This window comes from Nicotiana tabacum, chromosome 6 (assembly GCF_000715075.1).
Source record: "Nicotiana tabacum cultivar K326 chromosome 6, ASM71507v2, whole genome shotgun sequence".
Taxonomy (NCBI): domain Eukaryota; kingdom Viridiplantae; phylum Streptophyta; class Magnoliopsida; order Solanales; family Solanaceae; genus Nicotiana; species Nicotiana tabacum.
The window spans coordinates 165,429,953-165,502,041 of NC_134085.1; the positions used below are offsets into that span (position 1 = coordinate 165,429,953).

At 38.8% G+C, this 72,089-nt stretch overlaps 4 protein-coding genes and 1 long non-coding RNA gene across 6 annotated transcripts; 2 read left to right on the top strand and 3 right to left on the bottom strand.

Annotated features, from left to right (window-relative positions):
- Window positions 1-4,384: 4,384 nt before the first annotated feature.
- On the bottom strand, window positions 4,385-4,741 carry LOC142182161 (uncharacterized). The gene has a single exon (XM_075256158.1). The coding sequence runs from the start codon at window positions 4,739-4,741 to the stop codon at window positions 4,385-4,387; it is 357 nt and encodes a 118-aa protein (XP_075112259.1).
- Window positions 4,742-6,128: 1,387 nt separating this feature from the next.
- Window positions 6,129-8,815, bottom strand: LOC107787154 (uncharacterized). The gene is made up of 2 exons (XM_016608678.2): window positions 8,650-8,815; window positions 6,129-6,905 (listed from the first exon to the last, which is right to left on the bottom strand). Exons 1-2 carry the CDS (start codon window positions 8,750-8,752, stop codon window positions 6,490-6,492), a joined length of 519 nt encoding a protein of 172 aa, XP_016464164.1. The 5' UTR covers window positions 8,753-8,815; the 3' UTR covers window positions 6,129-6,489.
- Window positions 8,816-25,585: 16,770 nt separating this feature from the next.
- LOC107787153 (glyceraldehyde-3-phosphate dehydrogenase, cytosolic-like) lies at window positions 25,586-28,807 on the top strand. 2 transcript variants are annotated; one of them, XM_016608677.2, is made up of 11 exons: window positions 25,586-25,726; window positions 25,846-25,869; window positions 25,996-26,096; window positions 26,217-26,332; window positions 26,426-26,525; window positions 27,218-27,364; window positions 27,465-27,525; window positions 27,613-27,853; window positions 28,048-28,131; window positions 28,295-28,384; window positions 28,518-28,807. In XM_016608677.2, the coding sequence occupies exons 1-11, from the start codon at window positions 25,723-25,725 to the stop codon at window positions 28,561-28,563; spliced, it is 1,014 nt and encodes a 337-aa protein (XP_016464163.1). In that variant the 5' UTR covers window positions 25,586-25,722; the 3' UTR covers window positions 28,564-28,807.
- A 3,200-nt stretch (window positions 28,808-32,007) lies between these two features.
- On the top strand, window positions 32,008-37,391 carry LOC107787152 (uncharacterized). The gene is made up of 8 exons (XM_016608676.2): window positions 32,008-32,781; window positions 34,725-34,895; window positions 35,065-35,163; window positions 35,255-35,356; window positions 35,446-35,520; window positions 35,744-35,833; window positions 35,940-36,284; window positions 37,038-37,391. Exons 1-8 carry the CDS (start codon window positions 32,248-32,250, stop codon window positions 37,311-37,313), a joined length of 1,692 nt encoding a protein of 563 aa, XP_016464162.1. The 5' UTR covers window positions 32,008-32,247; the 3' UTR covers window positions 37,314-37,391.
- Window positions 37,392-48,351: 10,960 nt separating this feature from the next.
- On the bottom strand, window positions 48,352-55,398 carry LOC107787151 (uncharacterized). Its single transcript, XR_001648325.2, has 2 exons — window positions 54,481-55,398; window positions 48,352-48,922 (listed from the first exon to the last, which is right to left on the bottom strand). It is a non-coding gene; the product is annotated as an uncharacterized LOC107787151 (long non-coding RNA).
- Window positions 55,399-72,089: the final 16,691 nt, after the last annotated feature.

Consider the following 72,089-nt stretch of genomic DNA (forward strand, 5'->3'; position numbering starts at 1 on the left):
TAGTCTGAAGTAGACTTGTGCCAATCCCCGGTAACGAGGCCAATGCTATAAGATTTTGCTACTCGAACTTTGTCAAATTCTAGTATTGTTTATGATATCGTCCCATAGAGATTGGAGGATCTAGCTACAAACTTATAATATTCTTACTACTATTTGAGAGAATCAGGATGATGGAGTTTTGTTTGTTGAAAATTTAAATTGCTTAAGTTGAAACAAAATAACTTTCGGAAGATTTATATTTAAAAAGAGTTAGGAATCATTGAATTCAGTCGATAGCGTCATAATAATAAAATCTTAGCTTCTACATGTATTTCTCTTAGGAATTACTGTTTATTGCTAATACAATTATATTTTGCTCACTAAGAATTAATTAATTAATAACGCTCCGCGAGGTTATGTATATCAATTGATATATGACTCGTGACGATTAAACTGAAATAATTTTCTTGCCTGAATTGTGCTAAAAGATAGCAAAAACCTCTTGCGATTAATTTTTACTAAAAATCAATAATCTTGCCAACTACAACTCCTCCGTGAGAATTAGAATGGAAGTAAGCAAGATTACAGACTTGGAATGATAGCTTAAAAAGAATTACTCTCACTCTATTATTTTACCCAATAGTTATCGTATATTAATTTTTGCTTCGTGAGAATTACAAAATTGACAAAAAGTCTCATGCTTACGTTACTGTTATTGATGGTTTGATTATCTTGGACCACGAGGATCCCAGTCGTGCTTCTGGTTTCCATTCCAATCATCATATTGATGATAAATCTCATACAACTAACTTTGGAGAATAAATAGATAGAAGTGATAATAATTAATTAAAACTAATATTTCAGCACAATATAGAAATATAATTAGAAAGTTTCAGGTCAAACATGTAGTAAAATTGAGATTAATATTATAACGCTATCGAGCTTCGTCAACTATCCCAAAAAAAGAGATTACTCCATTATGGAGTATTTAAATCTCACAAAGAAAGAAATTCTTAAAATACTATCAACACTCTTAGAAAATTCAAAGACTACAAGATAAAATAAAATAGATAAAGAGAGAAGTAAAAACCAAAGCTAGAGAAAAGTTTGCTAATTAGGCACGTATATCTCCCCCTTTTCAACACAGACATCCTATTTATAGAAATCAAATCTCATAAGGTGCCACGATGCCTCGTGGTTCTTTTGCCATTATGCGTCGTGCTTCTCTTTTTATTCCTTTATCTGCTTTATCATGATATTTTTATTTCCTGTAAAATACTATTAGAAAATACAGATAATTGATATATTTTATATATATGCAATTGTGTTCAGATAAGAGATCCATTATAAATTTCCTTTGATTTAGTAAAAGACTAGAATGAGTGGAAATAACCTCAATACCCAGAAAATAGTTTAGCTGTCCCAAATCTTTCATTCTAAATTGGTCATCAAGGTAAGATTTCAAAGCTGAAATTTCTGAAACATCATCCCCAGTAAGTATGATATCATCTACATAAACAACAAACTATATAGTTGCTAGTTCTTTTTGTAAATAGACTGTAATCATTGAGTGAATGAAAACCCTTTCGAACACAAAGCACTAGAAAGTTTTGCATACCATTGGCGGGAAGCCTATTTAAGTCCATAAAGAGATTTTTGGAGCTTGCAAATATATGGCTGAGTAGATGTGGAAGAAGAATCAACAAAAACACCTTGGGGTAATTTCATGTACACTTCCTCATCCAAATCCCCATAGAGGAAGGCATTATTGACGTCAAGTTGAAATAATGGCCATTGGTTCTTTACGGCTACAACAATGAGGCATTTCACAGTGGTCATTTTGACCACTGGTGAAAAAGTCTCATTGTAATCCACCCCAGTAGTTTGTGTGTCACCCTGCACTACCAACCTAGCCTTATGCCTTTCTACTGAGCCATCTGTTTTAAACTTCACTTTGTACACCCATTTGCACCCGATGGCCTTCTTCCCATCAGGCAAGGGAACAATAGACCATGTATTGTTAGCCTCAAGGGCCTCAAACTCCTTTCTCATTGCTTCTTGCCATTCAGGCACTAAAGCAGCTTGAGAATAGGCATGTGGCTCAGATAATACTGTATGTGATGAAGATTGTGCATCCAAAGACTTGGACTTAGGGCAGTGGGAAAAAGAGGTGGTGACTGATGTGCAAATACAATCATTGAGGTATGAAGGTTGAATATGTATCCTACTGGATTTTCTTAGGGGTACTATTGGGTCAGATTTAGGAAAAGAGGAGAGAATAGGTGCAGTAATAGGAGAAGAACTAGAGCTAGATCCAGAAGGAATGGGTGAAAGGTCAGGTGAAGGGATGGATGTAGAACTAGATGGAACATATGATGAATTTGAAGAAATAGGAGGAATAGGAGAAGAAGGAGATGTTGGGACTGAAAGAGAAGGAGAGGAAGTAGGAACAGAAGAAGATGAAGAAAGAAGGAAAATGAAATCACAAAGGACTTGAGGAGGAAGGGAATTAGCAGAAGAGGATGAAAAAACTTGCATAGCAAAAGGAAAGATAGATTCATGGAACACTACATCTCTAGAATTAAAAAAAGATTTAGTTTCTAAGCTAAGAAGTTTGTAACCCTTTTTCCCAAAGGGGTACCCCATAAAAACTGCAGGAATAGACCTACTAGTAAACTTATCTCTGTGGACAGGAGGCTTAGATGCATAGCAAAGACAGCCAAATACCCTGAGATAAGAATAAGTAGGAGTTACACCAAAAAGCAATTCATATGGAGATTTATTGTGAAGGAGCTTAGAGGGAAATCTGTTTATCAAGTAAGTGACAGTAAGAACACAGTCCCCCCAGTATTTCATGGGCACTTTGGAGTGAAAGAGAAGGGCGCTGGATATTTCAAGAAGATGTCTATGCTTCCTTTCCACCACCCCATTCTGTTGAGGGGTGTATGGACAGGAAGTATGATGGACAATACCTTGTTCTATGAAGAAAGAAGAACTAGAGCCCAACTTTAAAGCATTGTCAGACCTTATAGTTAAAACTTTAGTGTGAAACTGAGTTTGGACCATAGCAATAAAGGCTTTTAGTATTGGAAATGCATTGGATTTAGTTTTCAGCAAATGTGTCCAAGTGGTTCTTGTAAAGTCATCAACTATTGTTAGAAAATATTTGCAGCCATCATGTGTAGATACATAATAGGGGCCCAAGTGTCAATGTGTATTAGTTGAAAAGGGAAATTTGTGTGAATTTCACTATTTGGAAAGGGTAACCTGGTTTGCCTTGCCATTGGACAAATGTTGCAAATGAAGTCTTGTTTACCAGATAGCACAGAAGCAATAGAAGAAATAGATTTCAAATGACTAAATGGAATATGTCCCAATCTGCTATGCCAAAGAGTGTTCATTTTATTCATATGAGCGGTATTTACAAATGGAACAGAAGAATGAAAAGTAACAGAACACTCCACATTATGTCTATTGGAAACAGGAAAAGCAGATGAATTTGAACAAGTAAAAGTAGATGAATTGAGGGCAGCAGTAAATGAAGTAAATGGTGTAGAAGAAGGCATGTGCAGAATGTAGAGTCCATGTTGTGTTTTACCAAACTCCAGAGGCCTCTTCATGGAAAGGCCCTGTAAGATAAAGCAGGAATAGAGACTGAAAATTAGTAAACATTTTAGTTGTGATACTAACTTGTGCACAGAAATCAGGTTGTACTGAAAACTAGGAACGAGAAGAACATGTTTCAGAATGGTATCATTGGACAAAGGTAAATCCCCAACACATGTTACTTTTACTTTATAACCATTAGGTAAGGTTACCAAGTAAGGAATAGGTACAGGTTTAACATTTTGTAATAGGTTACTATGGGAGGTCATATGGTCAGTAGCTTCAGAGTCCAGAATCCAGGATGTTTTGTCAACCTTACAAAACAAACAAGTATTAATTGAACATTTCGGCTTATTACTCGAAAAGCAATTGAGAATACCTGCAAAATTTGCAGAAGCAGTAAGAGTAGGTTATGAGGAAGAGTCATGATTAGACATATGATGTTGTTGAAGAAGAGATATCAGCTGAGTGCACTGATCTGGGGTCAACCCTGGAATGGTTAAAGCGTTTGGGGCTGAAGTTGCAGGTTGAGTGAACTGCTTGGGCCATGCTGTTTGAATTGATTGGGAACAGCTATTTCAGTCTGAACATTAGCAGCAATCCTCTTAGTCTTAGTGAACTTAAAATTTGGAGGAAACCCATGCTTTTTGTAGCATTTATCCATTGTATGCCCGAGTTTGTTGCAATAACTGCATACCACATTGTTTCTCCTGGGATCAAACGTGATTTTTGGAGGAAATGACTTCTGAGACCCCACCGAAAAGGATGTTGACTCTGATGGAAACGGAGAGATATTAGGCTAAATCTCCATTTGGCGTTCATCGGTGACCAACAAAGAATATGCCCTATTGATGGAAGGAATGGGGCTCATCATTAGGAGATTGCTCCTAGCATTTGCATAGCTCTCATTTAGACCCATTAGAAATTGGTACATCCTTTGATTTTCCTCAAGCTTCTGGATATCCTTTTTACCACCTCCACATGTACAATGACTGTCAGAGTGAACTGTTAGAGTACTGAGTTCATTCCAAACACTCTTCATCTTGGCATAATACTCAGGGATGCTCATAGAACCCTGAGAAATTGAGGCAAGTTCTTTCTTAACTTGATAAATTCTAATCTCACTAGGTTGTCCATATCTATCTTCCAGCTCCATCCATAATCTTTAACAAGTTGACAGTAAAGAATACTTTTACGAATCGTTGGCGAAAGAAGATTATGAATCCAAGAGATCATCATGTTATTACATCTATCTCATTGACTAAAAACAGGTGAGTTCAACGGTGGCCTCTCACAATCAGGTTGAATGAAATACAACTTGTTTTTGACAAAAAGAGCAATAAGCATGCTCCTTCTCCAGTCACTATACCCTGTCCCATCGAAAATTGTCCCTACTAGTGAAAGCCCCAAATTATCCGAGGGATGAATGTAAAGTGGGTGGTTGTGATCAATTGTGTCACTGGACAATGTATCACGATTACAATTAGCAGAGGAATCGGCAGGAGATTTGTCAGAAGGAGTAGAACCCATCACTAAAGAAAAATTAGGGTTTTCTGATTGTATCTACGCTAATACCGCAAAAAACACAAATCCATGAAATAGCCCAGAAAAAAAATGAGAAGAGAGGGAATATAGGGTAAAATCACAAGAAAAAAGAAAATATCAGCAGCAAAAGACGAAAACTCTGGCGAAACTCCGATTAACGGAAAACCTCGAAATTTTCACCGCCGAAAAAAATGGACAAAATGAACATCAAATTGAAGAGCGCACTCCAATCTACCCGGATACGCCGCTCTGATACCATGTTAAACTAATTTGAAGGTCGAATTTGCAGAAAGAAATTAAGATTAAGTGCAGCAGATACGAGAGAGAACACATCGAGAAATATTTCTGTATTAGAGAGAAAGTTAACCATTCGAAGGTTCTGGATAGATTCCTATACTTATATTCAAAATTGGGCCTAATTAAATTGGGCTTAACTACAACACTATCAATAATTATGCTTTGGGCCTCAGTTACATAACCAATACAAACTAATACAAAAATAACTAATACAAAAATATGCTATACCCAGGTCTTGTTATCCAACTGTCATTGCATAAGAATTCCCTCGCATGAACACATTTAGGGGTCGTTTAGTAGGAGGTATAACAATAGTGCTAAATAGAGTGTATTAGTAATGCTGACATTAGTTATGCTGGTATACTTATGATTAGGTAACTATATTTGTACTGTTTATTTAAGAAGAGGAATAACTTTCTCATCTTGGAGTAATTTATTTAGGCTAAATCAATGTCAATATTCAACTGTGAAAGATAAAAATACAGTAAATGTCATTTCGCAATTTATGCTCCATCTGACTTTGCACTCTCATTTCTGTTTTGGAGCTTTCATCTTGATATAATCTCTAAATTTATTAGCGTCCTCACTTTATTCTCTGCCATTGAACAAAATACAGAAATATAAACTTTCTTCTTGTGACAGTAGTACCACATTCAATGAACCAACTAGTTGCAGATCATCAAATGCTTCTTAAATAAATGCAAGATCGAATATTATGCTCATTTTTATTGATCAATTGCAAATCCTTTCTGGTCCTCGTAGTACTGACAAAAGAAAATAAATACATCCAGAAAGCAATTTGACCAACACTTCTGGAAGTTCCTCGCTTGTCCACTCATCCATCACGTATAAACTACTCTTGCACAAAACAACAACCCAATGTAATCCCACAAGTGGGGTCTGGGAAGTATAGGATGTACGCAGCCTTACCCCTACCCTGAAAAGGCAACTCTTGCACAATAATAAATAAAAAATACTCGTACAAGATAACAATACGACCACCATGATAGCGAAGCAACCATTCTTCCGCATTTTTCAGAGCACTTATGCCATGATCTTAACTCAAATCATAGGGGGAAAAATGTGTTCCTGTACTGCGGACTGTGTCTGTACTGAGCTGCTCATCAACTGAGAATTGTTAGGGCTAAGTGAAGAGTTCGCAGAACAAATACCATCTTCATCTTCTATGACCATTGCATCCTCATCAGTTGTGCCTCTAGCACGTTGAGAACTTCTATACATGGAAAACATATAAGCAAGAGAGACGTTGCTCTTCTTTGTTTCTCTTAAGGAGCCTGTGGGCTGACAACCACTTGTATCTTCAAGATTTTCACTGGAAGAATTAGCATCGGTTATTGATGCCTCCTCTCTAGGTGAACCACCTGAAGTAAGGCAATGTATATTTCCATCTACGGAACTCTCTGCAGGAAAGCTTGTATCACGTCGAGAGCCTTCCCTTAGCTTCATAAGGGTTGTCTCTGCATTAGAAGGAGGAAAGATTATCAACTAGATTTAACTGATTATTCAGCTTTTAGAAGTATATTTGCTCTTTATCTACTTCAGAAAAAAACTGTTCTTTATCTATGGCACACTATAAAGAATTGACGTGGAAACAAAGGATATTTTTCCAATTCGAATGTGATTTCTTGAATCTGTGGAACTGCAATAGATCTGATACAAACAGCAAACTTGGAGGACTGCCAGATTATATGAAAACCTAGAATATGCTAAAACTGCACTTTGTTTCTTGCACGTTTACCTTGAGCGCTAATTCACTATCAATCAAATATGAAGCTTGACAAGCTGCACTTCTTTTGAGGGCACAACAAAAAGGATCATCATAGAACTAAAAGCTGGAAGAGGAAGATAACATGACAATGGAACAGGTGGGCACACAAGGCAAAGCCCACAGCGGTAAAAGCTTCTTCAAATGAAGTTATCCGTAGATAACCTTTGTACAAAGCTCCTTCTTCCCAAATGGATATTTATACTGTTGATTGTAATGATAAAGATCAGACGGCATGTATTGTTTAAGGTTGACTCAAGGAGTATGTGATGGACAAAGTTTGTTTGTTTTCTGAAAATAGAAGAGAAAGAAAGCTTCATTGAGAGGGGGGAAATCAAAAGCGATAACTTTAGGAAGTATAAGACATACTTCAGCATTCAAACTTAAAGTTCCAGGAAGATTTAAATATTTATCTGCAGCTGCACTTGATTATTACAACCCCCCCCCCCCCCAACTACTGAAAATAGAACTATATCCTCCGTTTCATTTTGGTCCCAAAAATACCTTACTGTTAGTTTATTAGCTCACTTTTACCCCTTTGCTCTCTTGGTGACTCGAACCTGCAATCTCAAGTTGGAGGTAGACGGTGCTTACGACTTGTACAATATAGTCATATCATACCAACATTTAAGCTATAGTTAGATTATTCTGCAAGGATCCATAAATCTAGTGAAGCAACACAAGACAATGAAGCTTCTCTAGTGCCTTCTTATTGACAAGATTGTCACTACTTCAGCTGTTTCAGACTTTATGGACTTGGGGCTTGGGAAGTAACCTAAGAGAATACTAGAGCTCAATTCCTCATTCCTCATGTTATAGATGTACAAGTACAACCATATGATCATTTTCTTCTCAGGGCACCCTCATTTATCTACTTCTACCAATGAGGATAATATACAGCTACTATACTCAGCTACAAGATCTAAATGATGCTCTATGGATACTTCTCACTCTACTACAAAAGACGTCACAAAATCTTCCTTTGCCGTGGTTTTTAATGAACTGACATTAAAAGTTGAAACAATAATTAATTAATTACTCACTGACCTTTAAAGCGATGTTCTCTTGTACCTTAGGTACTCATTGGCCTTCAAAGCGAATTAATCTTGAATTTTATTTGCTTTTGCTCTATAGTGATTTTCCGATACGTAGAAGAAAAATTGGAAGTTATTTTTCCAGATGATCAAATTATGGTTTTAGAATACCAGAACCTGAGAATTTGGAGGCTCAAATTAAAACAGATCTATTATCTTCTGCCCATTCTACAGAATCAATTCATTTCCAAAAATGATCAAATACCCACCAGTACGCATAATCGATTCCTCAATTCTTATGAAGCCACACATGAATCAACAAAATACAATTACAGAAGATGGAGCAGATACCATTTCAATGATTTGCAAAGAAGGTGGAACTAAGAAGAAAAGGAATTGTACCGTAGATGGAGAGAGAGTCAGCTTTCATGAGCTTCGATGATGGCCTTTCCGACTCCAGTTGCTCCAGCGAGCTAATTGTTGACCGTCTTACTCTTCCCAGCATTCTCTTTCTCTCTCTATCTCTCTCTCTCTCTCTCTCTCAACTTTCAGAAACTTCCCAAATAAGACTCCCAAATCTACTTGGCGGCAAAAACAAAATAATAAATAGCGGGAAGTGGGGAAAAACGGGCATGGGCTTAAATTCCTATTTGGGCCAATAAAACGAAAATGTGGTCTGTGCCTAGCTGAGCCTTGACACCAGGTAGCCACTCCAAAGAGATGCTATTTAGAAATTAGCCAGTACTCTTGAATTTCAGTTTTTCAGTTTAATTTCTCGGGACAAAAATGTTCTGAATTATCCTGAAGTTAAGATTTTTAGTTTAAAATTTCAGAATAAAACAAGCACTGACTAATCTCTAAATAGCATAGCATCCTTGAAAATAGCCATATGCCCTCCACATTTAAAGAAAATTAAATCGCAAATCTCTATATATATATATATATATATATATATATATTCACACACACCCAATTTTAAACTTATTTACCCAATGTATCTAAGTTTTCCTATTTACAGAAAATACCTAAAGTTTGTAAACAAAATTTATACAACTTCGGTCAAAATTTATGATTTAGATACACTTTTTTTTGTACAAAATGCGGTTTAGAAACTATAATTTATATACAACTTGTATACAATTATGTTAGTTATATATATTTTGTATGATGTTTCTACACCTGACATACAAAATATATACAATTTATTTATGTCTTCTTCTTCGAATTTCAATCTGAAATTCTAACCAAAATCACGTTGAATCTTCACTAAATTCTCTCAAATTGAGATATAAACTCCAAAGGATATCTTCAATCATTTGCAATAACATCTAATTCAGACAAATAACAATTTCACAAAAATCAATTTTCAAATTCAAAAGTTCGAAGCTTTGAATGACCGTCAACTGAGTTTAGACTCATGTCTTCATGTTTCGTGGCCCTTAAACTAAACTGGCATCCAAATTAGCAAATATTGGAGAAGATTTGAAGTTCTATTTCATATTTTCTTATGAAAAAATAAAAAATCAATGAACATTGAATTGTTGAAATAGCTAACATTGTTAATTCCATATTGGTGTGTTAATATATTTTATAACTATTATGAATTTCCCAATCTATTATTTGTGGATAGGTTTCAACTTGCAAGCGGCATCAAAGTGAAGGAGCAATAGAAGTTTGAGAACAAATAGCAAAGGCAAGAATAAAATGGGGAATTTTGAGGTCTAATAATTACTTTGTATATAAATGGTAAATTGTATATCAACTTATAAGTAAAGAGCTCGTTTGGATATAAGAAATTTTTTCCTTTTTTCCAAAAGAAAAATCACTTTTTTCGAAACCAGTGTTTGTTTATAAAATTCTAATTTTCACTTGAAGATGCATTTTGGAAATTTTCGAAAATTTGAAAAACTCCAAAAAGTTGTTTTTCAAAATTTTCACTCAAATCACTCACAAAACTTCAAAAGCAATCCAAAATTATATTCATGTCCAAACATAACTCTAAATTTCAAATACCATTTTTACTTGAAAACTTTTTCCCCCATATTTTGGAATTTTACAATTCTTATGTCCAAACACCCACTAAGTTAAAACTTCAATATTGAGGGTAAATAAGTATCAAAAGTATAGATAAGTAAAAATCTCATTAAAAAAAGGTTTAATCCGATCAAGGTGTACTTTTCGTGGTAATTGGTTTAATTTGATGTTGTTTTTGAGTGTATTATTGCTTAGATGCGTTATTTGATTTCTTGAGACGCTTTGAAGTGTTAGATATATGGCATTTTAAGTTTTAACTCCTTTAATATTGGTCTAACCCCTAAGCCGGCCATAAATAAGTAAATTTGTGTGCTTTAAATTTGTTGAAATTCTTCTTGACACAGCAAATTTAAAATTTCAGTTGGTTGTAATTGTAAATGTTGAGTGCGGGTAAATTTTTCTATTAATTGCAATTCAAATGGTAGTTTGAGCACTGAAATAGCAATCTACACACTAACAGGTTTCAAAATTGGGAATAATTAAGTGCGGGGAGAAATTCAAAAATAACCAGATTTATAAGTGGTCATTCAAAAATAGTTACAATTTCAAAAGTAATAGAAATTTAGCCATTTTTCGTGTAAAGATAATTCTGAACGAAAGCACTGTTCAAAATTCGGAAAAATACTCCAGTATGCTTATGCTGGAACTCCAGTATAATATATCGGTTCAGCATAATATATTGGAAGTTCATACACAGGTGCACCGATCTCCAGTATATTATGCTGGAACTTTCGGTATTGCAGCAAAATAGTGACTATTTTTCGATGACTTTGCAAACACTGACTATTTTTAAATGACCAATACGAAAATTGGCTAGCTTGATATTTTTACTCAAGTGCATGCATCTAACTATTGGAGTTAGACATAAAATACATAACCCTCCATATGTAGGTCTGCCCATCTGCCCACAGCATAAACAGTACCATTCCTACTGTAAGGGAATCCAGTAATGAATCCTAATGCAATCAACTCTGATTAATTCGGTAACCAACTTTTGACACGCCTATTTAACTTGTTAAAAAGGAAAATAATACGAATATGTCTTCTTCTTTTTTTTTTTCTTTATACATGTAATATTGGAAATTCACTAATTCAATTAATTCGAATTCACACCATATATGACTCATTAAAGGAGGAAACGTTTTCTATCAGTAGTTTCTCCATTCTCAGAGCTCGAACAGAGGTTCTAACATAAAGAATTAAAGTGGAGAAATAATTGCAACTGAGACAATTAGTAGAAATATATTTATAGAAACAATTAATTGATGTGTTTACATATTGGACGACAAAGAAGATAATTTTAACTCAAATTAAGAGAGCGGGCAAGACCTATCCAGAAAATGGTTACTACTTACTTAATCTAAATATGTAAAACTCTTGAGAAATACTATTATACTATCTGTATATAGTAGTTGGAAATTTAATGGAAGAGCAGACACAATGATAAATTGATTAATATGATTTCTATAGGTGGGAAGAGGTAGTAGTGCAGGCAATACAAGCGAGCAAGAGAATAGCAGCAGAAACACCATCTTCTTCAACATTGGAGCTGCTCCTCTTGAACTTCCCTTTGTTGCATTGAATTATCATCTGTTTCTGCACTTGATATTTCACCTCTTGTTTCTTCTGTTCTTGCCTTATCTTCATTGCTTCTTCTACTCTTGACACCATTATTTCTTTTGCTTTTTTGAATTTTTTTTTTCTTAAGGAGAGGAGAATGATGGTGTTGAAAAAGATAAGAAGTAGTAGTAGGTAGGTATTATAAGGAGAGAGATCAAATGTGCATGAGAATAAACGTTGATTCACTCCCTATATATAGCCTCCAACACATGACTCTCAGCTGAATAATTAATTACACAAGTAACATAAGTAATAGAGGTGGATAGGATGGTAAAGATGGTCATTTTGCAAGAAATCTAAAAAAAGGCAGCTCGATGCACAAAGATTCTTTATTCATATAGGGTTGGGGAAAGACCACACCCCAAAAGTGTGATGTCCACAAACTACTCTAATACAAGCATCAGTGTTGATTCCACGACTCGAACCCTAATGCAAGCATCGGTTTGTTATAAATCTACATAAACAATATAATAGTACTCAGTTTTTTGGCCTTTCCTTTAACCATTTACCGCATGTGAATTTTACTAGTGGTCCCGATAATTTCAAATTTAAAAGGGATTTTTTCCGTTGTAATAAAACTTGCCAATTTGAAAGTTCAAATAGAAGCATACGTTCTATTCCATTAAATTAAACTAGATATACCTTTATAACCTTTTCCCCTAGATGAGAGGAAAAGTTTTACCAGCTAGTTATATCCAACTTCATATCTTTCACAGGTAAAAGCGTAATATTAAAACTTTATTTCAGAACCACAATTTAATTTGAAACCTTCTACCACCAAAGGCCAAAGCCAGCCTTGCAAAAGTAGAAAAAGATGGTTGAGAAAAGTTTAAAGTCTGTGAAAAGGTTAAAGATGGTTGAGAGATATATTGCCTATTTTTTATTTATCTTAAACCAAGCTAGGAGGGAGGAATCACCAACACCCAACTAACATTTCTTTAATTACTCTTCCCTTCTCCTTAGTTTACTTTAGTCTTTGAATTGTATATTCAGTTACTAGGTGCTATAAGTTCCACATAATTGGGATTTAAAAAAAAAATTGAAAGCAGTTACTAATTAAGGACTTGGCAAGTATATATTTTAAAGAGAAATTTTCATAAAGCACTACTTTTTAAAGCTTAAATACCATACGTAACTATAAGTTGCTTTATTAATATTCGTACCTATAATTTAATTGTTACCAACCTGTGTCAATTGTATTCGTTGCGTATCGAATACAACAAAGGCGAAATAGAGGGGTGTATACAAAGGGTACAACATGTACCAACTGTATTCGTTGACGCAACCAATGCGAAATATAGAAATACGAAGAAATAGAATGGCCTCGTTAAGAGTCAAATACAAGGCCTCTACTTACTAAGCCAGTGTTCTAATCAATTGAATTACAAGAGCTTTTTGCTCTTTTATTTCAGTTCAAAACAATTGGTCTCTTGTTTCAGTACTATATATGGATTTGCTATAAAATTCAAATATTACTATGAATAGTAATTTTTTGAAAGTATAACTATGAATGGTAAATATAGTATATATGCTTGTTGTGTCGCGTAATTTTTCCTAATTTTTTTTCCCCTTTCAGCAATTGCCGAACATGACATTATGATTGTGATCATGTTGTTTATGGTATAGCAATAATCTCCCTGAGAAATTACAAAAAACAATACTTGTTCAAGTTGTTAGAATAAACTTATCTGGATTATTTTGGTCATATTTAGCATTGGATTCTCCTTGCACTGTCCGATCATACAGTATGATTCATACTATATAGTATAGGTAGAATCAACTAATAATAATGGATTTACTTGATTATAATTAATCTTAGTTTATATATTAGCAAAATTACAATCAATACTGCAGATTCTTAATCGTTGGATGATTGGGTAATTATGGAAAAACATATACAGAAAAACAAAAGATGAGTAAACCACAGCTAGATCCCCCATTATTATGCCATCATACTCCTAAATAGCTGTGAATAATGTACATTATTTTTGGACTCTAACTGAACTCTAGTAATTGAAGAAAACAACTTGTTACTTTTTTTTATTATTATTATTTTTCTGGATTTTGTATATTTGGTCAACAAGTACTTGAAGTTTGAAGACATGAAATCCCATGTGCAAAGCCATGTGAGCATGTTCCACTGACCCATCTTCCTTGTCCCAATATATATTAATTCCTCTTCTCAACAACAACAACAACAACTCAGTATAATCTCACTTAGTGGGGTCTGGAAAGAATAGTGTGTACGCAGACCTTACTCCTACCATGGGTAGAGAGGCTGTTTCAAAATAAAACCCCCGGCATCCTTCCCTCCAAAAATTTCCCACCTTGCTCTTTGGGAGACTCGAACTCACAACCTCTTCTCCTTAGCTTAATTAGGCTTTTGTTTTTTTGCTTTGTCACTCTCGCAAAGGGAGCCTTCGCGTAACTGGTAAAGTTATTGCCATGTGAACAGAAGACACGGGTTCAAGTCGGGGAAACAGCCTCTTGCAAAAATGCAAGGTAAGGCGGCGTATAATAGACTCTTGTGGTCCGGCCCTTACCCGAATTCTGTACAATAGTGGGAGTTTAGTGCACCGAACTGCCTTTTTTGTCACTATCATATCTACCCCTTTTTTTCAACATCCATATTATGAAGCATCATTGTTTATAACAGTATAGCTAGCCGTTGTCCAAATCATGTCTCAATTCAAAGTACAGTACTATCTTTTGATAAATTAATTATCTCCCATAGCAGAATTAATTATAAGAAATTATCAGAGGCTGTACGGAGGACGAACTTCAATTAACGTGTTTCTCAATTCATGCTGCTGCGGATAAAGAAGATACTAGCATAGAACATAACTAAGTGAAGTTACATATGGCACAGCAGAAGTTTCACCTCTATACACATGTTATGTAAAAAAAATTACTCTAATTAGAGGAAGAAATCAGACTTTTTGTGGCGACTTATTTATTGCAACAAAATCTAGACTTTTTGTGGCGACTCTAATTGTCACTACAGAACGTAAACTTTAGTGGCGAGATTTCTCAGGTCACTTTTAATACATGCAGCTAATTGTCCATAACACATGAGACTACTAACGTATAAATCAAAAATAATTATGTTACTGTTACGACAAGTTAAAGTACACTGAGGAATTAAGCTTAAATCTCACAAGAGATTTGAAACACTTATAACTATAGTAAAAGGAAAAAAAAAGGAGTACGAAGAAGAGATAGACATATACAAACTAGGTTCGTGATTATTGGAAAGACAAAGGGATCTTTACTCAAATAGCCAGCAGATTGCTTATTTATTTTTTTAGCCAGTATGTACAAATTATACATATATATTATATATGAATTATACAAATATTATACATCTACTGGTTATTTTAAGTTTAAGCAGTTGGGCGGCGAGTGGGCATTAATTCAATGCATGAAACATGAAGGACCAAAATTGATAGCACATATGTTTGTTGCCAATGAAACGGACAAGGAATGGGGTTTAATGCATGAGCCCATTATTCTTAACATGAAGGGGCCATGGGTCAAGAAAATGGGTTGTTGCCCATTTTCGCAGCAACTGTTCTTTCTGGTCTCCGCACCCTTACAACTCTGATGGCGACTTCTGATATCGAATTTGAATATATTCCTAAAATTGAACTAACAATAGTTGCATAGATTTTTTTTTGAAAAGGTCCTACTTAAATTAATAAGATTTTTATGTTTATTAGGCACATTCTTATTTTGTTGAGTGCTGAAAACGTTGGCACTGAACAACGTTGGCACATTCTAATGTTGCTTCCTGAGTTTGGCCAGGGCGAAGTGCACATAGAGCCGATTTCTAGACCCCATTTTTAAGCCATAGTCGAAGTTTCTAACTTTTACAAGTTTAAAGCAATGTTAGGCACGCAAATTTGAAATTTTGGCATACGTGTCGGAAAATTAGCTTGGCAAAGCCTAACTTTAGATAATATCAAGTAAACTTTAGAATATTTTTGCCTGAAGTTCTAAGGATAGATAACTAAAGTTCATGCATTTTTATATAAAGTTCAGACATGTTATATTTTTCGGATATCCTTCTTTCTCTAGTACGAAATGTCAAAGACATTTGATAATATGCCAATTAAGAGTAGTTTATATAGCAAATCTTCATCTCCTCCAACATTTTCAAGCTTAATTTGTCAACGAACTCACATTTCATAGTTTGAAATCTAAGACCAACTTCTTTAAGCTTGCATCAATGATGATTTTTAGATGACGTTTTAATTTACTTCATGAAATCTTGTATATAAGAGATTTTGGAAGAAGAAAATAAGCATTTTCGATAATACCTACTTGATTTAAACTAGAAAATAAGCGTTTTCGACAACACCTATTTATACTTACTATTCATATTTGAAATTCAAGACTCACTTCTTCAAGCTTGTAACATTGATAATATTAATTCTGACAATTAACTGGCTACAGATGAAAAAAAAAATTGAAAGGTGGCTGCGCCTCAAATGATGCTGCGCACATAGGCTGTCTGTGCAAATTCTCGTTCGGCCCCGTACAGAGAGAATCTGGACCATTGTTAGATTTGCATCTATACCCGTTTTTTGTGTCACGTTTTAATTTGTGTCTGCTTTACAAAATGATTGCAAATGTACCCGCTTTTTCGCATAACTTCAGCATACGGGACTGAAGTAGCGAAGGCGATCACGCAAAACTTCAGCATTCTAGTAGACGGGTCTGAAGTAACAAGTGTGCTGAAATTTTTATTTTGTAACTAGCGAACTTCAGCTGAAGTTTTTATTTTTGTAACTGGCGAACTTCATTTGTAACTGGCGGATAGCTGAAGTTTTTGTTTTTGTAACTGGCGAATTTCAGCTCTAGAGCTGAAGTTTTTGTTTTTGTAACTGACGAAGTTTTTGTTTTTGTAACTGGCGAAGTTTTTGTTTTGTAACTCGCGAACTTCAGCTCTAGAGCTGAAGTTATTTAGTTCATTTGTAAAAATTTCAGCACTATTTATGTTTGTTTGGGATCTTGGTCATCTGTATTTTGTTTGTAATTATGCAACAAGAAAAGAAAACGAGAGTATGTACAAATCTAATAACTTATCATTATTCATTGATCAGTAAAGTCACCAATTTCAACAAAAATCTTGCAACTGAAACTAACGTGCCTCTGAACTAATTAGTTACATCAACAAGTAACGTAGTCTAAATTTACTATTACATAGCTTTGAAAGAAGAAAAAAAGGAATGATAATACAAGGGTCAAAATACATATGACCAAGATCCCAAACAAACATATACACCAAGAATCTACTCATATAATATAGTTACAACTAGTTATTTAGTTCATTTGTAATTATTTATAATTTGTTTTAAAATAATCTGATAAACATATTTATGGCAATCATCCCATGAACTGAAGTTCCATAGCCGCACCAATAGCAGAAGAAGGAGGAGGAGGAGGAGGAGGAGGAGGAGAAATGGGGCTGCAGTTATTTAAAAAGTGAGTACAAGTTACAAGTTTTAAAAGAAAATGAGTATAGGTTAAATGTGAGTGACCAAATAGGGCACCCCGTGCAATTTTTACGGAATTCAACCGAAGTTATGAGTCCTTAAGCTCAGTAGTTTGTAACCTATTTGACACGAACCCGGTATTTTTCTTACATCTTAACCCATGTTCAAACTACAATCTCCACTTTTTTCACACAATATCTTGGGGTAGGTGCACAAACCGTCATTCTTAGAGATATTATTTAGAAATAGGTCAGTACTTATTTTATCATAAAATTTGAATTAAAAATCTTAGATATAGAATAATTCCAAAACTGAAATTCAGAACACTGGTCAATTTCTAAATAACAACCTTTTAGAGTAGCTGCTAGCTACCCGGTGTCATTTCTACCAGTATCTTCGTTACTTCAAAAACTGGATTACTAGCAAATGCACATAAGCTGGTTGATTTTAGGAGCGCCGCTTAGAATAATTTTAGGTTGTTTTCTTCTATTTGTTTATAACATGAATAAATAAAGTTATAATTTAAATGCTAAAATTGAAGTTAGAGATAACATACATCCTAGTTCGGACCATAGGAATAGTCTAGCTCGAGCACAAATTCATGATTTGGAATTTGGACAAAAAGAATTGTTTACCCTAAAATTCGAGTAACAATTAAACTTATATTATAATTTTAAAGATATGTGATTTAATCCAATACCAATTGATAAACAAGGTATTAAATAGATAAATTAAAGAATGAAACGAGTCGAACCAGTATTGAGCTAAATCTCGACCTAGGACATTCTCGAGGTGGGATAGTGAGAACAACAAATTGTAAGGCAAACTCTGATGAACAGTAAGCAAGAAAGTGATGAACGTATATTTTCTTATCAATCAACCGTGGGTTACAATTGAATGGACTTCCCTTTATATAATAGGGGAGTCCCAAATAAGGTACACTTCTTATTACAATAGGAAATCGTATTTGACAGTCGTCTAACCGCCAAGGATCAATCCATTCCAAAATTTGCGCCGCGATCTTCGGACCGTTGCGGGCTCGTTCCTTCTGTTACTAAATCATAACGGTATTATCTCGAAGCATGCCTTCTTCCGACCTCGCAAATGATATCGATCTCGACCTCGCATTGGGGAGGAGCTTCGACCCCAAGCTTGGCGTCCCGGTCTCCCGATGTGGTATCATTTTTTCCCTCGAAGAACGAAATCGGAGTTTCTCGATTTTCACCGCATACAAAAATTATTCATTGAACAACCTAAAAGAAAAACAATACTTCTAATAACAAAACCTAAAAGCTTCTTGCTTCTTTTTTATAATATATGATTCCACTCCCTCCGTCTCATATTATATGTCATGATTCTCTTGTACACGCCTCTTAAGAAAAAAATAATTAGGATATAATTTTGGTAATTTTACCCTTATTCATGTCTTAATATTTAACTTTCTTTATTGGTATTTGAACAAAGTTATCCATAATTTAGGTGTTTGTAATTTTCAAGGTTAATTATTGCTAAAGATAACGAAGGAAAAAGATAATTAATTTTGTTTTGAACTTCTAAAGTGACAAATAATTTGATACAACTATTTTCAATATCCACGACTCATAATATGAAACAGAGGGTGTAATTCCTAATCTTGAAATAGAAGATATGGGACATACACTATATTACTCCCTCTGTCTCAAATTATATGTCGTAATTTTTAAAAATACTTATCTCAAGTTATTTTTCATTTTAGATGTTCAAGACTAAATTAATTATTTTTTCCTATTCTACTCTTAATATTAAGTATTCTTGAAGATTACAAATACTTTAATTATGAGTAAGTATTAAATAAATAAAAAAGATAAAATAATTAAAAATTCTTCTTATATAAAAGTGAAGTACGGACTATACAATTTGAGAAAGGGGAACACCACCTCGATTGTCACAAAGATAGGTGTTAAAAAAGGTGACAAGTGTAAGATTGTGCGCTTCGCTTTTGCCAAGTAATCCGTGGTCGGTTTTATCCGCTTACTAGTCACGCAAATCAAGAGGTGGAGTGTCCGTTTCAACTCAAAGTAGTAGACATGACTGGTGTGAGTGGCCACCTAAAGAATGGAAGGTGAATTTCAAAATTGTAGAATGTAGTAGTTACTAGTTATGTTTAATCTCAACGCTCAAATATTTGTAATCCAGCCTCATGTTTTTTAATCTCTTCCAAATCGATCATACTGATTTTTCGATAGCTTTATTATGTATAATTAAAATTAAATTTTTCAAAATTGTTTCAATCATATCGAATTTCATTAGTATTATTGTAATTTCGTTAATTTTGGATACTTTATTTCTAAAATATCACATACAAACATTATTATTAGAATGTCTAATTTGTTATGTAAAATAATAATTAGCTTTAATATAAAATATAAAGTATTTATTAAGACAATATTTGAATTACATTGTGTATAATGTTTCTGATAGAATATGTACTAAACCACGTTTATATAGGTCTAAATTTGACAACTCGGCGGTAACCGATAATAAGACAAAGGACAGGGTCGACCATGGTGTAACGACTGAAAGTTACTCTTAAAAAGGTCGGTTTTAAAAATGGGCAACCGAGATGAAGAAATAACGGTAGCATAGGTTCAGAGATAGACATAAAGAATATTCATTAGATATTCTTTATGCTATACTTTTTAGAGTTTTTGAGAAATATCTCTTATAAATGGGAAGAGATATAGAACAAAAGAGGATATAAGAGCACATTGTAAAGGTGGACAAAAGATAATATGCAAAGATTGTCTTGTTCACTGATTATGTTATTAGAAGCATACGTTGTTCAATCTTTATTCACAAGATCCAAAGATTCCATATTCATCTTCACCTTTCACTTTTCCACGTCGTTAATAGAAGAAAGGAACGTCTCAATCATACAATAGTTAGGCGGTAGATCCTTTCTTATTACACTTATTGCCGGTATCTACATTTATTACATATTCATGTTATCATACTTAATGTCAATCATTGATCATTAAATTCATTATTTAATGCTCTCGAGGGTTGTTCGTCTCGTGAGTATCTTGTTATATTTGGTCAAGAAATTATTAAGTTAAACTAAAACTCACCCCTTTAATTCATCATTAATTAGTTTAACTAAAAGGTCTAGCACTTTTTTACTCAAACAACATCTTCTCTAAATATTTATTACTAGTACTAGTATTTATTTAGAATTTAACTTCATTAGAGCGATCTTAATCTTGATTATTTTGCATACTTGCAAAAACAAATTTAAATAGTAATAGAATTGCTCACCACAATCACAAAGAGTACTATATGTTTGTCGAATATAATTTTTATTAACTAGAGCTTGTATGTACTGTTACACAACGCCTTCCTGATGATCTTTGGAAGGGCAACGTAAGGCTAAGCAACCGATGTCAGTGCGGTTGCTGTCCGCCAATGAGGTCCTCGCCGCACGCTAGACTAGATTGTCAGTGTCGTGCGGGAAAACCAATGTCGTAAGCAAATTGCGGAAGCTGAGAGAGAATTGGGTTTTGAATGATGATGATGATTTTATTGCTGAATGAAAATGATGATTACAATGATGTGGTGTCGCGGGGGAGAGACACCAGAAAATGCTGATTGAAATGTTTGATTGTTTGGTCCCCCTTAATAATGCTTAAAAAAATAAACCAACATTACAAGACTAGTCCTAATAAAGCTGTAGAAGCACACTGAAATGAAAATGATGTAAACTAGCCTATGATTACAATGAAAAGGACTTAGATTATTACAAGGAAAAACTAAGTCCGATGGCAGCATCTTTGTCTTGCGGGTCAGGGTCTGCGCGCGCGTTGCTGTGGGCGCGCGCGACACTTGATGTGCTGGCCTGAGGCTGGGCACTGGTGCTTGGCATCAGGGTCTGTGCGCGAGGCGCTGTTGGAATGGGCCTGCAGCTGGGCGCTGGCGAGGCATCAGGATCTGTGCGCGCGGCATTGTCAGGGCGCGCGGCGCTGTTGTCATTGGCCAGCCCTTGGGCGCTGGCGAGAGGCATCGGTGGGGCGACAGAGGCACATGCGCGCTTGTCACTTGGCGCAGCCAAGACCACGGGGCCGACCATGGCGCTAGGCATTGTAAGGCTTGCTAGGCCGCCATGGGGCGCGGCCAAGGGGTCATGGGGCATGTCTGGAAAGCAGCCCATGACATTCTCCCCCACCTGAGTTGGCGCCGTCCTCGGAGCCTTATGATGATGATGATGATGATGATGATGTTTCTGATGGTTGTTGGATGGGAGGTCTGCGCCCCTCTGTTGTCTGAGCTTGCTGTTGTAGCGAAGCAATGATTTCATGCGGCTGACATGGAAGACTGGATGGATCTTCCACCAGGATGGAGTTTTCACCTGGTATGTGGACTCCCCAATGCGTTTTTCAATGGACAGGGGCCCGATGTATTTTTGTTGCAGGCGAGGGTCATGGGTCCTTTCTGCAAACAAGTACTGCTTTGGGATGCGTAGCATTACTTTGTCCCCTGGTTGATGTTGGGAAAAGCAACGCTTTTGTTCGGTGAACCTTTTTGCCCGCTCTTGGGCCCTGGTGAGATAGCTCCGCACTATCTCCATGTTGCGCTCCCATTCGCTCGAGAAGTTGGCAGCTCGAGGAGATTTCGGCATGGTTGATGCATTCACCGTCTGCGGGAGAAGCGGTTGCTGTCCGGTAACAATTTCAAAAGGGCTTTTGTTTGTATGATGGCTCTTTTGAGAATTGAAACACAGTTGAGCAGCATCCAGGAGCTTCACCCAATGCTTCTGTGATCCGGTTGCGAAGTTGCGGAGATATTCCTCCAGCATGTCATCGAACCGGTCTGTCTGGCCATCCGATGGTGGATGGATGTCTGTGTTGTGACTCAATGTTGACCCAAAACACCTGAAGAGATGAGTCCAAAAGTTGCTAGTGAAGCGTGAGTCGCGCCTACTAACAATGTTTTTGGGCAGGCCCCAATGTTTGACAATGTGCGAGAAGAAGAGTCGAGCTGTATCTTCTGCTGAGATGTTTTGCGGGGCTGCTATGAAAGTTGCATAGTCTGAGAACTGATCTATGACAACCATGATGGATGCAAGATTGCCGACTTGGGGCAATCCCGTGATGAATCTGAGGGAAACACTTTCCCATGGTCTCTGAGGGACATGTAATGGCTGCGAGGGTCCCGGCTGTGATGAGTGATCCGACTTGTCCTTGTGGCATGGCTGACAAGTCTTCACACGATGATGAGCGTCACCAGTCTTTTGAGGCCGATGACATGATGGTTGATTGTTGCTGCGAAGGGTAGCCTGAACCTGGGGTTCATGTCTGTTGACTACCTTCTCCAACTGCATGACCGAGATGTTTTCAGCGGCCATCTTTATGGGGAAGCATGGTATGGTGCAGGGCTTGGCCCCTTTTTCTCCCATCATCAGGAGCATGTTGGCAAATGGTACCGGAATGGTGTTGGTTTGCCTCATGAACTCTAAACCCACTATGATGTCGAAGTCATCTATGATTGCGATGCGCAGGTCGATGCTTCCTTTGTATGGGCCAAGTTTCACTGGGACATTTGTAGCTGTTCCACCCAATGTCTGAGGTGGTGAGTTGATAGTCTTGACGCGGCCTTTGCTCTTTTGTACCACAAGACCTAGGCGCTCTACTTGCGTTGATGACAAGTAGTTATGGGTGGCACCCGTGTCTATCAGTGCGTGAAGGGGCTTGCCGTTCACTTTCAATTCGACGAACATTAGGGTCCTCGCTTGCTTAGGAGGTCCTTCGTCCATCTTTTCTTTCCCTTTCCTGGTGATCGGGACTGATGTTTTCTTAGGAGGACATGCACTGGTCCCCGCTAAGGCATGAGGGATAGAGCCAACAATTGCATTGAAGGCGCCTACCTGGTTGTCTTCAGATGTGTCTGATGCATCTGTCTCATCCTCGACAGTCTGATGAGCATTGACCTTGATGTTTGGGCATTCATTGTTCCAATGTGCCCCGCCGCAATGACGGCATTCTGAGGGAGGCTTTCTCCCCTGATTGTTGTTGATGGATGCAGCACTGTTGTTGTTGGAGGGAGGAGTCTTAGTTTTGGATGCACTCCGATCTCCCCCACTTTTGCTTGGGCCACCATTGCTGGGATGGTGCCCGTTGAATCCCCCTCGGACAGACGGCTGGGGCCTGTCGTTCTGAGTTCCCAAATGATAGTCGCCAAGGCATTCTGCAGCTTGAATGGCCTTGGGCAGGGTGTCTACCCGTTGTCGTTGTAGTTCCATACGGGCATGAGGTTTCAAACCTTCTATGAATGCGAAGAGTTTGTCTTTGTCCCCCATGTCGCGTATGTTTAGCATGAGTGCGGAGAATTCGCGCACGTACTCCCTCACTGATCTGGTGTGGCGGAGGTCCCGTAGCTTTCTCCTGGAATTGTATTCCACATTTTCGGGAAAGAACTGCAGGCGTATGGCTACCTTCAATTCGTCCCATGTCTGAAGAGTATCTTCACCGGCCTTGATGGCTTCGTGTTTGACCCGCCACCAAAGTTTGGCATCGCCCTGAAGATACATGGCAGCAGTCGCTACCTTTTTGGATTCCTCCAAATGGCCCACGGCATCGAAGTATTGTTCGATGTCGAAGATGAAGTTTTCCACTTCTTTAGCATCCCGGGATCCGTCGTATGGCTTTGGCTCCGGTATCTTAAGCTTTTGTGGAATGGGGGTGAGGTTTGCTGCACCCCTGATGTGATGGTCGCCTTCTCGAAGTAGGCTCTGTAAGGCAGCATTGACAACGTTGAGCTTGTCAGTCAAGTCGTTTATGGTTTGCTGCATGGCAGTTAGTCTGTCTGCCTCATGTTGCTGATGGGCTAAATCGTCGGCACGCTCCTGTTGGAGGTCCTCAAATTTGCCATGAATATTGGCAGTTTCGATGGCTGCCGTTTGTCGGTCCTCGTCGGAGTCACGACTGATGTTTGCAATGTCATTTTCTGCCTGCCGCATTCGGCGGTCCAGGTCGTCCAACCTTTGCACTAGGTTGTTGCTTTGATCAGGCACCGTTTCTACGATGGGTCGTAATCGGTCAACCGTCTCTTCTAGGGATGCTAGACGCTCCCCATGATTCACCATGGTCAGAAATGGTGATGATGGCAAATGTTTTCCCTCGTCCGATGTCGAGCCTAGGCTCTGATACCAACTGTTACGCAACGCCTTCCTGATGATCTTTGGAAGGGCAACGTAAGGCTAAGCAACCGATGTCAGTGCGGTTGCTGTCCGCCAATGAGGTCCTCGCCGCACGCTAGACTAGATTGTCAGTGCCGTGCGGGAAAACCAATGTCGTAAGCAAATTGCGGAAGCTGAGAGAGAATTGGGTTTTGAATGATGATGATAATTTTATTGCTGAATGAAAATGATGATTACAATGATGTGGTGTCGAGGGGGAGAGACACCAGAAAATGCTGATTGAAATGTTTGATTGTTTGGTCCCCCTTAATAATGCTTAAAAAAAATAAACCAACATTACAAGACTAGTCCTAATAAAGCTGTAGAAGCACACTGAAATGAAAATGATGTAAACTAGCCTATGATTACAATGAAAAGGACTTAGATTATTACAAGGAAAAACTAAGTCCGATGGCAGCATCTTTGTCTTGCGGGTCAGGGTCTGCGCGCGCGTTGCTGTGGGCGCGCGCGACACTTGATGTGCTGGCCTGAGGCTGGGCACTGGTGCTTGGCATCAGGGTCTGTGCGCGAGGCGCTGTTGGAATGGGCCTGCAGCTGGGCGCTGGCGAGGCATCAGGATCTGCGCGCGCGACATTGTCAGGGCGCGCGGCGCTGTTGTCATTGGCCAGCCCTTGGGCGCTGGCGAGAGGCATCGGTGGGGCGACAGAGGCACATGCGCGCTTGTCACTTGGCGCAGCCAAGACCACGGGGCCGACCATGGCGCTAGGCATTGTAAGGCTTGCTAGGCCGCCATGGGGCGCGGCCAAGGGGTCATGGGGCATGTCTGGAAAGCAGCCCATGACAGTACGTATGTATGCAATGTTCCAACAAAATTTAAATTTTTAAGGGATATTGCGATAACGTCAATTGTGTACTCCAAACACACCTCATATTGTTTTATCTTAAACAATTACTGAGTTGCTTACAGGAAATTTATGATTTAAAATGACAATTAAAAAAATTTAAAAAATTACATAACATGCAATACCACTAGACTGTTCTCATAAATCTCCGCCCCCGTTATATTAAACCCTTCCACCCCACTACACTGTTCAACAAAACCTTCAATCACTCAGTCAGATCGGACTTCGCTCCTCCTCTCATTTCTCAAAAATCATGGGTATTTCGATTCGCTTTTCCTTTTTGTTTTCCTATTTTTGGACTTGAATTCTTCTTTTTGCATCATGGACTCTGATTAATTAATCCGTTTGCTCTTTTTCCTTGTTTCTACTCTCATAGCCAAGGTTAAGATTGGAATTAACGGTAAGAGTCTGTTCTCGTCAAGTGAATTTAATCTGAATAAAATTATAACCTAGCTTTGTTAGGTAATTTCCATGTTTTTTTTTTTTTGCTAAGATCGGTTTTGAGATATTGTTTTGCATGAATTAGGATTTGGAAGAATTGGGCGATTAGTGGCCCGGGTTGCTCTCCAAAGAGATGATGTTGAGCTTGTCGCAGTTAACGACCCCTTCATCTCTGTTGAATACATGGTACTTCCCCCAAAAACCAGAAACGAAATTTTCAATTTTCAATTTTCAATTTTCAATGAGTTGATCAATAATCATGCAAAAGCTTAATTAGTCGATGGGTTATGTATGTCGGTGTTGTAGACATATATGTTCAAGTATGATAGTGTACACGGCCAGTGGAAGCACCATGAGCTCAAGGTTAAGGATGACAAGACCCTTCTCTTTGGTGAGAAGGCTGTTACTGTTTTTGGCTTTAGGTACTAATATTTGTCTGTTTACCATAGAAATTGCTTTAAAACTTTCTTGGGTCGAGCGGATTTCGTGATTGAACTTTCTTGGTATATGTGAAGGAACCCAGAGGAGATTCCATGGGGCGAGACTGGAGCAGATTACATAGTGGAGTCGACTGGTGTTTTCACTGACAAGGACAAAGCTGCTGCTCACTTGAAGGTTTGCGATCATAAAAAAATTGGTCTCTGTTCTTAACTGATCTTCCTTGCTTTAAATTATAAGAAAAAAGTTCCACAATTTTGTGTACTGTTTATCTATGACCGCCAAGCTAAACATAATCACTCTGTATTACTGATGTTTATTGATGCTTGATGAGTACATCTTTTGTTGTGATGATATACTGAAGACAGCATTACAAAATTGGTAGTATTAATGATGTTAATTGATGCTTGATGAGTACATCTCTTATTGTGATGAAATACTAAAAGCAGCATTAGAAAATTGGTATTAGTGATGTTAATCGTTGCTTGATATGTACATCTTTTATTGTGATGATTGGAGGATCTATACCTGCATTTTGGTGAGCACACCAGCACCTATAATTTAATGATATTATAAGTATTTTCTTGGCAAGAACATTAACTTTTACAGAACATTTAATCTCAAGCCTTGGTGCAACTAAAGCAATTTAACTTTAGATAAAGCATATCTGATTGTTGAGTCAAATTAAAGACTCTGAATTAACGTGGTATAGTAGTTACTACCCACCGCGGGTTCTGTATGCTAATTGCTAGTTGCTGCTAATGCTGTGATAGTTGGGTTAATTGATTATTTTTCCTTTCGGCGTTAGCTTCAGTTTTTATCAGTGATTTAAGGGAGCTAATATCTGCTCAATTTTTGTGAATCATCAGGGTGGTGCCAAGAAAGTCATCATTTCTGCCCCTAGCAAGGATGCTCCGATGTTTGTTGTCGGTGTCAATGAGAAAGAATACAAGTCCGAGCTCAACATCGTTTCAAATGCTAGCTGTACCACAAATTGCCTTGCTCCCTTGGCCAAGGTTCTACCCACCCGGTTCTTCAAATTAGCTTTTTGTGTCATTGCATAACATGGATGCGAGTATGAAACAATGTATCATAGTTTCTCATGTCACTCTGCAGGTTATAAATGACAGATTTGGAATTGTTGAGGGTCTCATGACCACAGTCCACTCCATCACAGGTAAGGGTAACTCTTGCTTTTACTTTTAAATATATTTCATTTGTAGCTTGCTCACTCAGTTCTGCAACCTGTTTTATATTATTTCAGCCACACAGAAAACTGTTGATGGGCCATCAGCCAAGGACTGGAGGGGTGGAAGAGCTGCATCATTCAATATTATTCCCAGCAGTACTGGAGCTGCCAAGGCTGTCGGGAAAGTTCTACCAGCATTGAATGGAAAGTTAACCGGAATGGCTTTCCGAGTCCCAACTGTTGATGTGTCCGTGGTGGACCTCACAGTAAGGCTGGAGAAAGAAGCTACCTATGATGAAATCAAGGCTGCCATTAAGTAAGCTTGTTGTCTATGCTTAATTTTCACGAGGGCACTAGTATGTGCAAGTCATTTCCCCCTTCCCCTAAAGGATTCTGTAATCGCATCAATAGTAGTTTGTAATGACATCTCTGTTAGTCCAGAATTATTCTTTTGGAGCTGCTAGATTGTATTGAGTTGCTAACTTTTGCATTGGTATATATCTTCTAAAGGGAGGAGTCTGAAGGAAAATTGAAGGGAGTTCTAGGTTACACTGAAGATGATGTGGTATCCACAGACTTTGTGGGAGACAACAGGTGAGTTTTGGGATTTTGAAGTGTTTTATGAACTAATTTCTCTCCATTTCATGTTCCATGAGCTCCAGAAGAGTTCTTGCACGAACCTTGTCTGTGCTGATCCACTTTGATCTTGCTCTTCTAATCAGACTGATCTGTATTTCTGAATGGAAATAATTTGCAGATCAAGCATATTTGATGCCAAGGCTGGAATTGCTTTGAGCAAGAACTTTGTAAAGCTCGTTTCGTGGTATGACAACGAATGGGGTTACAGGTAAAAACATCAGATTTTTTGTGTATATTTATTCATCATCACTCTGTTAAGTATATGCTCCGCGTGACTGCACTGTATACGAGTTTTATGATTTGTAGCTTCCTGCTAATAGTACTCCTTGATGGAATTGCAGCACACGAGTGGTGGACTTGATTAAGCACATGGCATCAGTTCAGTAAAAGCGGCAGTTCACTCATTGGTGGCCAAGTGTAGTGGTGCTGCTGGTGAGGAGTCTGATTTGTGTTACTAGATAAAGCGGTTTAGAATAAAGTAGTCACTTGGACTACAAGTGAGCCACTCTTTGATGTGAGTTAGGGATATGTGCACTCTTGGATATGGTTTGTAATCAATTTGTGCCTCTGGATAGTTTCTTGTTTTTGTTATGTTATGAATGTATAATAAATTTGGACCTTGTTTAGCGCTCTTTCTTTCTCGTCTCCCTTTTTCACAAATAAGGAAAACAAAATTACTCTTACAAGTTATGACGTTCTGGCAGAGGAACCTGGTGCTTAGCCAACAGGTCCCAAGTATATAAAATGCACGTCAGGTTCCTTAGCAGCTCTGGAAAGCCAATGGGGAGAAGCTCAAGTAACGAAAATGTCTGTGGCCTTGTTCTCTTTTAAGCTTTAACTTGTCTGTTTGCTGCTATGGGGTTGATAGTAGAATTCTTCCTCTGCGGGTATTTTCTGTTCTTTGAAATGTGTTCCCTACCCCGTTCTCAATCCATTCGGTGTTCCTTTCTTCCAGCAGTATCATGGGGTCTTTCATGTTGTGTTTTCTGTTTCTTTTGTTAAAGAAATGAAGGGATGATCGTAGTGAAGGCGAGTAGGCAGGACTGAAGATTGTCCTGTGAATTTCTTTTGGCTGTCCATTGTGATCACGAGAATGCCAATACGTTTGATGACTTTTGGTTGAGAACTTAGGTGCTTTAACAACTATGGGTCGTTTGGTATGAGGTGGTATGAGGTATAAGTAGATATAGTGCTGATATGAAAATTTAATACCACCTTAAAACTTGTTTGGTTAGCAAATCTGGTATAAGTTATCTCGGGATTAAATTAGTACCAGGATAACTTATATTTTGTAGGGGTAGGGTAATTAGTGCCGGAATAATTTATACCTTCTTTTTAGAAATTATGCAATTATTATTTTTAATACAACAAAATATTATCATGATAACTAATTCCAGCATATTTAATTTTAACATATTTATCCCGGCATAAGTCGTATTCAAAGCAAACGACCCCTAATAGTAACAGAGCAGTTGTGGTGGGTGAAATACTGAATTGACGTTTTGAAGATATGGTAGTCGGGGTTCATTTGGTAAGCTTGGGAAACATTACTGCAAGAAAGAGCTTATTTGATGGTTCATTTTTACCATTCCTCTTCATCTTCCTCTTAAGCTTCCAAATTACCAATTGTCCTCCTCTTTAGCTAACGTTTAGTAATTGTTGAAAAAATTCTCCAAATAATTTGAGAAAGCATGATCCACTTCAATTTCGAATTTCAAAATGGAGAGTACGACGATACTTCTACTGGACAAGAACAGTTGAAAGACAAAATAAATTGAATGGTTCATGTTAATTTCAAATTTGAAAATGGAGAATAAATGATTTTAGAAATGAGTTTGGGAGAGAGTGATAGAAATGAGAGTGCGAAGGACGGTGTCTATTTCAGACAACCAGTTCGGCTTCATGCCGGGGCGATCTACCACAGAAGCTATCCACCTTATTAGGAGGATGGTGGAACAATACAGGGATAGGAAGAAGGATCTTCACATGGTGTTTATTGATTTGGAGAAAGCGTACGATAGGGTTCCTAGGGAGGTCTTATGAAGTTGTTTAGAGGATAAATGGGTCCCGATTGACTATATTAGGGTAATTAAAGATATGTATGATGGAGCTAAGACTCGGGTTAGGACAGTAGGAGGCGACTCTGAACATTTTCCAGTTATTACGGGGTTGCACCAAGGGTCTGCGCTCAGCCCATTCCTATTTGCCGGTGATGGATGCACTGACTCATCATATTCAAGGGGAGGTGTCATGGTGCATGCTATTTGCTGATGACATTATTCTAATTGACGAGACACGAGGCGGCGTCAACGAGAGGCTAGAGATTTGGAGACATGCTCTTGAGTCTAAAGGTTTCAAGTTGAGCAGGACGAAGACGGAATACCTCGAGTGCAAATTTGGAGTTGAGCCGACGGAAGCGGGAGTTGAAGTGAGGCTTGACTTTCAAGTCATTCCCAAGAGGGGTAGTTTCAAGTACCTTGGATCGGTTATTCAGGGGAGCGGGGAGATGGATGAGGATGTCATACACCGTATAGGGGTGGGGTGGATGAAGTGGAGGTTAGCGTCGGGAGTCTTGTGTGACAAGAAAGTGCCACCGTTACTAAAAGGTAAGTTTTATAGAGCAGTGGTAAGGCCTGCCATGTTATATGGAACTGAATGTTGGCCGGTAAAGAACTCACACATCCAGAAGATGAAAGTAGCAGAGATGAGGATGTTGAGGTGGATTGCGGGCATACAAGGACGGATATGATTAGGAATGAAGATATTCGAGAGAAGGTGAGCGTGGCCCCCATGGAGGCCAAGATGCGGGAAGTAAGACTCAGATGGTTCGGGCACATTCAGAGGAGGAGCACTGATGCACCGGTGAGGAGGTGTGAGCGACTGGCTGTAATGGGCACGCGGAGAGGTAGAGGACGACCTAAGAAGTATTGGGGAGAGGTGATCAGACAGGACATGGCGCGACTTAGGATTATTGAGGACATGACCCTTGACAGAGAATTATGGAGGTCGAGTATTAAGGTTGTAGGTTAGGGGAGAGTTGTAAATATTTCTACAGCACAATAGAGTGAGACTAGCTAGTTAGGAGTTAGACTAAGAATGTCATTGGTCGTCTATTGATGCAGGGCTTTACCTGCTAGTTTTACTATACCAGCCATCTTTTTCGTATTTCGTATTCTGTATTTCATATCTCTTGTATTGCTATTGCTGTTATTTTATTATGCATTTTTATGGTACTAATATATCGGCTCCTGTTGCTTTTTGAGCCGAGGGTCTCCTGGAAACAGCCTCTCTACCCTTCGGGGTAGGGGTAAGGTCTACGTACATATTACCCTCCTCAGACCCCATTTATGGGATTATACTGTGTCGTTGTTGTTGTTGTTGTTGTTGTTGTTGAGAATAAATGATTTTCCTCTGTTGGACCAGAAATGTTGTTTACAGTCAGTTTGAGATTTCCCTCTCCTTCCCTCACCCCCAAAATCTGGTTTAAAGTAGCATTTGTTTAATACCAAAAGACTAATGTAATCAAGGAATATTTCTTGGTCATAGCTCTGCATTAGTTGGTCAAATGTCACATTAATATCTGAGATTACAATTGAAGGTGTAAAACCGTAGGATAATATTTTATTATTGCAATTCCATTAATTGCGAGATTCTCATATAATTTCTCATTTTCGTGTTTTCCGTTTATTAAATATTGTTAATTATTGCCGCATTATTGTGAATTAATAAATTAATTATGACATAAATTTTATGAATATTTTAGTGTGGACTAATAAGTCATTCAACTGTATCATTTCAAATTTTCTCCAATTTCGATACCTCCGCCAAATCTTCTTCTTCATTCTTCCCAATCATATACTCTCTCTCTCTCTCAGCTGTTTCATCAAAACTCCATTTAAGTCCATTCTCAGAAAACCCTCTACACCTCACTCCTCAAGTTCAAACCCTAGCTTCACCCTTTTCTCTCTCATTAAATACATTTAATTAGGTACACGGGTAACACGCTCCACTATAAACAATTGATAATTTGATTATTTTCAATCATAATCGTTTTTGAATGGTTCTTCACTGATGGCGTCATCGGCGTTCAAATCCACTACTCGGAGAACCACCGTAGGTGGAAGTCCCGCTGGAGCCGCCGACTCCTCCGGCTCCTCTAGTAACAAAGCTCATCGCCGTTCTAGGAGTCTGAGCCGATTCTCCCATGGGCCTCGACGCTATGAAGAGCCTGCGCAGGCTGACTTAGGCTACAATGCTGCTCCGCGCGGGAAATTCGTTAATACGACTAGAGGATCGGGAGTTCCTGAAATTAGCCTTGATGATTTGGCTATAGAATTCTTCTCTCAGGAGGAGGAGAGAGAAAATAGTGACCGCCACCGGGGCCGGTCAGGAAGGCGTACGTCGGAGATTGGGCATTGGGCGAGCGAAACGGCATCGTCGAGGAGGCGTGGTCGGTCAGTGTCGAGGCAGGGTTCGAAGACCTCTGCTGCTGATCGGAAAAGCGTTGCTGCTGATCGTTCCCGGAGTAACATAGCTACTTCAGATGCCAGTTCGAGGAGGAGGAGGTCGGTTTCTGCTGTTCGTTATCAGATTAGCGACTCTGAGGTGAAATTTTTCTGCCCTGTCCTTTGCTTGTTGTCTATTCCAGAACTTTGATTAGGGAGTAGCACTGGAACATACCTCTACAACTGTTGGAGTTGTTCAAGCAATTTCACCAAAGAGAATGCTAAACTAGGAGCACTCCCTAGGCATTTGGACATGATTTGGTTGAGATTTGATAAAAGTAGTATTTGATGTTGAAAAAGCGTAATTGGAAGTTGAAGTTGTATTGGACAGGAAAACCAAGTTGATGTTTTGTGAGTGGTAACTTGAAAAACTCGTAAAAGCTATTTAGATGGAAGTCTTTCACTTCTCTTCCCCCTTTTTAGTTTGTGTGGCGGGGAAGGGGGAGGGAGGGATGACATTGAATTTAACTCAAACGGACTAAGTAATATACAAATCATCTTTTACTGATCAGATTATCAGAATAAAGAAAATGTAATATACAAAGTTATAAACACACAAGTACACTGAAACCTAATTGGTCATGGCATCGGATAGTAGATATCTTTTTTGTTTATTAATTTCCAAGCAGGAAGAGTCCTTTTTCACCAAAACTGTTGTTGTTGTTGTTCTTGTTGTTGTTGTTGTTCATCTAATGATAAAGTAGCCTTGTCTTTATCAAAATATGAATTCCTTAAATGTATAACTTCCCTGTATCATCAAAGAGAAACCGTGCATGAAATCCTATAACAAGAAACTATCAAATGAAATGTTTTTAGTGTGCGTAAAAAATAAAGAAAAATTAAATTGAGGAGGCGTGCCTTCATTTACTATGTCTATATTTCTATGCTATTAGCCTATTTTATGCAGAGATTTCTTCAAAGGTACGGTTACCCCCTTTAACTTCTTTATTAGTGTTATCCTAAATCTCAGCATGTGTATGTAACTTAGAATGTCTGATAATTTGTAAGGGTAATGTTTTCTTCTGGAAACTTCGAACTCGTGATAACATCAGTTAAGAAGTTTGAATCCCAAGTGCTTTAGAAGGTAGAAATAGCTGAAAACAAAATAATAAATGTCTGTTTCTAGCAACACATTACCTTTGTGGTGCATCTATCGAATGGTGTTCTGTTACATTCTGTACTAAAAGTGTTTTTCCTGTTAACTGAGTTTCCAATAGAGACAAAAAATTTAAGAGATTACTTTTAATCTGTTATGTCTTGATGGACTGCGTTACCCCGTACAAGTGCCGGTGGGAGGTAGCCGGCGGATTAGTCAGACATGTGCGCAAGCTGGCCTGGCTATCACCGTCATAAAAAAATGTTTTCCCTACTTACTCTATTATAGTGCTGTTTCTTCTGATGTAAGTGCTGTTCGGTATTATAAGTGACTTAGTGTTAGGATCAGTTTTATTATCCAAAAGAATAAGGGGGATTTTCAGTGGTTTTAAGTGTTGAAATTGGATTGCTATTATATACATGATTACTGAGAGTGGTATTATTCTTGCATTGGATTGCAAGAGAATAAAGGGGACTATTATGTGTTCTTATACTGCGGACTTGTAACAAATTCTCTTAGACTTCAAGTTTTGTACTATTTGATGATGTCCTCCATCTTTAATAGTTTTAGTTCTTACAATGCAAGCTTTGCTTAATTTTGAGGACAAGCTGACTGTGACACAATTAATTCTGTGACAAAGCTCACCTCAAAGTTAAATGTCCTAGTTCTTTCTTTATTAAAGGTCTTTATCTCCAAACAGTGGTTGGACCTACCACAATAGGTTATGGTAATTTTAGTACTGATTGAAAACAGACTAGTGCAACATGCAACTTCTGGCACATCTACATTTTCTATTGGTGTACGTCCAGAAAGCTTTGGGTTGTTTAAGTATTATCTTTGAGTATCACTGTTTAAAAAGAAGAAATAAGAGAAAACTAAAGGTATCAGCAAATAAAATTTGCAGTGGAGACACTTTTTGATCAACAATTTTCTTTTTTGTATGACAGAGTGATGCAGATCATTTTCGAAATTCCAGCAGCCAAATTGACATCAAGAAGAATCAGAGCATCAGGCTCAATGACTTCCCTTCATTACTGAAACCAACAGCTGTAAATAATACACAATTAAGGAGGTCTTTTAGCCAAAAAGACATGTCGCAATTGCATGATGGCTACTCTGTAAGCCGCAACAATTTATATTTGCTTATCTTTGAATAGTAGGGAGCTTATTAGCTTAATGTATCATTTCTCAGTTGTTGTTGCCCTTTGCTCCAATAATGTTTTGATTTTTGTGTGTCACTACATGCCTTTTGGCAATGTTACTAATTATGTACTTCATTCATATTAGAGTCACTCTTCTGCCTTGACTGACGATGACACAAAGGATGCTCTTACCTGTAAAAATGGCATCGAGAAAACCATTCGAGCAGTTTATGCACAGAAAAAGGTTTATTTTGTTTATCTGTTGAAGTAGCACACGCTGACTTTTTTTTTGTGCCTTATCGGTTGTTTTTTAAAAAAATGTTATTGTTTTTCAGGGTGAGCATCCAAATGGGGATGTTGTGAATGGTGAACTGTACGAAGCAATGAGAAAAGAACTCAGGCATGCTGTTGAAGAAATCAAAACTGAACTTGAACAGGTATGTGATTTAATTGTTCCATGAAATAAGAAAAATTTACTTCCGCATAGTTAATGAGCTTGCTAACTATTTGATGTTTACTCATGCAGACCATGGGGAAGAAAACTAGTAGCGCCAAGTCAGGTCATGTGGCCAGAAAGAATCATGTAACAAAATTGGAGCAAGTAAGTTTTCTCCATGCTTACATTTTCCCTTCGCACACGGGTCACTATGTTATGAGGTCTTTCTTCTAGTTTAATATTCTGCCTCCTTTTGCACACTGTTTCTAATTCTTCTTTGGCACTCACTACGTTATGCGATTTAATCTTCGGAAATTTAATGCCTCAACTTTCTTTAATATTAAAGTCGTAGAAGTGTAATCAAGATCTGCTCGATGAAATTTTGCAGGAAGACCACAGAGGTAGGGATCAGCAGATTGTCAAAGAACTTCCTGATACAAAAAATTCTGCTGTTGGGCAGAAACAACCACGTAGGAAGGTCTCTCCTTTTTTTTTTAGTTGAACGGCAATTTCCAACTTTCTTGATTAGCTGTTAGTTACCTCTATAGTAGATCCTTTATTACAAGCTTTTTACAATTTTCCAGAGAAGCAACGATAGAAACAGGACATCAAAACAATTGAATGAGGAAGCAGAGAAGTTTTTTGAGGATTTCATTGCAAATATAGAAGATACAGATTTTTCTTCTTTTGATGGAGAAAGAAGTGATGCAAGTTCAACATTAGGAGGAATAGCTAAGCCAAGGGACAGTTTTACTTATGGGGAAGCAGTTAACCAAAGTCCTGCAGGAGCTAATTGTTATCCTGTTGGAACTGATGGGGTTATCTTGCCTTGGTTGCAGTGGGAGACAAGCAATGATAGTTCTTTCACTCCCAAGGACGAAGAGCAAACTCCTGTTAGTAGGAAAACGTCAATATGTGATGCAAGACAGGTAAACTGATACTTTGTTTTGATCTGGTATGCTTGTGTTGTGATGGGATATCAGCTCCTACATGCGCACGTAAGGATAGATGTCTTTTATAGTAATATAGTTGGCAGAACTTAGCTCCTGTTGATTGCCCTATTAATTTATTGGACTTCGTCAGCTCCTTAGCTTTAGCCTAGTTTTTGGCTGTAGAGCTGACTATGCCTTTATGTTTCTCTCTCTTTTGTGCTCCTTGCATCTTCTTGATGCCTTTAATGCAATTGTCTTACTTCATCAAAACGAAGAAAAAAAGGTGCTTCCTTTGGTATGACGTACTAGCAAGAAATTAGGTGCTGCCTTTGGTATGACATACTAGCAAGAAATTAGGTGCTGCCTTTAGCTATATTTGCCAGATGATTGGATATCTTTTTGGAATTAGTTTCTTTGGTTGGCTTTAAGTGGTCAAACTAGGAGGATGTTGACTCACTCTGGTCCGGTGAGGAAGTATCATCATTTTGCCTATTTGGAGATTTATCTTGCTAATACTTCTTCATAGAGAAGACCTGGAAGCCTTTCCATCCAAAAATGCTAGACAATAAACAAATTTCTTTGTTTAACACAAATTGCTGGAAGTTACTTTTGCTGCCGTGCCATTTAAGTTTACGGATTCAGTTTAGGAGCGTGGTAGCCATATAGTTTATACATATATAGAAGTAGTAAATGCCATTATCTTCCCTTATGACATCTATTGTAACTTGGCTCCAAATTACCTTCTTGAAGGACGTCACCTTCCCTCAGAATGATAGTAGTTATTCCGTCAGCAGCCATGGGAGTTGGAGCCCAGCAACTGTGCATAGTCAACCGAAGAATAGAACAATCTATACGGTTGAAGATGGTGGAGACGTATCCGGAGAACTTGAAAGTTGCCAAAGTTCAGGATTTGATATGGCTGAATATAACAGACTTCAACGAAGTGAAGAGCTATTGTTTGCAAGGTACAGAGAACGAAATAGAATTAGTTCAGGTGCTCTTTTACTTTGTGGTCATTTTCTCTAGTTACTTTATGTTGCTGGAGTACCAAAAACTTACATGTCATTCTTGGAAGTTGGAATACACTACAAAGTAGTTCATACACGCCCACCGCGAGCATCCTATGTTTATTTTCCTTGCAATTCTGGTAGTGTATCCTTCCCTGTTCATTTTTTCTGATCACTATAGTATGACGGACAAATTCCTCCCCCCCCCCCCAAACCCGATGATTGGTCCAGCAAATAAGTAAACTTCAAAGTGGATTTGTTGTGCGAAGAATGCGTTATGACCCGTGGGTGGCCGCCTGCCTGGTGGGGGTGGCTCCTCCGTTGTGGGTAAACGGGAAATCCGACTCTATGAACCCGAGGAAAGGCTGCACAGCGCCCCCCCAAAAAAAATGTTCCATATGGATCAATTTCTTGTTTTTGTCAAAACTATGTGACGAACTGTTTCAATGATGCAACTAGTCATAAACTGGGAGAATTCTTCAGCAGCCCCAAGTCAACTAGGGATGATTTTTATTTCATATATAACTTCATATATTTTTCTCCTGCTTCAATGTCAAAAATTTACCCAAAGGGGCAAATTTTGGCTTTTCTTCACATATACATTAATTGCTTTGTTTGCTTTACAACTTGTTTGGATGGTTGTTTTCTGTTGTATTGTATTGTTACATTAAATACAATGCTAGTTTTGATTGTTACTTAAATTATATTGTATTGTATTGTACTATATTGTATTGTTAACTCCGTCGTTATGCAACGACGAAAAGTGCCACTTTATGAAACGACCGATTGGGTATGGTTGCATCATTATCTTAATTTTTTTCTCTCATCTTGCCCTTCCTCATTGTTAAATAATTTTATCTTATCCTTTATCCTACCTTTTTATATAATAGTTTTACCTCTTATCCTATTTTTTTTAATAATATTATAAGTTTATTTTTTGTATTTTTAACATCATGAAACTATGGCAAGAGCCTAGAAAGACAACTATACAGTTATAATAGCTTAATAAGAATCCGACATTCGTTTTATATTTGGGTGGACACAGTGGAAAGCGAGTTTCATTTGTTTCATTGCCAGGTCAATTGCATTTTGGTTTTTCAACTGATTGTGTTTGACGGCCACATTTTCGGCTAGGTAAGACGCTTAATAGATTGATTTGAAAGTGTTTAAATGGAAATAGTGCCTAATTTAGAGGGTTGTCAATGTTTTGGCCAATAGCAAATTGTAAATACAAAAGAGATAAGAAAGAAAGAAGGATAGAAATTCAAATCTAAGCCATATTGGCAAGTTTAACTGGATGGTAATGTAACTACTGTATTCGATTTGTACTCGTAGCAGTACAGTACAAATTAAATGAAAGAGAAACAACCTTGAGATGCTGAAACTATTATGTGAGTTAATGGGTTTCAATATTCCCAAGTATTTCATAGGTACTGAATTCGGTTTGAAAATCTTAACATAATGCAATATAAATGTATGTTCACATTATCACACTACGAATTAAAGTTTGATGTTTAATAGTGTTAATCTACTGTTAGTGGTCATCAATCGTAGAGTCATAGCATATTTGTTTTGTTTTACTGTGACCAACAATTTGCAAAAGTTCACTGTAACGTCTGAGGTTGAATGAGTTAGGAAAGTAGCGGAGATATTTCTATATTGGGGGAGTCTTATGTCAGACACGTGGATGGTAAGGACAATTGTACATAACGGGCAGGCTTAATTTGTAACGACCCGACTGATCGTTTGGAATAATTGCGTCCGGTTCGGCAGTTTGAGATCACGAGCAACTTCCTATTATATGTATCGACTTGCGCGCATAGTTGGATTCTGTTTCCGGATGCATCGGAGTCGAATTGGAAGAAGGAAACTAGTTTTGTAAGTTTAAACGGTGAGAATTTGACTAGAATTGGACTTTTGAGTAAACGGCCCCGGAATGGCTCGTGGGTGATCCCAACAGCTTCGTATGGTGATTTTGGACTTAGGCGCGTGTACGGATTTGGAGGTCTGTAGGATAATTTGAGGCGTTTCGGCGAAAGTTGGAAAAGTTGAAGTTTGAAAAATGGAGAAGTTTGACCCATAGTTGACTTTTGTGATATCGGGGTCGGAATGCGATTTCAAGAGTCGGAACAACTCCAATATATCATTTTGGACTTGTCTGCAAAATTTGACGTCATTCCGGGTTGATTTGATAGGTTTCGGCACGAGTTTTGGAAGTTGGAAGGTTTGAAAGTTCCTAAGTTCGATTTTTGGTGTGATTCATCGTTTCCGTATTGTTTGATATGATTTGTGATCTCGAGCGAGTCCGTGTTAGGTTATATGACTTGTTTGTGTGTTTGGACGGGGTCCCGGGGGCCTTGGGTCATTTTCCCATTGTTTGGACTGCTGTATTCTGCTTCTGGTATTCCTTCTCCGCGATCGCGAATAGCCTTTTGCGTTCGCGATGTGTTGTTGCTGGTCGCCTCATTTTCCTTCTTCACATTCGCGTGACACACCTCGCATTCGCGAAGCTCTGCCTTATCCTTCATTGCTTTCGTGTCCCCCTCACGCATTCACGCACTAGTTCACGCGTTCGCGAAGAGCAATCTCTGGGCCATAATATTTTCCTTCTTCGCATTCGCGTGCATGCTGTCTCATTCGCAAAGCACAACTGGGAAGCATTCCTTTTTCTTCTTCGCGAACGCGATACTTCCTCCGCGTTCACGATGCTTTAAGACCTAGGCAGAATAAATAGTACTCTATTCCGAGGGTTTGCCATTTTCACCATTTTTGGAATTCTAGAGCTCGGTTTTGGGCGATTCCCTGTGGGTTTGTCAAGCAAAATGATTGAGTAAGTGTTCTTCACCTAGAATTGATTATATTCCATGAATTGGTATTCATTTTTATCATTTAATTTGTGATTTGGGTTGAGGAAAATGTTGGTTTTTGAAGAAAATTACTAAAATAAAAAATCAGGGCCAAATGGTATCAGAATTTAATAAATTTTGTATGGTTGAACTCATATTGGAATGTGTATTTGGATTTTGTAAAATTTGTCGGGTTCCGAGGTGCGGGTCCGGGGGGTCGACTTTTGGACCGATTTTTGTCAAAGATTGAGACTTTATGATCCGGAATAGTTTCTTATGCGTTTTATTTGTGCTTTGAAGTTAATTTGGTTAGATTTGAGTCGTCCAGAGGTCTTTTCACCCGAGAAGCGCATTTTAGAGTATCGGTTTGTCGTCTTTGAGGTAAGTATTTTGCCTAACCTTGTGTGGGGACTCCCCCTTAGGATTTGAGTTTTATATGCTAATTGTAGGTTGTGCATGCGAGGTGACGAGTGTGTGCTCGAACTTATTTGTGGGAAATTTTCTCTAGGATTTTTAGGTCCTTATGTTCACTATGTGGAAAGTATCCTGTTATGATTGAGTTTAATAATTGCTTAAATTGTCTCTATATGCTCCATATGATGTTGTTAGCTTTCCTCTAATCCTTACGTGTTACATTGACCCTTAATTACCTTAATTGAAGTGATTGTCTTCCTTATTGTTTTGATACTCCTTGATTGTGAGTTCCTCTACTACTTCGTGTAAATGGGTTACACATCCAATTGTTGGGGTTACCAGTGTAGTTATCATGTGCTTATTATGTCTTGTTGTTTTGTTGAGGTTATCGTGCTTCTTGGTTTTTCCGTGACCCTTATTATGTACATATTGTTTCCCTTGCCGGGATGTTATTGCTTATGATATTGTTTCCCTTTCCGGGATATTGTTGTTATGTTATTGTTCCCTTGTCGAGATTCTTTTGTGATTGGTGTTGATTTGTATATTATCGGGTTGCACGCCGCAACAATATTATATGGGATCGGGTTGCACGCCACAACAATATTATATGGGATCGGGTTGCACGCCGCAACAATATTATATGGGATCGGGTTGCATGCCGCAATAATATTATATGAGATCGGGTTGCACGCCGCAACAATATTATATGAGATCGGGTTACATGCCGCAACAATATTATATGAGATCGGGTTGCACGCCGCAATATTATATAAGATCGGGTTGCACGCCGCAATATTATATAAGATCGGGTTGCACGCCGCAATATTATATAAGATCGGGTTGCACGCCGCAACATCACTATATAGTTTGGATCGGGTTGCACGCTGCAACAATACTATATGATTGGAATCGAGTTGCATGCCGCAACAAGAAAGAATAAAAGTGAATATTGATTCTTATGGTAAGAACGAGAGTAAAAGCACGAAGGGTGATGCCGTGCACATTCTGCTGTTGTGTTTATTTGTTGTTATCAATTCAAATGTTTAAACTGTTTAAAGTCATTTATTGATGTGATCTTTTGTGTTAGAACCCACAATGTTTTCAATACCTCATCGTATTTATATATATTTATTTATACGTCCCAATACTTCAAACTTCAATAATTGTTACATCCTTAATTCAATTAGTTTCTCAATTATATCCCCTTAAACCGTCTGAGGTTGTATTTTTCTTAAAAAGGAATTTCTATTAAGTTTTAAGCTATTAACTCTCCTGTTAAAGGTAATAATTCATTCGATGTTGTAATTTAAATTAAAAGGGGGTATTTTCTTTACTCAAAGGATTTCAAAGGAAACAATTTCATCTTTCCTCGCTGGCTTTTCTAATTAGCTTAGAAATTGTAATTTTTACTTATATTAGGTAAATGAGACTTCTAGGACATATTGAGTGCATTGTACGGACATTATGTATTATATAGCATGTGGATTTTGTTGTTAAAAGTGAGATGGAAAAATATGGGGGCACAAGGTGCCATGTGTGTTGAAGGTTCGGAAGTTGAGATTATGATATGAGAAATCGAGGGCTAAGATAGTCGGGATTGTGTACTAGACATGATGTGATTGATTGAGTTGGCATTTCCTTCATTATTTAGATACATTCTTACTTGTCTCTGTTCCTGTTATGTCAGTGTTGATTTGCTTGGTTATCTAATTTACTTGGTTATCTGCTTTACTTGGTTATCGTTCGTTACTACCTGTGTTCTCCCTTGATTGTTCCTATTGTTTGTATTTTGATTTCTCTCCGCTGTTGGTATTACCTCGTTATCCTTATCTCGATAGTTTATTATCATATTCTTTTCATTTCATCTGACCAATAGGTGTCTTGACTGTTCCTCGTCACTATTCCACCGAGGTTAGTCTTGATACTTACTAGGCACCGCCGTGGTATGCTCATACTACACTTCTGTACATTTTTGTGTATAGATCCAGGTATCGATCAATAGTAGCTGTGTGGGTCATCGCGGTGGAGATTCACGGTAACCTATTGCTGCGTTCGCAGGCCTCAGAGTCACCTTCATTTGTATTTACGTTCCATTGATTCCTTCTCATTCTGGAACAGTGTTGTATTTATTTTGTATAACTACTCTTAGAAAGGTTTATGACTTATACCTCCAATTTTGGGAATTGTGATTTGTTGAGAGTTATTCAATTTGAAGTCAGTAAATGTTAATGTTATTTTAGTAAATGTTAGGCTTACCTAGTTTAGAGATTAGGTGCCATCACGACTCCTTCAGAGGGATTTTGGGTCGTGATATAATTCATTGGGTTCAATTGGGTTTTAGTATTAGTGCTATTGGGCTATTCAGAGGCAGATTCGAGTATGCCCAACTACAATTCAGTCCACAAGTAACTTAGTAAAGAGCTTATTAATACGCCTAAGTTAGAGGTGAAGCGGCAGGCAATTTCTGGTAAATTCAGTTAAAACTTCTCAATTAATTTTTCTCTCTCTACCTAACTCTCTCTTCTCTTCTCTTCTCACCTCTAACCTCCTTCTCTTCTTCTTTTAGGTTACTCATGGAGTAATGTAGCTTTCATTGTAGAAGTAATATTGTTATAATCCCAATTCTATTATAATTAATAAAGAAATCCTACATTTTTTCATTATTTTATTCTTAATCTCGATTACAAATTCTAGTATATTACAATTGGTATCAGAGCTGAATCCTGGCACCATGACAGTTCCTGAAACTCGAGCAAAGGCCACGGAGGAAAATTTTAAAAATTGGAGACCCAGTTGCATAGTTACATGGTGGAAACAAATAAAAAATTGGAATCTACTGATTCTAAAATGGATGATCTAAACCACAAATTTTAAGTAATGACGAAAAAATTATTTGTGAACAATGATGGAATCTTGGGTAGTGCTGCAGCTGAGGTTCACCATTTGGATTAGGGATGGGCATAATACCGGTCGAACCAAAAAAACTGGCCGAACCGTGAATTTTGGCTTTTCGGTTTCGGTTTAAACGGTTATTAGGTCGGTGTGCGGTTTTTAGAATATTAAATTTCAGTTTTTCAGTGCGGTTTACGATTTTGGTGTTTCAATTTTCGGTTAAACCGAAATTTAATACTCCATATTCTATATGTGCCGAGTAGAAGAGATATGAAAAGGGAATGTGAGGACAATGCTTTGTATGTATTAATATATTATCCCACGAATGGACATTTTAGCATAAAATATTAATATATTATGAAAGAGATACCTAAATACAAACGATAATTCATCAGAACCAGAACGTAATTGCAAAGGCTATTTATATACAGAAGTCATCTGGGTCAAGACAAGAATTTATATTAAAATAACAAAAGAAAGAAAAACCCTCAACAGGCCCCAAAAGAAGAAGAAAAGAATGCGACAAAAACTAAGACCAAAGTATTTCTCCACCCAACCAATAGAAATGGGCGCATACAAACTTTTCCTATCTATCTGAGGTCCAAACAAGTAAAGCATTACAAGATTTCCCTTTTTCCTCAAAATTATAACAATAAGATAATACTAGGATGGAGAATCCTATCTTTTATGACATCACTCTCCCCAGAAAAGCAACCAACATGTTTCAGCAACTTGCTGTATTAATCAAAATCTTGAACTATTAATAACATAAAATAACCGATCCGAACCTTGAAAAACTGCACCGAATCGTAAATACTTTGGTTTGATTTGATTATAAATATTACAAAATCGAAAACCGATAAATCGAACTGTACTTTTATAATAACCGACCGAACCGACCGACACCCACCCCTAATTTGGATGGATCGAGCAGCAAAATGAGGATGATCGAACCACAGGAGAATTCCGCTGGAAAATTCTACTTGAACAGTACTGCTGCTCAGATGGATTGTCCTTACTTTGAAGATGGGAATCCCAGATCTTGGCTGCGAAAATGTGAAAGGTATTTCTTTTATAATCGTATAATTGAACAACAGCAAAAGTTAGATACTACAGTTCTTCACTTGAATGTGAGGGTTGAGTCTTGGTATTTCTCATATTAATTGAGTAGAGGTATGGTGAGATGGCCTGATTTTGTTGAGGAAATCTGTAAAAGACTTAATGATTCTCATAATAGTAATCTAACCCTATTGGGGAAGTTTAAAAGAATTGAGCAAAGGGAAACTGTGAATGAATATTTTGAGAAGTTTGAAGATTTGAAGGCTTGGGTATTAATCAAACACTCAACCATTCCTGAAGAATCTTTCTAAGATTTTTCATTGAAGGACTTAAAAAGAAATCAAGGATACAGTTAAAATGCTTGATCCTTTTTCCCTAAGTCAAGCGGTAGAAAAGGCTAGACATAAGGAAGAATTACTGAATTCAATTAGTAGAAAGAACAAAATGAGTGGAGGAAGACAGTCAACTCAATACAATTCATACAATGGAGCATCAGGGAGTAGACAAGAGGGGTTGCTCTGATTGTAAGCAACCCACACTTCCAACCAAGAGGTTGTGAGTTCGAGTGACTCCAAGAGCAAGGTGGGGAGTTCTTGGTGGGAAGGATGCCGAGAGTCTATTTGGAAACAATCTCTCTACCCATGGTAGGGGTAAGGTTTGCATACACACTACCCTCCCCAGACCCCACTAATGGGATTATACTGGGTTGTTGTTGTTGTTGTAGTTGAGCATCAAGGAGTAGACCATCTGGGAATACACAAAAAGAGAATTACTCTAACTCTACCATCTCTGTTAACAATTTGTTTGAAGCAAGGAAGGCCAGGGGTGAATACTATAGATGTGGATACAAGTACTTCCCAAGTCACTAATGTAAGGATAAGTAGTTAAATACCTCGCATAGTACTACTGACGAGGATACAATAGAGGAAAACCAAGGAATAGAAGAAATAGAAGAAGCTGAAAATGGTCAAGAAGGGATAATTGATGAGGCCATAAGTCTCAATACATTATCAGGGATTGTGACCTCTAATATCATTAAATTGAAAGGGATGTATAGAATACAGAAACTGATAATTCTAGCTAATAGTGGTAGCATCCATAGTTTTGTGGCTAGTAGTTCTGCAAAATAATTGGGATGTGTGATTAAAGAAGATGCACTTGTGAGGGTTACTGTCGCTAATGGTAGCCATTTGATGAGTTATAACTCATGTCCCTCATCAAATAGAATATACATGGAATTGATTTTGAGCACAAGCTTAGGTTGTTGGATATTGGAGGGTAAGACATGGTGTTAGGAGTGGACTGGATGAGGAAACACAATCCAGTCTTATTTGACTTTATTGGATATAGACTCCAAGTGAGTGTCAATGGTAAGAGGGTAGAACTGAAGGAATTCTCTGAAGAGGGAAAACTACAAACTATGACTGCTTCTAGGGTTAAACAATTGCTAAAGAAAGGGCAAGTGATGCAGGCACATTTATTCTCAATCTCAGCTAAAGAAGTAGAAGTTACAACAAAGTTACCTGAAGAGATCAGATCAGTACTCCAGGACTTTCCCAAGGTGTTTGCAGAGCCCAAGACCTTACCACCAAGGAGGACCATGACCACTTCATTCCCCTTAATCCTGATGTAGCACTAGTGAGTATCAGACCCTACATGTATAACTATTTTCAAAAAAATGAAATAGAGAAGCAATTAACTGAAATGTTGACTAATGGAATTATTCAGCTTAGTCACTCTCCATTCTCCTCACCAGTGCTCTTAGTTAAAAAGAAACAGGTAGTTGAAGATTTTGCATTGATTATATAGGGAGTTTAATAAGATGACAGTTAAAGATAAATTTTCTATACCATTGGTGGATGACTTAGTGGATGAACTCAATAGATCTTGCATCTATTCAAAGATTGACTTGAGAGCTGGTTATCATCAGATAAAAATGAGCGAGAATGACATTTTTAAAACTGCATTCAGAACTCATTTAGGACATTATGAGTTTAAGGTCATGCCCTTTGGCTTGACCAATGCACCTGTCACTTTCCAAAGCCTAATGAATCATGTTTTCAAACCTTTTTTGAGAAAGTTTGTGTTGGTGTTCTTTGATGATATATTAATCTACAGCCCTACATTAGAAACTCATGCACTTCATCTTAGAATAGTGCTAGAAGTACTATAGAAGGAGCAGTTTTATGCCAAATTGTCTAATTGTTCACTTGGACAGGACAAAGTGGAATATTTAGGACATATTATCTCAGGAAGAGGGGTAGCTACTGATCTTGCTAAAATTGAAGCCATATTGTTTTGTCCTGTGCAAAAATCTATCAAGGCTCTCAGAGGGTTTCTGGGGCTCACATGCTACTACAGGAGGTTTGTAAAGTCCAATGGAGTAATCAATAGACCCCGGAAAAACCTACTAAAAAAGAATGCATTTCAATGGAATGAGGAAGCAGAATTGGCTTTTCAACAGCGGAAAGAAGCTATGGCAACAGTTCCAGTTTTGGCTCTAGCTGATTTCACTAAGCCTTTTGTAGTGGAGACTGATGCATGCTCCACTGGGATAGGGGCTATATTGATGCAACCTGGTAGAGCTATAACTTATTTTAGTAAGGCTCTTGCTCTTAAACATAAAAGGATTTCTACTTACGAGAAAGAATATATAGCTGTGCTATCAGCCATAGACAAGTGGAGACAATATCTGCAGGGGGCATTTCATTGTTAAGACAGACCACCAGAGTTTAAAGTACTTATTAGAGCATAAGGTAACTACAACATTACAACAAAGGGCCTAACAAAGCTTTTGGGACTAGATTATAAGGTGCAATATAAAAAAGGGATAGAAAACAAGGTGGCGGATGCCTTGTCCAGGAGACATGAAGAGGACTTTACCCTGTTAGCCCTTTCCACCACTCAGGCTACCACTACTACACAAAAGGCCTTTGGCGGCAATAAAAAATAGCATTGGCGGCAGTATCAATAGCCGCTATATCATTTACCGACAATTGGTATTTAGCCACTGAAACCGGGGTCAGTAAAGCCTTTAGCGGTGTTTCTCTCAAAAGCTGCTAAAGGGTATGACTTATTGCCACTAAAATGCATTTGCTTTAACGGCAAATATTTGCGGCAATTATGATAGCTGCTAAACCCACTCTAAAATGGCTAATAATGCTCCTTTAACATCCATTTTATAGCCGCTAAAGTTAAAAACAATTATCGCTAGAACTCCATACCTTTAGCGGTAGTTGTTTTGTGGCAATTAAAGTGGCAACAATATCTCTTAGAAAAACGTATTATTATGCCCTTTTAGCGTCCATTTTAATCGCTAGTACATTCAACCCAATCGCCGCTAAAAGTCATCTTTAATAGCAATTTAATGGCTACAATATTCATGTATAAACATCTTAATTTGACCTTTTATCATTCATTTTATAGCTGGTATATCCTATTAAATTGGCACTAAAAGTCACAAGCTATAAGAGTAAGTTTAGCCACCATTAATAATAGCTACTACATTCAATCAAAAAATAATACAAATAACAAAACATATCAATATTAATTAAGCAAACCATAATATATCTAGTTAAATCTTAACAAACAAGAGGAAGTACTTCCAAAATATTAATATCACAGTAACTTAAAAAATAAACTTAAACTTTTTGAACTAAATAACTAATTTCATTATATAACTAATCTTAACGAATAAAAATCTTCAAATGATTTCTACAACTCTTTGTCATGTTGAAATTTTCCACCCGCTAAATTACTGAATATTAAACTGTATGACCTGAAATTATAAAATAATTATGTCAATAGATGAAATACAATAATTCTCAATTCTGGGGTAGTTGGAGCTTGCATGAAATTATTACTAGATAAGTCAATTCATCCATATAGTAAAAGAGAACACACAATGTTCATACAATGTTCATAAGAGAAACTGCGATAAGAGTGAACTGACCGAGACCGTGTCAGGAGTAACTACATCATACTACAGGGGACAACCAAAATTAAAGAAAAATCAACATCTATTATTCATATAAAATCATTAAGCAAACACTTTTTATCTCAAATTAACTATAATTTTATTTCTTTGAGAAACAGAAATCTGAAATCCTTACTAAGGATAAGCAGCGAGTATCCATAAAAAATGTAAGCCTTCAAAGGCAAATGCAAAGTTCTTTTAGTAGAGAACTCTTAACGTCACTCCTTCTGTCTTAAACATGATTACTTTTCATACTCTAGAAGTGACAATAAACTCGAGAAATCCCTGCTTACATTCCTGTAAATGCTTTCTTGCCACCACCAGCAGAACCAGCTGGAATCACCTTTAACACATTAAACTTCACAGTCTTGGACAAAGGCCTGCACTATCCAATGATAACATGATCTCCCTCTTTCACACGGAAGCAAGGTGATATGTGTGCTGGGAAATTTAACTATAATTAGACCCTATAAAATCCTACATTGTAATTCACAAACTAGAGTATCCAAGAATAATCTCAGAATTCATAGGCCAATGCATATAAGTTCATTACCATTATCAGTTATGACTAAACCACAAACTTTCACTAGCCACCACAAAAGTTTCTCAGTTTATGGCTAGACCAAGTTACTGAGAGTTACTTGGATCTAGCTGAAACTATCTTAGATCAATGAATCAAATATGTCATCGATCTTCATGATTTCACTAGTTCTATAATGCTTGACTTGCACAAACATACAGAAAGACACCTTATACATCTCAGTAAAGACTGATAAAACACACATAACCCAAAGCACACATACACTGATAAAGAAGAAAGATGCTCAAACACGTGTACACAAGAAGGTTGGAACTACACTATGAAACATCATAAATGGCCACCATCATTTAAAGTAGTGCCAAGCAAATGATTCTGCTTCAAATGCATGTCACTCGGACCAAGAGGACGTGTAGCAAAGTACATACCTTGGTTCATAAACCTTTTAAGAATAGATTTATTAAATTTATAAATTATACTTCTTTGATGGTTTTCATTTCCAAATATATACTCCAAAATGCACTACTTTTCCATGACTATTACCATGTGAATATTCATTCTTTTTTTGTTTAGCTATACAAGATCAAATAGACTCTTAAAATCACTGAACAAGTTCAATAACCTAAAGAATTATTTAAAACATGTTGTGCAATTCACATGGCTAGAGTAATTTGTTTGGTATTTAAAAAGAATTTATTTATCTGTCCTCTTTTCCTTTATCTGCATATTTAGTTAGAAACAATCATCATCAATAACAACAACAACCAAGTAGAATTCACCAGTAGGGTCTGGGGAAGGTAGAGTACATGCAGACCTTACCCCTATCCCGGAGGGTAAAGAGATTATTTCCGGGAGACCCTCGGCTCAGAGACTGAACTGCAAAGCAACATCATCACTAAATTATTGATACCACATTGGCTAAACAAAACCGAAAACACAAGACAAGGTGCTTACTTTTTCATTCTTCAGTAAATCTACTATCTAAAGAAATGCATGATAAGGTGTTCTATATGAGATCATTACTACCCGACAAAGGAAGAAAATCCTAAATAGTACAAAGTCAAAAAAGGAATGAAATCCTAAATAATACAAAGACAAGTGATCAGTGTGAAAGAAGCTGAAGGAATGACAGCTGGACAAGTTAGTGGGGCAGTCATCCAGATGTCACTAGTTAGTTAGAGTGGCTGAGGTGGTTAGCACTAGTTAGTTGAGAGATTAAGTTAGTGAGAGTTATACGTATATATATGTATGATGTATCAGATTTTCATTTTGTACAGAAATATACAAAAACTTCTTCTCTCACTATTTCCTCTGGTTTTCATCTTCTCTATTGCAATTTCGATTTACTCATTGGAACCTCCATTAATGGAGGATGAGCTGTGATTGAAATCAGCTCAACTCACACATGGTATCAAAGCAATCGATATTGGTTGCTTCCTGAATAATTCCGTGTTCGTGTGTTTCAAATTCTCGCTTAAAGTCCAGAGATGGCAGAGGAGAAAATTGATCACACTCATCCTTTATTTCTGCATCCTTCTGATATGCCGAGCTCGGTTTTGATTCCAATTCAACTCACCGGATCTAAAAACTACGGATTGTGGCGAAGGACGATGCGAATAGCTCTTCAAGCTAAGCGAAAGCTAAGTTTTGTAACTGGTATGTGTAAGAAGGAGACTTTTAGAAAGGAATTACACGAGGAATAGGAGACATGCAATGCGATTGTGCTCTCATGGATCATGAACACTGTATCAACAAACCTAGTTAGTGGAATAGCTTATGCATCAGATGCACACTTCTTCATGGTAGTGATCAAGTTCATTTGACTACTGGTGAGAAGACAAACATATCTCATATTGGTAGTGCAACATTTCTTCATGATATGGAGATTAAGAATGTACTATATATGTTCCTGATTTCAAATTTAATTTGTTGTCTGTGTCAAAACTCACAAAGGAACTCAGTTGCTCTATCCACCTTTATCCTGACTTCTGTGTGTTTCAGGACCTTTGGAGTGGCAGGTTGAGGGGGATTGGTAGGAAAAGGGAGGTCTATATGTGCTGAAGGATGAGCACATTGCTAGAAGTTTGAGGCAAGCATCAGTGGCAACAGTTCAGAAACCAGCAGTAGATGGCATTCTTTGGCACAAAAGATTAGGTCACACCTCTGTTAGTACAATGAAAAACATAGATTTCATACAACTTAAAGATCTAGATGATAATAAGGACTGTTCTGTATGTCCATTGGCTAAGCAGAGCAGATTAGTTTTTCCTAGAAGTATTACAAGAAGTAGTGGTCCTTTACAACTTCTACACATTGATGTTTGGGGACCATACAAGTTTCCCTAGACACTTTATGGGTTGTAACTGGATGTTGCGTGCAATCAAAAAGGAAACAGGGTTGTGGAAAGTGGGTAAATATATTAGCACCCACAGATGTGAAATGGACACATTCAATCAGAATCACTTCAACTTGGATATAGACTTGATTTCTCTTGTCTTGATTCCACACTTGGAAGTGTCCATTAGGTATAAGATCAAAAAGTGTATTACATCCGTCCACCAGAAATATGGGTGTACTATAACTAAAAGAAAAGCATATCTCGGGCGCAAACGTGCATTTGAATTTATTTATGGTGACTGAGATAAGTCATTTTCATCTCTACCCAGGTACATGGCCGCACTAAAACACTTTAACCCCGGGACTGTTGTTGAATGGAGGTATGAGCGGAGTCCGGGAATACTGGAATATATTTTCAACTATGTGTTTTGGTCATTTAAACCAGCAATTGATGGTTTTGTGCGTTGCTGTCCGATAATTTCCATGGACGGTACTCATGTCTATGGAAAGTATGATATTAAGCTTTTGATCGCAGTTGCAGTAGATGCCAACAAATAAATATTTCCACTAGCTTTTGCCATTTGTGCAAATGAAAGCGAAGAGACGTGGATGCTTTTTTTGAACCACTTGAAGCAACACACTGTCAAACAATGTTCAGGTATTTGTCTAATATCTGATCAGTATGGTAGTATTTTAAGTTCTATACGACATTTGCCTGAATGGCAGGAACCCTATGCATATCACCGTTACTATGTGAGTTATCTGAAGGCCAATTTCTAGAAGAAATATCTCGACAAGGCCTTGCATGATTTAATGTGGATGGCTGCAATTGAGCACCAGCAATGCAAATTCACGAGGCGCATGGAAGCGATCCAGCAATTAGACGAAAGCGCCTATAATTGACTGATGGGACATGAGCTTCACAAGTGGACATTACATGCTGATGGTGACAGACGATGGGGAACCCTGACTACAAATGTGTCGGAGTCAAAAACGACTAATTTTAAAGAAAATATTTTTTTTTTGAAAAATGATGAAACATGTAAACTCTTTTTGAATTTTCTTTTTCCATTTTTTGTATTTTCGAAAAAATGATGAAAAAGTACAAAATCTTTTTTTTTTGAATTTTCAATGCTCTTTTTTTCTTAATAAAATGTAACACAAAAAAAAATTGGGTCCTACTCGCTTCACCCTCTTTTTTCTTCTTTTTTCATTTGCCCTCAACTATCATTGGTCCGCCAAATGACCCTTTTACCCTTGAAGAAATGCAACATGTAGCACATTGGATGCATCAAGATGGTCTGTTATTTTAGGTACACCTGCCCTAGACGGACCCAACCCCTGTATTGGGTCCCCTAAGTCAAATGCACACGATGCAAACAAGCGTTCCTACTAGGGATCCGACATGAAGCTATGTTTTTCTACGTTTAAATCCTGGGGTTTTGGTCTAGACTTGGGTACCCGAGCGGACAACTGGGGCCGAAGAGGGGGCGACGTACCGGGAGCACTGAAGTCTACCCGGCCTTGTCGTTTGCGCAACCTCGTTCTATTTGGTATAATTTCTACAGAAAAAGCGGATCACGCGAACGTGTGCACCATTTTCAGAAGACTCAAAGAGGTGGCGTAAGAAAATATTTATATACAATTCAAATAATAATAAAGCAGTAAACAAATAACATTTAGCATAAAGATTCACAGAATACAGTAATATTAACAATAAATGAAGCCAAGTAAAAATCATTAACAAGCTCGAATTCTTGAACCCTGAACCAGAGATTTTGGGTTCGGTCCCCAGCAGAGTCGCCAGAGCTGTCACACCTCCTTTTTACTACACCCCGCAAATGGTATAAATATAAGGGAGTTTTTCCAATTAAAGGACAGTCGAAACGGGATTTGTTTGTTTAAAAATTCAGAGTCGCCACTTGGGATAATTTATGGTGTCCCAAGTCACCGGTTCGAATCCCGAATCGAGGAAAAGATTGACTTTGTACTATAGTCTGCGAACACAAAAATTCGGGTAAGGAATTCTGTTAACCCAGGAGAAGGTGTTAGGCACTCCCGAGTTCCGTGGTTCTAGCACGGTCGCTTTGATCATACTTGGCTTATTAAAACTTTTTTACTCGTTTTAGAACCTATGTGCTTTTAACTCTTTTAATTAAGAAAACATCTTAAACAAGTCACGCGTACGTATACCCGTTTGTTTGGCGTGTCAAAAATTATGTCACGCAAACGTGTCCATAATTAATAACGCTTTATTATTATTAAGAATATTTGGTCGAAGTTGTGCGAACGCATACTCTGATTTTGTTTTTAGAAAATCGTAACCATGTCACGCGAACGTGTCCACAACTACGATAGTATATTAAACGTGCCAAAAGCAAACTACGAACTAGTGTCATTTTTATATCTTGGTTATGAAATTAATACGAGGGCCATGTTTTATTAAATTGTGAATGGCTCACCTCAGACTAAAGATGTTGCTAATGGTTAACAAGAAAAGTATGAATAAAACAAAAAAATAAATAAAATAAAAGTTCGTTTCATGGTCATTTCAACTCAAATTCTTTAAAAATATTAAGTCCAAGTCCTATGGCCCAGAAACGTGTTGCTAGCTAGTAAAACAATAATACAGAAGCAATAAAACTTTTAAAGTCTAATTTCTCTTTCGCGTTTAAACTCAAAGCAATTTCTGATTAATCCGCATGATTCTAAGGCAATTCACTGTTCTTTCCAAAATTATCTTTCCTTTAAAATCCAAATCCATTTAAGACGACGTGGATCTAAATAATCACTAACCAAACAAATTTATCAATTTCGCATTAAACTCCGTCACTGAAATAGCTATAATGCAATTCAAATGGTAATGTTGTTAACACTGATCCAATGGCAAAAATGGAGAAAGTTACTCAGTCTAAAATTGAAAGCAGGAGGGAGGAATATGCATCAGCTGCAAATGCAGACTCAATAAAGAAAAGCATCGAAACAGCTACAACAATTACACTATGTTCAAATGACCAAAGGAATAAAATTTTCATCACTTATGCAGCAGTTGTAGCAGAACACACACAGTCTCCAAACAGAGCAAATACTCTGCTTCAAAACAGAGAAAAGGTCAAAAACATACCTGAGGAAAAAGGTTCGGCTGTAGATTGCAGTGAAGCCAGGAAGCAATTAGTAATAACAAATTCAGGCGACTCAATGCAATTGGGCAAATATGATGGGAACAGGCATCCCACTACTTGAAATCGAAGCTCAGCCAACAACAGCCAACAAATCCGGCAATCAACAACGAACAACTCTAAATTTCAACTCGAAGAACAACTATCAGACCTTTTAACTAAATAGAACTAGTGAACGGACTTCGACAAGGAACCAAGGGAAACGGTCGTTGATACTCAGTCATTGATGCTCAACCAAAAACTCGAGACTCGCCGGAAAAGGGTGTTAAATGAGTTTTGCGACTCCTCACTGTTTTCAGCGCCTTTGTTCGTTAGTTCTAGAGCTCGAAGGTTGTCATCAGACTCCTGGCCACTTCCGGTGATGAAGAAGCTGGTTTGGTCGCTTGAGGAAGGGGTCTCATCTGGAACTCGTTAGTCCGACGAGCTGGTGGAGCTCGTTTTTCCGGTGAGTTTCAGGCAGAGATGGGGTCGTTTGACGATTAACGTTCATGGGTCGGAGCGATGACTTTGGCTTGGTTGCTGAAGAAGAAGCAAGAAGGAAGTTGTATGTGTATGTTTCGGCGAGTTCGCCACTGGTGGGCGAGAGGAGATGAAGAAACTGCAATTGCTCTGTTTTTCTTTGTCCCTCCGGTCGTTAGGTTGGTGAGAGGATTTGGAGAAAAAGAATTCCAGACCGATGGAGGGGGGGTCGTGTTCGAAGGATAAAGACTGGGAGAGGGGCAGGGTGGTTTCGTGAAGAAGACAATCCAAAGGGGGGTGGGATCGTTTCTTTTGGTGTTGATTTCTCCAGAAAAAAACAAAAGGGATCGTCCCTTTTTCAAAAGGCTGCGCAACTTTTTTTCCTCTCCCCTTTTCTTTTCAGCGTTCTTCTTCTTTTTATATTGTAGATTGTAGTGTTTTTAGGTTAAGGGGTATGGGCCTAGGAATTATGGGCTTGGAAATTATGGACTAGGTTCAAAATTAGGCCTAAAAATGGGTTGCTCGAGCCCAAGTTCTATTCTTTCCCTGCAAACGAGATTAAAAATACGGTCCCATTTATTAATTAATCCTTCTATTCAAAAAATTATTAAAATTAAACTAACCATTAAAACAAATCTATTTTTGGTATTTTCAAAAAAGAGGGGTTGCTCTGATGGTAAGCAACCCCCACTTCCAACCGAGAGGTTGTGAAGTTCTTGAAGGGAAGGATGCCGGGGGTCTATTTGGAAACAGTCTCTCTACCCTAGGGTAGGGGTAAGGTCTGCGTACACACTACCCTCCCCAGACCCCACTAAGTGGGATTATACTGGGTTGTTATTGTTGTATTGTAAAATAAAAATACGATACTATTTTTGTATTTTTTTAAGATTAAAAATGACTACAAAACATTAATGAACCTATTTTTGTAATTTTTGTTTTCTTATAATAAAATAAAGTAAAAGAGTCAAAATTACTTAAAATCTATATTATGCCTAAATTAAATATTTACGAGCTAAAATGTGAAATTTTTTGGGTAGGGTCAAAAATCACATGTCTACAGCTGCCCCTTTTTGACTGGAAAGACGTAGTATTTTCAGACAAAGAATGACTAGACAGGTTTTTGACCCGACCCTTATTTGGAGAGACTAAAATTAAGAGAAAAGGGGAATGTGACCGAGATCTGGTATCTGAGCTGCCTACATATCTTTGGCTATAAAGGAATTAGGCCACGTGTAGTTCAGAAATGAGTGATATGACGGAGTATGCGGAGGAGGAGATCCGATCGAGGTGCCGTTACGCCGAGGTTTCGGTCCGCGGTCCCTGTTATTACATCAAAAATCAAATGAAAAAGAATAACTAAACCTTTCAACTACGAGTCGCCAGAGCTGTCACACCACCTTTTCCCGCCCCCGCGAGGGTTGGAGGAGTTTTTCCAATTAAAGGACAATCGAAACGGGATTTGTTTACTTTATTTCAGAGTCGCCACTTGGGAGATTTAGGGTGTCCCAAGTCACCAATTTAATCCCGAATCGAGGAAAAGAATGACTCTGTATTACAGTCCGCGAACCAGAAATCCGGATAAGGAATTCTGTTAACCCGGGAGAAGGTGTTAGGCATTCCCAAGCTCCGTGGTTCTAGCACGGTCGCTCAACTGTCATATTCGGCTTGTTTATCTGATTTTATACAATTATGCGCTCATGTGCAAGTTTTAACTCTTTACCACTTTTATTATTATATTTTAAAAGAATATGAACATCGTTTAAAAACATATCTTTGGACTGCGTCATATGAAATGCACCCGCAATCCGGAACACATTTTTATTCAATGTTTTGGGATTTGGATTTGGGTTGCATGAAATGCACACCCGAATTTGAGAAGGTGGGATTATTAAACACGTGCCTAAAGAGCCTATCACATCCTTATTTCTGGGGACAACCGTGAAGTTTGCTAAACGGCTCCTCCCGAAGTCTAAGTAATTAAATGTACATTTATTGAGGGCCCCGCAGTATGTACCTTTTATTTGGCGAGGCTCGTCTCATTTATTATTTTTTTTAAAAAGGATAATCCTAAAGCGGCTATGTTTTCTATTTCGTTTGTCTCTAAATAAAAGAAGAAAATACCTAATTTATTTACATGCTTGAGAGTTATTATTAAGAGAAATTTCAAACCTAAATAGTTAACATCGAAGATAGACGGGAACATGGGGGGCTAGCACAGTTTTGGGGCCCAGGTCCAGCATACCGGGCGTAGAACTGGACCTGGGCCATTTCTATTTTTTTACGTCCGACCTGCGGCTTACTTTTACATTTTTGGTATTCACAATAAGGCGGAAATGAAATCGACAACTACAAAACTCCTTTTATGACTCTAAATAAACAAACCTGTTAATTAAAACAGTTTAAACTACTGATTAATTAGCCTAAAGCCTTTATACGTATTTGAAACATGCTTTGTACAGAAATGAACTGAAATAACAGAATGCTACCATTACATTATTGGTTCTTGTAGAATAACATGCAAGACGTTCTATATATTATTACTGCTCGATACTCAATTGTACATAGCAAAGCTACTACATGCTTCTAACAAATGAAACTAATTATCCTTTTACACAACTTAAAATTTCAGAATATATGAAACCAAACGTTAAAATTTCATTTCTTCATCTCATATTCATGCTTCAAATTTTTAGACCTACATCAGCCATGATAAAGTTGTGTACCTGGTAGAAGAACAAAGATATAGTAGAAAAGAAGTCAGCAGTGATAGCAGCAGTGCAGCAGCAACACAAGCAGCACTCAGCAACCAAACAAACCCAGCAGGCAGATTCAAGAACAAAAAAGCAAGCCCCAGCAAGAAAATCAAATGATAACCAAACAAGGAAACCAGCGACAGGTTTGAACCAAAAGCAGAAAACCAGGAGTAGCCTAATGGAACAGTACTCAGCAAGCAGAAGACTGGAGACTACCAAGCTAAAAATCCAACAGTACCAGCGGAAAACAGACAGGGGCAAACAACAGTAATTTCTGATTTTTTTGTTAAACACTCAAGGGCAAAGACAAGTTGAAGCTCTTTGATGTAAAGCTTAACCTAGAATGAGGATCAAACAGCCTTAACACTCTTGTTATTTTCTTTTTAAATTCTGAAGTCTTAGTCTTTCCTTAATTCTTGATTTCCTAACCTCTTCACCTCTCATGTCTAACCCTTTACTCTACCTCAAATGAGCCTATTTATAGGCAAAATACAAGCAAACCCCTAGGCTGCCTCGTTCCCCCCCCCAACCCTCAACTCTGCACATACCCCTTTATTTCCCATTAACATGTGTTTTGTGCCCCCAAGTGGTATGGGCAGCTGACAGCCTTCAATTACCCCCATGCTTTCAAGTTTTGTTCCCCACTATTGTATTAGTTTAATCCTATTTTAGTACCCTATGTCAGCCCATCTTAAACTAACCAATTCTGCTTTTTTTCACACCCCAAACTACCCCTTTTAACCCCTGCTATTACTGTTTTAACCTAAGCTTCAGCAGTCTGAAATTTAAACTTCTGAAAGTTCAAACTTAAATTATCCTAAACTGAGTTCCAGCTATTGTACTGCAGCTACGAATCATTCATAGATAGTTTAAAACAAACGGCTAAACGACAATGATTCGATCAGTCATACGAAGCTATGTGAATCAGAATATTTGAACATTCAGTCCTATAAACTAATCGACGACATTTATCTAATCGACTACACTAATTATAACATAGAACAATCAGTCGATCAAACAAACAACACGAATAGGGCATCAACTGCCTTCAACAATTTTGCACGACACAGGGAACCCATATGAATTATCTGTTCGACGATATTAATCAAATCGAATATGCATCTTATCACACGTATTCAAACATAAACAGAAGAATAATCGACCAAATAAAAGGTCTTACGAAGACGGAGAACAAATTGGAAGGAAATATCAAAAATACCAAACAAACTAATTAAACATGCTGACAAACCCAAACAACATTTAAACAAAAACAGAAAAGAGAAAGGGAACTCACTCTGGAAGCTCAAACACAGACGACCCAGGCCTGAACTGGATTTGCCCATTTGAGGTCGAACAGACTTTAATCGAGGTGTTCTCAACCGAGAACACTTCGATTAAGGTCTATTAGACCCCAATCCTCCATTTAATCTGGCCGGATTCCAGGGTTCTTGTGTTCTAGGGTTCGAACCAGTCTGATTTGGGGCTTGAGGATTTGTGGGTAGATTCGGACCAAACCAAGCTTGGTTTGGTCACGAGTGAGGCTAGGGTGGTGACTGGTGTGAAACTGGGGTGGGTTGGTGTAGGTCAGGGTTGGGCTCGAATCTTCAAATTAAGATTCGAGATGATGGGGGATGATTCGAGGCAAGGGGGTAACAGATCCGTGTTCAGGGTGGTTAGGTGCATCAGGGGTGTTACTTTGGTGGTCACCGACATCGTTGCCGCAGGGTTCACGATGAGAGTATATGGGGGCGGCTAGGGTTTGGAACAGGGGTTTGGGTTTGTGTTTGGGACGATGGAAGGGGGTGTTCGAATAGAGGCGTGGGGTAAAGGTTTAGGCTTATATACGTAGTGGGCGGTTAGATCCTGGCCGTTGGATGAAGTGCGATCGATAGCCAGGATCTTTCATTTAATGGGGAACGACACCATTTGGCATTGGTTGGGGGTCGGTTTGAACCGGTTACTGGGTCGGGTTTGGAAACGGGTTGCTGAAAGGGATCTTGGACCGTTGGATTGGACTTGATGGATGGCTCAGATCAAACACCCTATGCGGCATCATTTGGGGGCGTGCCTGGAAGGCCTGGTTTTGGACTGGGTCATTGTGTTGGTTTGGGCCTGATTTCAGTTGAATTTTTGGGCCCAAATCCGATATCTTCCTTCTTACAATTAAACAAAATTCCTAAAACCCAAAATTAAACTACACGAATATTAATTAACACTTAACAACGGTTATCACACGAATTAAAATATTTAATAAAAACGCCATGACAACAAAATAGAATAAAATGTATATTTTTGTGATTTTCGCTTTTGAAAACCAAATAATGGTTAATTAATTCCTAAATGTACCATTTTTCCTAAATGCATGCAACATGTATTTTTGTATTTTTAAACTATAGCAAGGCGAACATTTACGGTCAAAACAATTATCAAAATGTCACACAAACCCTCAAAATTGTACCCTAAGGTAACTTGCTTTATTTCTTTTCCGATTTCTTTTGGAGTAGTTTCCGTGAAGCAAAAATCACGTGCTCACAGCTGCCCCTCTTTGTCCGAAAGCACAAGGAGCTTTCGTGCAATGATAAAGTGAGCAGACACGAGCGACTTTGCTCGTTGGAAGACTCCGTGTGAAGCATTTTGTTTTTGAAAAAGATTACTGAACCTTTGCTTCAAAGGTTTCCTACATATCCCTGGCTAAAGGGGAATCAGGTTAATGTAGTTCGGGAAACTTTGGTAGCTGGGACTACCATGTGACTGCAATGTTACTGTTGTTGCATGCTGTTATCACTGCTTACCGATCTCCTTGTTACACCGTGATTAAAAGAAAAATCAAGAAGCTAGGCTAGACTACGGATCATGAGATCTCATCTATCTTCAACTTGTTCTTGTTGCCTTGCTTTCTTGTCGGCTTGTGTTTCTTCCGGTGCTTTTCTTCCATGAGTTTGGGGGGATGACACTGGCCCTTTGCCTTTCTGAATACCAGTTTTCCTCATTTTGTTCGGTCCGCTGGGGATATGGCTTCCTTCATTAAGCTTTTGGTGGTTCCTCTGGGGATACGACTTTCTTCATCAGATTTGTTATGCTGGGCATAATTTAATGTTCATAGGCCGCTTCTTTCAAGACGCATCTTTTCTTCCTTTTGACTCATGCGCTTTAATTTGTGCTGGGACCTCTTGTTGCAACCTTCTGCTTTCTGGTGTTGGGGATTTTTATTGTTTCCTGCTGGGAATTCCTGTTGTAACCCTCTATCTTCCAGTGGGTTACTGATTTCAAGATCTGCAGTATAAGACTAAAAAGTATTCCTCTCGTTATACAGGTGGGTGCCTATTTAACTAAAGCATGAAAATATTCCTCTCATTATACAGGTGTGCGCCTATTTAACTAAAGCATAAAAGTATTCCTCTCATTGTACAGGTGGGCGTCTATTTAACTAAAGCATAAAAGTATTCCTCTCATTATACAAGTGGGCGCCTATTTAACTAAAGCATAAAAGTATTCCTCTCATTATACAGGTGTGCGCCTATTTAACTAAGACATAAAAATATTCCTCTCATTATACAGGTGGGCGCCTATTTAACTAAGACATAAAATATTCCTCTCATTATACAGGTGGACGCCTATTTATCTAAGACATGAAAATATTCCTCTCATTATACATGTGGGCGCCTATTTAACTAAAGCATAAAAATATTCCTCTCATTATACAGGTGGGCGCCTATTTAACTAAGACATAAAAATATTCCTCTCATTATACAGGTGGGCGCCTATTTAACTAAGACATAAAATATTCCTCTCATTATACAGGTAGACACCTATTTAACTAAAGCATAAAAATATTCCTCTCATTATACAGGTGGGCGCCTATTTAACTAAGACATAAAAATATTCCTCTCATTATACAGGTGGACGCCTATTTAACTAAGACATAAAATATTCATCTCATTATACAGGTGGGCGCCTATTTAACTAAGACATGAAAATATTCCTCTCATTATACAGGTGGGCGCCTATTTAACTAAGACATGAAAAATATTCCTCTCATTATACAGGTGGGCGCCTATTTAACTAAGACATAAAATATTTGAATTTATTTCCTCGTTCCTCCGAGAAAATTTTTGACAACGACAGAAAATTTTCTGCCCCGGTTTCGGTGACCTTCCTTGTGGCGTGTCTTTCTGCCATCATTAACCTTTATTTTCCTGTAGCAATCAAAGAAAATTTTGTTAGTTTTAACATGGTGAGTGGTCGTGTCACTCCTGTTGGGGGATGATTTTTCCTTTCCCTTGCTCTGTGCTCCCAAAACTGGTTGGGGATAAAGTTGCTTGCTGGGGATGATATGTCTGCTGGGGATGATATTTCTGCTGGGGATGGTTTTCCATTTACCATTTCCCCGCTCTTTGTTGTCTGACCCCCTTGGACCTTGGTCCGTGATCTATCGAAGTTCTTGTTGGGGATCTTCTTGGAACTTGGTCCACAAGTCCTTCAACCATCATTTTCCGCTTTTCTTCACGTTTCCCTTAACTTTCTAGGCCAGTTTGTCATTTGGTTTTGCAGCAACCGCCTTTTGTCTTATTGCCTTGGGTTTGGCCTGTCCCCTTCGCATTTTGCTTTGTATTATTTTGGCCCCTGGTTGTAAACTCTGAAAAATCCTTTTTCAAAACAAATTTCTGGAAAAAGTCTTTTTAGACAAAGAAATGAAAAAGATAGAAAAAGAGAAAAAAATTTCTGAACAAATTCTTGGGGAGAAGAAAAGGAAAGAACTTATCTGAACGGTATGACTGGTCCAATGATCATGTCGTGCATTACGGATTAATCGACCCAGTCTATTTGTATCAATCAATCTTCCTGATGGCCTCACTTGCTGGGGATAAATAGGTGCCACCTCTTCGCAAATGTGGATCCTTTTTGCCAATTTATCTTGTCGCCTTATAGTGCCCTTCGAGGGGTTTTCACTAATAAGACTCTCTCCTTTCTCTCAGCTCCCGTCGCCTTATGGTGCCTGTGAAGGTTTTCACCGATAAGACTCTCTCGTTTTATTTCTCTCATCTTTCGTCGCCTTATGGTGCCTGTAAAGGTTTTCACCGATAAGACTCTCTCATTTTATTTTTCAGCGGGGGATTGGAGTGCTGCTGATATGACTCTCTCTTCCGGAGATTCTTTTCGGCTATCAATTCATTTCCAGTTTATGATCCTCTTCTTTGCTAGGGATCAGTGTATTATTCTCGGCTTTCATTTGCCTGACTTGACACCTTTCGGATATTTATCGGGAGGTTTTTTTTGGACATCGATGTTGGTTTTGTGGGGGTTTAAAGAAAAGCTAGCAAAAATTCAAAAATAACTTCGATGGGTGAAACACTGCAACTCTTGGAATCAACCCTTTTTGAAACTTCAAAAAAAACATAACTCCTGCCCCAGTTTTCTTGCTTGGGGATTTTTATATTTACACTATGTGGAGCTATGCACACTATGCACACTATGCACACTATGCACACTATGGTGCACTATGCACACTATGGTGCACTATGACCGAGCCGTGAGGCGCCTACGTATCCTCTTTGAGGAATCAGGTCAAGCGTAGTTCCTACGGTTCCTTTGTTTTCTTATGATCTTTATCTTGTTTTCATTTTTCTTTTCTCTTTTTTTTTTTTATTTTTTTTTATTTTTTTAATATATTTTTCCCATTAGTGATTCCAAAAGAGGGGTATGAAAGAATAAATAAGGCTTAAAGGGGGAAGCGAAGGTTAAAAGTGTTCGGATAGAAGAAAGAATTGCCTCCGTCATTTCATTATCAAATAAGTACCAAGTACAAACAAACGAACCAATAACTATCATAATCAAAGAAATTACGCATAATATCTTTTGACTGCATCAGAATTGATAGCCATGTCGACGCATCTTCCTTCGATATCTGTTAGACATAAAGCGCCGTTGGACAACACTCTGGTCACGACATAAGGCCTTTGCCAATTTGGGGAGAACTTGCCTTTTGCTTCGATCTGATGTGGGAGGATCCGTTTCAATACTTGCTGCCCTACTTCAAATTTTCTGGGGCGCACCTTCTTATTGTATGCCCTTGCCATTCTCTTCTGATACAACTGGCCATGACACACTACTGCCAACCTTTTTTCATCTATTAAGTTCAACTGCTCCAGTCGAGCTTTGACCCATTCATCGTCGTCAATCCCGGCTTCAGCGACAATCCGGAGGGACGGAATTTCGACCTCTGCCGGTATTACTGCTTCAGTTTCGTATACCAACAAATAAGGAGTTGCACCTATGGAAGTCCGAACTGTAGTGCGATAACCCAACAAGGCAAGGGGTAATTTCTCATTCTATTGTCTAGATCCTTCTACCATCTTCCTCAGTATCTTCTTGATGTTCTTATTGGCTGCTTCAACTGCTCCATTCACCTTGGGACGATATGGGGTGGAATTGCGATGTGTAATCTTAAACCGTTGGCATACCTCTCTTATCAAATTGCTGTTAAGATTTGCACCATTATCCGTGATGATCACTTTTGGGACCCCAAATCTGCAGATGATATGGGAGTGAACAAAATCCACCACTGCCTTCTTGGTTACCGATTTGAAAGTTTTAGCTTCAACCCACTTGGTGAAGTAGTCGATGGTCACCAGAATGAACCTATGGTCGTTGGTCGCTGCCGGCTCAATAGGCCCAATGACATCCATGCCCTATGCAACAAATGGCCATGGCGCTGACATTGTATGCAATTTCGTTGGTGGAGAATGAATCAGATCTCCGTGTATCTGACATTGATGGAATTTCCTCACGAAATTGATGCAATCATGCTCCATAGTGAGCCAATAGTACCCTGCTCGAAGAATCTTCTTTGCCAATACATATCCGCTCATATGTGGCCCACAGACTCCGGCATGTACCTCTGCCATAACTGTCGTGGCTTGACCGGCGTCTATACATCTTAGCAATCCCAAGTTTGGGGTTCTTCTGTACAACACTCCTCCACTGAGGAAGAAACCATTTTACAAACGCCGGATGGCTCTTTTTTGGTCTCTGGTGGCCTGCTTCGGATATATCCCCATCTTGAGGTACTCCTTTATGTCATAAAACCATGGCTCGCCATCCACTTCCTCTTCTACAATGCTGCAATAAGCGTGCTGATCACGAACCTGAATGTGCAAGGGGTCAACATATATTTTGTCGGGGTGGTGTAACATTGATGCTAAGGTGGCCAATGCATCGGCAACCTCATTATGATTTCTTGGGATATGTCTGAATTCCACTGATCGAAATCGCTTGCTCAGATCGTGCAAACATTGTCGATATGGTATGAGTTTCAAATCCCGTGTTTCCCACTCACCCTGAATCTGATGTACCAAGAGGTCCGAGTCTCCCAAGACCAAAACGTCCTGGACATCCATGTCTGCAGCTAGTCGCAGACCCAAAATACATGCTTCATACTCGGCCATGTTGTTGGTACAATAGAAACGTAGCTGAGCTGTAACAGGATAGTGACGTCCTATTTCCAAAATGAGTACCGCTCCTATTCCAACCCCCTTCGCGTTTGCGGCTCCATCAAAGAAAAGCTTCCAGCTTGGTTCCTCGGGTAATTCCAGCTCACCTGTATGCATTACTTCCTCGTCTGGAAAATACGTCCTCAAAGGCTCGTATTCTTCATCAACGGGATTCTCAGCCAAGTGGTCGGCCAACGCTTGGGCTTTCATGACTGTCCTCGTCACATAGACGATATCAAACTCTGTGAGAAAAATTTGCCATTTTGTCAACCTCCCTGTAGGCATAGGTTTCTGGAAAATGTACTTTAATGGATCCAAACGGGAAATGAGATAAGTAGTATACGAGGACAAGTAGTGCTTCAACTTCTGAGCTACCCAAGTTAGGGCGCAACATGTCCTCTCGAGTTGAGTGTACTTGACCTCATATACTGTAAACTTCTTGCTAAGATAATAAATGGCCTGCTCCTTCCTTCCTGTAATGTCGTGTTGTCCCAACACGCAGCCAAACGAATTCTTCAGGACCATCAGATAAAGAATTAATGTCTCCCCGGCTCAGGTGGAACCAACACAGGTGGATTTGACAGATACCCTTTGATCTGGTCAAAGGCTTCTTGACACTCCGTCATCCAGTCCACCACAGCATCTTTCTTTAGCAGCCGAAATATGGGTTCACAAGTCGCTGTGAGTTGAGCGATGAACCTGCTGATATAATTTAGTCTTCCCAATAGACTCATTACCTCCGTTTTGTTCTTTGGCAGTGGCAAATATTGGATGGATTTGATCTTGGATGGGTCCAACTCAATACCCCGTTGACTGACGATGAATCCTAATAGCTTTCCTGATGGAACCCCGAAGGCGCATTTGGACGGGTTGAGCTTAATATCATACCTTCGAAGTCTTTGAAAGAACTTCCTTAAGTCTGCTACATGGTCTTCCTGACGCCAAGACTTTATGATCACATCATCTACGTACACTTCAATTTCTTTGTGTATCATGTCGTGAAACACAGTAGTCATTGCTCTCATGTATGTTGCCACGACATTCTTCAATCCGAACGGCATTACCCGGTAGCAGTAAGTTCCCCATGGCGTAATAAAAGCCGTCTTTTCTGCATCTTCTTTGTCCATTAAGATCTGATGATATCCTGCATAGCAGTTCACAAAGGATCCGATCTCGCGCCTAGCACAATTATCGATCAAGATATGGATGTTGGGCAATGGAAAATTATCCTTAGGACTTGCCTTGTTGAGATTGCGGTAGTCGACACATACCCTGATTTTCCCATCCTTCTTCGGCACTGGTACCACATTGGCCAACCAATCGGGATATCGAGTGACCTGAATAACTTTTGCCTGCAACTGCTTGGTCACTTCTTCTTTGATCTTCACACTCATATCCGTCTTAAACTTCCTCAGTTTTTGCTTGACTGGAGGGTATGCCGGGTCAGTGGGCAACTTGTGAACCACTAGATCGGTGCTTAATCCCGGCATATCATCATATGACCATGCAAAAACATCTTTGAACTCAATGAGGGTTTTGATTAATTCCTCCCTGATGTTTGGCTCAATGTGGATGCTGATTTTGGTTTCTCTGACATTATCTGCATCCCCTAGATTCACGGCCTCGGTGTCATTTAGATTAGGCTTGGGTTTCTTTTCAAATTGGCACAGTTCTCGGTTTATTTCTTCGAAGGCTTCATCCTCGTCATATTCAGACTCATCGTCGTAACCGATTTCTTGTATAATTAAGTCGGAGTCAGATTGATTTATTAGACTAGGTCGAAGATCCGTTGTGCATGTCATGTCATTAGAACCAGTAAAAAGAGAACTGTTCAGAAAGAGAAAAGAACAAAACAAAATTAAAATGCGACAAGAAAAGAGAATTTCATTAAAAATGTGGGATAACAGGGTTCACACTTTACAAAATAAAACTGAGATTTGGATTACACCCTGAAATAATCCGAAAAATAAGAAAGAAAAATCAAAGCCTACTACCAGGACTCCCCCCGGGTAGGAAGAGGAGTAACCGTCCAATTGTTGGTTTTGGCCTCAGGCCCCACAAATTGTATGCCTGCGCTGCTGGAACCCTCTCCAACTTCTATCACATGGACATCAGCAAACAACCTTTCGAAGCTCTGATTCAAATCCCCGTCCATCCCAATCAATGGTCCGAGAATTTTCGGGACCGGTGACCCCTTGGCACTTGCTCTAATAAAGGATCTGGAGAGGCGCGGAACTGGTTTGGGAAGAAACCAAACTCTCTTATTCATTTTCCGCGCTTGCTTTACATCTGCCGTAGTAGGTTTGAACCCCAATCCAAAGGTCTCCAAATTCTTGGGCAAGGAGACAGGTTGAACAATCCCCTGAAGCTCAGCCCCTAGGCCTTTTCCTGGAATAAACCCATTACCCAGCATCTCTGAAACCATCATGACCGTTGCGGAAGCTACCCTGGGGTGTGGAATGATTTCACCCTCGGGAATCTTGTTTGCTGACACTGCATCGAAAATCTGGTAAAACTAGGGACCTTTGTCATCATTGGTTTCTATGAAGGGCACAATGGCGCCTCCCATGGTGCACGCAGTGTCCTCCCCATGCAGCACGCCATTTTGTCTGTCCCATTCGAACTTGACCATTTGATGCAAGGTGGATGGCACTGCTTTGGCCGCGTGGATCCACGGTCGTCCCAACAAAAGGTTATAAGATACCACGACATCCAATACTTGGAACTCCATGGTAAACTGGATCGGACCGATGGTCAACTCAAGTATAATATCCCCCACGGTGGCTGTTCCACTTCCGTCAAAACCTCGGATGCAAATGTTGTTCTTGTGGATTCTACCATGGTCAATTTTCAACTGGTTCAGGGTGGATAATGGACAAATATTGGCACTCGAGCCGTTATCCACCAACGTCCGAGTAATTACCGAATCTTCACATTTGACAGTCAAGTAGAGAGCTTTATTATGTTTCGTGCCCTCCATTGGCAGATCGTCATCAGAGAACGTTACCCTGTTTACCTCAAAAATTTTGTTGGCAATTGTTTCAAGGTGGTTTACTGAAATTTCATTGGGAACATGAGCTTCATTCAGTATCTTCATCAGGGCTTGGCGATGCTCATCCGAGTGGATCAATAGTGATAACAACGAGATCTGGGCCGGTGTTTTCTTCAACTGTTCGACAACAGAATAATCTTGCACTTTCATCTTTTTCAAGAATTCCTCCGCCTCTTCTTCCGACACGGGTTTCTTTGCTACTGCTGGGTTGGACCTTCTCAACTCCACTGGAGCAAAACACCGTCCCGATCGAGTCAGTCCCTGCGTCTCACAACTATCCTCCTCCACTTGCTTTCCCTTGTACATCACCACTGCATTTTCATACTTCCAAGGCACGGCCTTACTATCGATCACTGGTAATTGGACTACCGGCTTTATGGTGACCAGTTCCCTGCAGACCCTTTTCAACATAACTACGGGTGTGGATGATGTCCCTGATACTACCAATTTGGCTGGCTCTGGTTTCTTTGTTGTGGTGGATGGATTCTTCCCTAGTATCACCACTGACTTGACATCTTCCCCATTCAACTGTACCCCTGGTCTCCCACCGGTAGATTCTTCTTTCTGAGCGGCCTGGATCATTATCACTGTCTGTGAGGGCTTCTTCGGCTCTCCTCCCTTATACACCAACTCGATCATGTGAGCTTCGTGGTATGCTGGCAATGGGTTTTGGTTGATGTTGGGTGCCTCCGGCGCCGGGACCTCGATTTTGTTGGCATCAATAAGATTTTGTATTGCCTGCCTCAACCTCCAACATTTTTTGGTATCATGCCCTAACATTCCTGAGCAGTACTCGCAACTTATCGATTGGTCCAAATTTGGGGGTGGGGGGTTTGGCTCTCTAGGCTCGACAGGACTCACCAAACCAGCCGCCTCAATTTGTGGAACACGGCAGTATAGGTCTCTCCCAACTCAGTAAAAGCTCTATGTCTCTGTAGCCTGTCATTTCTAGCAGCTTGACTTCCTCGAAAGCCCGCCCCTGGAGAGTTCCTATATGCTCTTGGTGGAGGATAGGCGTTTTGTGGTGGAGGGTATGTGTTTTGTGGTGGTGCATATGTGTTTTGGGGAGCCGGTGCGCGCTATTGCGGGCGAACCGGAGGCTGAGTGTATGTTTGGGCTTGGTGCATGGAGAAGTGTGGTTCTTGAGGTGGATAGTAGTGTTGTGGCGGGCTGTATGGATAATTTGGCCTGTGGGGTCTGGGTTGGTTGTAGTATGGTTTGCCGGACCTGGACCAACTGCCTGCCTCAACCGTGGCGACTTCTTCTTTCTTCTTCCTTCCCAGCGCACCTCCTGTGCCGCTCTGAATAGCCTGGGTCATTGCCTTGAGCGCTGAGTAATTCAGGATTTTATCAGACCTCAGCCCCTCCTCTATCATGACCCCTATCTTTACTACTTCATTGAAGGATTTTCCAACCGTTGTCACCAAGTGACCAAAGTAAGTTGGATCCAGTATTTGCAGGAAGTAGTCCATCATTTCTCCCTCTCTCATGGGAGGAGTTGCCTGTTTTCTCCAGCGGAATCCAAACTCGCGAAAGCTTTCCCCAGGCTTCTTTCCGGTCCTCAGTAATGTGAGACGGTCAGGGACTATCTCGAGATTGTATTGAAAGTGACCCGTGAAAGCCTGCGCTAGATCATCCCAAGTGTACCATCTGCTGGGATCTTTCCTAGTATATCATTCCAATGCCGATCCACTCAAGATTTGACCAAAATAAGCTATCAGTAGCTCATCTTTGCCGTCTGCGCCTCTCATTTTGCTGCAAAAACCCCGTAAATATGCCATATGATCACCATGCCCTTCATATAAGTCAAACTTAGGCATATTGAACCCAGTCGGGAGTTGGACGTCCGGAAAAGGGCATAGATCCTTGTAGGCCACACTGACCTGGTTACCCAATCCATGCATGCTCCTGAAGGATTGCTCCAGGCTTTTGAACTTCCTCATTACCTCATCTTGCTCTAGGACCTTAACCGGCTTTTCAATCTCCGCTGGTACCTCCAAGTGTGGATTATAGGTATGGGGTTCTGGTGCATTGAATGTGGGTTCAGGGGGATAGTAATGCGCATCGTGAGCCTGAAACAACGGCTCACTAGTTGATCTTTGCAGTGTGGCTGGTGTGGGTCCCATAAAGGTGGGAACATTTGGTGGTGGGAAAGGTTGCTGGGGTGGTGGAGCTTAGGAATCATAGAGGCTTCTCTCCTGATAATAACGGTGATTCAGGAGGCTTGTTGAAGGGCCAGAGTGATGGTATTCCGGCATATGCCCTGGTGTAAGAGCAGCGGGTGGTTCAAGGCTCTTTTGTACTTTAACCAAGGCTAACTGCATCGCATTCATCTCCAATCTCATTCTTTCTATCTTCTCCATCGCTTCTTTCAACAACTGGCTTACCGGCCTTTCTTCCTCGGCACTATTTTCTGAAGTAGTCATGTTTCTAGGTACCGGTCCTTTGGATCTGGTTTGATAAGGATGTATTGCCAGAACGTTTTAACAACTAACTGTCTGGTATTTGTGGAAAACAACAAACTTGTTAGCGTTAGAGTTTAACAGATTTTGAAAATAGCACATTGGGGATGCAATGCTCCTAGGCAGTTAACTATTTCTAACATGTTTTGCTTCAAACGCATGCGTCATCCCGGCTTGCTTTATTTGTGCCTTTAAAGTGTTTTGGGAACCCCCGTTTTTCTCTCTATTATTCTTTCTTTCTTCCTTCTCTTTTTCCTTTTTTTCTTTCTTTTTTTTTCTTTTATTTTAGTGGCGGTCGAATCTTATGTGGATTGCCTACGTATCACGTCCCCGCGTGAATCAGACCGGGCGTAGTTCTGCCACAAAGTAAAGACACAAAATTCTTTTGGAATCATTCAATTCACCACCAAAATTTGATATTACAAACTACTTATTTCAGACAAAGAACAACAATAGTACAAATTCCAAAATTCTTAACCTGACTCGTTGAAAAGAAAACAACATATGGGAAGACAATGGACCCATAAAGCCAACAAACAAGACTCGAACTAGGGATACATTAAAGATTCCAACTTAGGGGCTCGCGAGGCATCGTTCGGTCTTTCCGCGGACTTTGGTGTAAGACCTCTCTACAAGCTCTTCAACTCATTCATGATCCGGTGGACGTAGCCCATGATGGAGGCAAGAAGGGTATCACGAGGTATTTGCTCACATGCTAGGCATCTCATGTAGATGTAGTGCCCAATCTCACCAATCCTTCCTCGGATGTTGTCCCTTTCAACGAACAATTGCTCTATTTGCCGGTTCTTTAGTCCCAGTGCTTGAGCATTGTCAGCGAGTCGATCCTGGAACCTTTCCATTTGTCTTTCCATTCTGGTCATCAAATCATAACAGCGCCTTCTGTCAGCTTGGGCATCTTGGGCTTGTTTGAAGATCCGCTCCTGAAGAGTGGAGTTCATTTTCCTTAATATCCCGATGCTCATTTCAGAATCCCTTATGACTTGTTGCAGATGCTTCCTCCGAGCCATTGTACCTTTTGCCCCATCTGACCCTCATTCTTGCTATGCAGGCTTCAGATCTCTCCAAGTCCTCTCGGCTTTTGCTGACCTGACTCCTCAGCTCTGCTATCAACCTTTCATCGGAGCGACGTTTCTGTCGGTCGCTGTTACTTTTACTGACTTGGCGAATTCGGGCATTCAGTGCCTGGTTTTCCTTGGCTAATTTGTTCTTTTCACCCTGTTCCGAGGCGACTTGCACGTTGTTCTCAAATATAAGCCTTTCAACTTGTCGCTTCAGTTTCCCGATTTCCGCCCGGTAGCCTTCCTCCCTCATTAACCA

Coding starts and splice junctions, on each gene's coding strand:
- LOC142182161 (XM_075256158.1), bottom strand. CDS start 4,741: ATGGAGCTGGAAGATAGATATGGACAACCTAGTGAGATTAGAATTTAT.
- LOC107787154 (XM_016608678.2), bottom strand. CDS start 8,752: ATGCTGGGAAGAGTAAGACGGTCAACAATTAGCTCGCTGGAGCAACTG. Junction 6,906..8,649: donor TGACTCTCTCTCCATCTACG/GTACAATTCCTT, acceptor CTTCTAATGCAG/AGACAACCCTTATGAAGCTA.
- LOC107787153 (XM_016608677.2), top strand. Junction 27,365..27,464: donor GCCTTGCTCCCTTGGCCAAG/GTTCTACCCACC, acceptor GTCACTCTGCAG/GTTATAAATGACAGATTTGG. Junction 28,132..28,294: donor GACTTTGTGGGAGACAACAG/GTGAGTTTTGGG, acceptor AATAATTTGCAG/ATCAAGCATATTTGATGCCA.
- LOC107787152 (XM_016608676.2), top strand. CDS start 32,248: ATGGCGTCATCGGCGTTCAAATCCACTACTCGGAGAACCACCGTAGGT. Junction 35,357..35,445: donor TCAAAACTGAACTTGAACAG/GTATGTGATTTA, acceptor TTACTCATGCAG/ACCATGGGGAAGAAAACTAG. Junction 35,521..35,743: donor ATGTAACAAAATTGGAGCAA/GTAAGTTTTCTC, acceptor GAAATTTTGCAG/GAAGACCACAGAGGTAGGGA.